This window comes from Chiloscyllium punctatum, chromosome 36 (assembly GCF_047496795.1).
Source record: "Chiloscyllium punctatum isolate Juve2018m chromosome 36, sChiPun1.3, whole genome shotgun sequence".
Classification (NCBI taxonomy): Eukaryota; Metazoa; Chordata; class Chondrichthyes; order Orectolobiformes; family Hemiscylliidae; genus Chiloscyllium; species Chiloscyllium punctatum.
Genome location: NC_092774.1, coordinates 58,078,561 through 58,150,649, shown reverse-complemented (window position 1 = coordinate 58,150,649; position 72,089 = coordinate 58,078,561). Strand labels below are relative to the sequence as shown.

The window sequence follows — 72,089 nt, the reverse complement described above, 5'->3', positions numbered from 1 at the left end:
GGATTCGGCGCTCTCACTGCCGTGGCCCGGGTTCGATTCCCGGCCAGGGGAGCCATTTCACATGTTCCAGTCACTACTCTGGTGTGTGGGTGTGTGAGACTCTAGTTTCCAGTCACATTGACGTTTAAAACAGAACTAAGCAGACCGACCGCCTCCTCTTTGTTGTCGAGGCCATCAATATCCAAGTCCTGGTGAATTAAGCGACTGTCGGACTTCGATGTGATGTTTGCTCTGAGATTTCTGCCTCCAAGTTCTTCTCTTGTAATATTCCTGCAGAAAGAGATTGCAAAGGTCATCGCTGTCAGTCCACAATAGAAAATCAAAACACACAATTCTAGTTTCTGTGTAACATTCTTTCCTCTCTTAATACCCAAGATCTTTGTGCTGATCTATTTGTAAATGTATACAGCAGGGTAATGTGGTGGATTGCATACTCCATGAAGAGTTTACTCAAGTTGTTGAATGGACATCTATCATGCGGTATTGACGTTCTGACTGTAGATACACAATATGCTGCGGTTAAAGATTACGAGCCCAGAACCAACTGCAAATCAGGCTTTTAGAGCCACAAACATTCAATCAAATACGGACCGTATACCCCAGACTTATCTGTCTTAGATTAACGCACGGTTGTCTTAGATTCCCAGAAGACTCGGATTTAAGCATCAAGTGTGATTTTTTATAAAAGAAGCCATGTTTTTGGGCTCCTTCGATGTCATACTAACTCTATTACTGGAAATACATCCATACTACACCGGGATTCGTGGATCAATGACGTGAGGCTTATCTTTAACCGCTTATAATTTTCTGTTGCATAAATGTTTCGACGAATGCCAATATTTTTCACCAGCCATAGAGTCGGAGACGTAAAGCACAAAAACAGACCCTTCAATCTAAATTGTCCATGCCGATCGGATACGCAAAATTCATCTTGTCCCATTTGCCAGAACTTGGCCCATATCCCACTAAACCCTTCCTATTCATATACCCATCCAGATGCCGCAACCAGCCTCCACCACTTCCTCTGGCAGCTCATTCCATGCATGCACAACCCTCTGCATGAAAAGGTTGACTGCAAGGTCCCTTTTAAATGTTTCCCCTCTCGCCCTCAACCTGTGCCCTCTAGTTCTGCACTCCCCCATCCCAGGGAAAAGACCTTGTCTATTCACCCCATCCACACCGTCAAGTTTTTATAAACCTCTTTGAAAAAAATCACTCAGCCTGCGATGCTCCTGGGAAAACAGCCCCATCCTATTCAGCCTCTCCCTGTGGTTTAAAACTCTTACCCTGGCAACATCCTTGTGAATCTTTTCTCAATCCTTTCAAGTTTCACAACATGGAAAGTCCCCTTCTCGTCTCGAAGTTGTGCCCAATTTTAGTTGACCTTTTCACCCTGGAGGGAAAAAGGCCTCTGAAGATCAGAGAATCGCTCCAGGGTGGATACAGACGATTCAGCCCAACAAGTCAACACCGACCCTCCAAAGATTAACCCACAGGGACTCATTCCCCTACCCCGATTACTCTATATTTATCCCAAACTAATGCACCTACGTACACATCCCTCAACACTGGGGCAATTTACACACAGACAATCCAACTTAACCTGCGTATCCCTGGACACTATGGGTAATTGAGCATGGCTAATCCACCCTAACCTACACATTTTTGGAATGTCGGAGGAAGTCCTTGCAGACACGAGAGGTGGCGTGCAGGAAGAATGTGCAAACTCCACACAGACAGTCAACCGAGACGGAAATCGAACTCGGGTCTCTGGCACTGTGTGGCATCAGTGCAAACCACTGAGCTACCATGCCATCCCAGTCCAGCCAATCTGTGTCTCATCATTTTTTCGAGGTCTCCCCTCGGCCTCTGTCTTCCCCGAGATAAACAAAAATCAGGTTTATGCCACTTCTCCTCATAACTAGAGCCCTTCAGACCAGGCAATGTCCTGGTGAACCTTGTCTGTTCCCTCTGCCAGAGCACCCACATCCTTCCGGTAGTGTGGCGACCAGAACTGAAAGTAGTATTCCGAATGTGGCCAGAATAAATAGCCAACTCTTACACTCAAGGAAGCGTGCTCCGGTTTCCTCCCACAGTCCAAAGATGTGCAGGTCAGGTGAATTGGCCATGCTCAATTGCCCGTAGTGTTAGGTAAGGGGTAGATGTAGATGTAGATGTCGATGTAGATGTACATGTAGATGTACATGTAGATGTACATGTAGGGGTATGGGTGGGTTACGCTTCGGCGGGGCGGTGTGGACTTGTTGGGCCGAATGGCCTGTTTCCACACTGTAAGTAATCTAATGTTGGTGCAAGCTCAAAAGACCGAATAACCTAATCCTACACCTAATTCTCTCACATTGTCTCCAGGACAGCAAGACACCATAAGAGATAGGAGTAGAAATCAAGCCATTCAGCCCATTGGTCTGCTCATACAATTTAATCATGACTGATAATTTTCTCAGCTGAAAAATGTGTTGCTGGAAAAAAGCAGCAGGTTAGACAGCATCCCAGGAGCAGGAGAATCGACGTTTCGGGCATGAGCCCTTCTTCAGGAATGAGGAAAGTGTGTCCAGCAGGCTAAGATAAAAGGTAGGGAGGAGGGACTTGGGGGAGGGGCGTTGGAAATGCGATAGGTAGAACGAGGCCAAGGTGAGGGTGATAGGCCGGAGTGGGGGTGGGGACGGAGAGGTCAGAAAGAGGATTGCAGGTTAGGAAAGCGGTGCTGAGTTCGAGGGATTTGACTGAGACAAGGTGGGGGAGGGGAAATGAGGAAACTGGAGAAATCTGAGTTTATCCCTTGTGGTTGGAGGGTTCCTAGGCGGAAGGTGAGGCGTCCTTCCTCCAACCGTCGTGTTGCTATGGTCTGGCGATGGAGGAGTCCAAGGACCTGCATATCCTTGGTGGAGTGGGAGGGGGAGTTGAAGTGTTGAGCCACGGGTTGGTTGGGTTGGTTGGTCCAGGTATCCCAGAGGTGTTCTCTGAAATGTTCCGCAAGTAGGTGGCCTGTCTCCCCAATATAGATTAGGCCACATCGGGTGCAGCAGATGCAATCAATGATGTGTGTGGAGGCGCAGGTGAATTTGTGGCGGATATGGAAGGATCCCTTGGGGCCGTGGAGGGAAGTGGGGGACGTGTGGGCGCAAGTTTTGCATTTCTTGCGGTTGCAGGGGAAGATGCCAGGAGTGGAGGTTGGGTTGGTGGGTGGTGTGGATCTGACGAGGGAGTCACGGAGGGATTGGTCTTTTCGGAACGCTGATAGGGGAGGGGAGGGAAAAAAATCCCTGGTGGTGGGGTCCGTTTGGAGGTGGCGGAAATGACGGTGGATGATACGCTGTTTTTGGAGGTTGGTGGGGTGGTAGGTGAGGACCAGTGGGGTTCTGTCCTGGTGGCGGTTTGAGGGGCGGGGCTCAAGGGCTGAGGAGCGGGAAGTGGAGGAGATGCGGTGGAAGGCATCGTCGATCACGTCTGGGGGGGAATTGCGGTCTTTGAAGAAGAAGGCCATCTGGGTTGTACGGTATTGGAACTGGTCCTCCTGGGAGCAGATGCGGCGGAGACGAAGTAATTGGGAATATGGGATGGCGTTTTTACAGGGGGCAGGGTGGGAGGAGGTGTAGTCTAGGTAGCTGTGGGAGTTGGTCAGTTTATAGTAGATGTCCATGTTGATTCGGTCGCCTGATACTCTTCACCGAACACTGATTATTTTCCATTTCAGTTTCATTATCCAACTCTCTTTTGAATGCCATAATTGAATCTGACTCCAACACTCTCTCTTGCAGACCATTCTAAAGGTCGAAGATTTTCAATCATTAACGAAATAAGTTCTGGATCTCTCCCAAAACACAATTCATATGGATCTTGCTTCGAATCATTTGCAGTAAGTTCTTCACATGGACTAATTTGCAGCTTAGAGCATTTGTTCAAATTTAATATCATATTGGGGTGGCACAGTGCTTGGCATTGCTACCTCACTGCATGAGGGACGTCGGTTCAATTCCAACCACAGGTGAGTGTCTGTGTGGAGTCTGCATGTTCTCCCTGTCTGCATGGGATTCGTTCCACAGTCCAAAGATGTGCAGGTTAGGTGGATAGAAATGGAAAGGTCTAGGAAGGGGAGGGAGGAATCTGAGATGGTCCAGGTGAATTTGAGGTCGGGGTGGAGGGCTGCACGTTCCGAGGTTGAGAGGTTGGAGTGGGTGAGAGGGGTGGGCGGGAATCCTGGTTGAAGAAGAAGGCGCGGAGGCAAAGGTGGCGGAAGAATTGTTCGATGTCACGCCGCTTGTTGAAGAGTAGTACTGGGTATTGTCGTGATTATAACTATGTCAGTCAGCTGAGTTCCCGTGTTCCCCTACTTTTGTTAACATTTCACATCGATAACGTTTAGATTCCCAATATCTGCAGGGTTCTTTCTCTACTTGAGTGATTCAGTGACTTTTTTTATGAATTGCTCCTGTGATATCTCATGAGAGGGTTTATGATATGAACAGTGCCATATAAATTGTTCTGGGTCTCAATGTGCCCAAGTGAGAAAGAACTGACCATCCTTAAATATTTGTTTTTAAACAATGGACATAAATTAATGTTTGGAAAGCACACAACTTGCATGTATTAAGATCAGAAATAGGAATGGGAGTAGGCAGTTGACTGTGGAGATGCTCTGTCTTTCTTCACCATCCATGGCTGAATTCTCTCTCCATACTTTTCCACGACTTCACTTGATGAATGGGCTACGCTCCTAGAGCTTGTGAGTTTTAAATAAACCTGTTGAACTATAATTTGTCGTTGTGTGACTTATGACAAAAAAACTTTGATTGAGGATGTTATTACACATACTGGAGCAATGGGATTTCAACCTGGGACTCAGGGCTCAGAGGTAGGGACACTACCACTGCATCATAAAAAAGCCTGTCTGGTAATGTATGGAAACACCTTCCTCCTCAACATAGGACACGACCATTGTTCCCTCCGAGTCCATTATATTAAATTGAGTCCATCTCCTGTTGAATGAATGAGTGAGAACACCTTCCTCCTGAACATGGGACGCTCATTCTGTGCTCCTCGAGCCCTTTGCAGTAAAGGGGCGGGGACAGTGAAGGGCCTGCGAACCTCTCCACCAATCCCAAAGCCTGAGGTCCGTGCGGACTAATCGGAGCGCGACATTCCGGGGGTAGGACCAGTACTGTCCGCACACCCGGTCGCCATTGGTCAGGTGGAATAAGGTGCGCTCTGATTGGACGGGGCGCGGATGACGCGCGTCACAGAAGGAGGAGACGAAAAGAAGAAGAAAAACGAAGATGGCGACGCGAGGCTGCAGTTTTCTCATCGACTCAGCGGGCGGTTTCTGACGGTGGGAGGGGGCAGACAGGCATCGTTTACCTCAGGAAATACCTTTAAAATACATTTCAAATTAAAGCCGGAACTTTTCAAACAAAAGTTGTGAAGAAAAGGAGACAGTCCCCGGTGGGGTTTATTGTTTATTTTTGTATAATTTCTGGGGCCCGGGAAGGGGGAGGTGACGGTTACCGGGTGAACGAGAAAACAAATTAAAAATGTCGGCGGTGGTGGAGAGAGAGCCGGCGCCCGCGGCTTCTTCGGCGGCGGCCGGAGCCCAGGAGCTCAACAACCCCCCGGAGCTGGAGGAAGGTCCGAGAAGATGGTCATGGTATTGGATCCGGGCGGGATAAAGGTCTAAACCAAAGTAAAAGTAAGAGATGTCCAACTGCATTCAACAAGATATTGTATTGGTGGGTGAGAGAGGCCGCTCACGGGAGTCTGATCCCTGAAGCTTTGCGACCTTGCCTGTACCTCTTTATGTTGGAAATATATTTATTAATATCAGTATAATAAAAAGATAAAAACACAAATCACAATACAACTACTGTCCATTAACTACTAACCTACCCTATAATAGAAAACAAACCCGAACACTGTGCAAAGCAACACCAATAAATATATATATATAAATAATAGAGCTAAAAAAACACAAGAATACAGAACAGCTATGCTCGGAGCAATGCTCCCAAATAAAGGAACTGGAGCATTGTATATATAGCCGTATTAACTCAGGAGACCTCCTCCAGGGCCCAGGGTGACAAACCTAACCATCTTGGTTAAACAAATACCCTCGTTAAGATAACTGACAAATCTATATCCAAATAACTCAAGTAGGGCTGTCATGTCTTATAACAATGGTCCTCGGATTCTGGATTAGTGGTGCTGGAAGAGCACAGCAGTTCAGGCAGCATCCAAGGAGCTTCGAAATCGACTTTTCGGGCAAAAGCCCTTCATCAGGAATAAAGGCAGTGAGCCTGAAGCGTAGAGAGATAAGCTAGAGGAGGGTGGGGTGGGAAGAAAGTAGCATCGAGTACAATGGGTGAGTGGGGAGGAGATGAAGGTGATAGGTCAGGGAGGAGAGGGTGGAGTGGATAGGTGGAAAAGGAGATAGGCAGGTCGGACCATTCCGGACAAGTCATGGAAACAGTGCTGAGCTGGAAGTTTAGAACTAGGGTGAGGTGGGGAAGGCGAAATGAGGAAACTGGTGAAATCTACATTGGTGCCCCGGGGTTGAAGTGTTCTGAGGCGGAAGATGAGGCGTTCTTCCTCCAGGCGTCTGGTGGTGAGGGAGCGGCGGTGAAGGAGGCCCAGGACCTCCATGTCCTCGGCAGAGTGGGAGGGGGAGTTGAAATGTTGGGCCACGGGGCAGTGTGGTTGATTGGTGCGGGTGTCCCGGAGATGTTCCCTAAAGCGCTCTGCTAGGAGGCGCCCAGTCTCCCCAATGTAGAGGAGACTGCATCAGGAGCAACGGATGCAATAAATGATAATAGTGGATGTGCAGGTAAAATGTTGATGGATGTGGAAGGCTCCTTTAGGGCCTTGGATAGAGGTGAGGGAGGAGGTGTGGGCGCAGGTATTACAGTTCCTGCGGTGGCAGGGGAAAGTGCCAGGATGGGAGGGTGGGTTTTAGGGCGTCGTGTACCTGACTAGGTAGTCACGGAGGGAAAGGTCTTTGCCGAAGGCAGAAAGGGGTGGGGAGAGAAATATATCCCTGGTGGTGGGGTCTGGAGGTGGCGGAAATGTCGGTGGATGAGTTGGTTTATGCGAAGGTTGGTAGGGTGGTAGGTGAGCACCAGGGGCGTTCTGTCCTTGTTACGTTTGGAGGGGTGGGGGTCTGAGGGCGGAGATGCGGGAGGTGGACGAGATGCGTTGCAGGGCACCTGTAACCACGTGGGAAGGGAAATTGCGGTCTCTAAAGAAGGAGGCCATCTGGTGTGTTCTGTGGTGGAACTGGTCCTCCTGGGAGCAGATCCGGTGGAGGCGGAGGAATTGGGAGTACGGGCTGGCGTTTTTGCAAGAGGTAGGGTGGGAAGAGGTATAATCCAGGTAGCTGTGGGAGTCAGTGGGTTTGTAAATAATGTCAGTGTCAAGTCGGTCGTCATTAATGGAGATGGAGAGGTCCAGGAAGGGGAGGGAGGTGTCAGAGATGGTCCAGGTAAATTTAAGGACAGTGTGGAATGTGTTCATGAAGTTGTTGAATTGCTCAACCTCCTCACGGGAGCAGGAGGTGGCGCCAATGTAGTCATCAATGTAGGGGAGGAAGAGGTGGAGAGTGGTGTCGGTGGAATTATGGAAGATCAACTGTTCTACGTAGCTAACAATGAGACAGGCATAGCTTGGGCCCATACGTGTGCCCATGGCTACCCCAGCACACTACTGCTGCGCCACTCTGCACCCACGCGCCGAGTGCTATCCACAGGTCCCTTCGAGACTGATGTTGAAGATCTCCACCGCTGTCGTATCATATGCTGTTGCGCAGACGTATGGAGGCTGTGTGAATATAAACTTGTTTTCTAAACTCCCACATTCTGTTGGTTGAACTGTGATTTCATTCTGAATCACAACATGTTACACAACGCAGACAGAGGCTATGCGGGCCACCTCGCTCTGCTGGTTCGACACAGTAAGTAAACATGTGTCTCTTGCCTTCTCCATGTAATTCTACACATTGTTACTTTAAACATGACCACCGAATTCCCGTTTGCGTCCAATGAATCTGCCTCTTTGTCAGTGTCAGTTCGGGATTTACTGACACCAACTACTCCCTGTACGAAAGCATTCTTCCTAATGTCACTTTTGGTTATTTTCCTCATGATTTTAATACTCTGCCAACCCTTTCAGGCGTGGGAGCATTTTGACTACATTACTTTCTCTGTCAAGACTTCGCATGACTTGGAAAACTTCAATCAGGCCAGAATTCAAACTTCTGTTCTCCGAGGAGAGCTGTCTTAATTTTCCAATATTGCTTCATTGGTGACATTCCTGAAACACGGCACCACTCACGTCAATGCAATATTCCATCATTTCACTTCCTTGTTTTCTGCCCAATTCGTACTCCAAGCAGGTAAAGTCAATGACTGCAGATGCTAGAAACCAGATTGTGGAGTAGTGGTGCTGGAAAAACACAGCAGTTCAGGCAGCATCTGAGGAGTAGTGAAATTAACGTTTCGGGCAAAAGCACCGACTTTAGCGAATGTGCTTTTTGAGAAAGTTAGCCGGGCACTCTTGCACAAGCCAGAAAATCTGGGCTCGTCCGGGATTTCGCGCAAGTCTTCGTAGTAGAAGACCCAACGCGAAAATCATACCCCGAGACCAACGAGCCACACTGAGATCACACAAGCAGCCCCGCTCCACCTCTTTAACCAGCTGAGTCTTGCTCAGTGTGAAATACACTTGACATTGCTCTGAAAATTGCAAGTGGCGAAGAGTTTCCAGAACAATTGCTTCTCATTCTGTCACCCTGCTGCCGTTTGTCCTGGACCCAGGTACCGGGCCCTCTCTACTAGCAGAAAATTAAACCGTTTTGTTTATAAACCTTTCTCTGACACCGGAGTGGCCCATGACAAGCATTGCCCTCCTCAACATAGGGTACAGAGAACAACAGAAGACCACTCAGACCTCCACGAGTGTGTCATCTCAATTGTGCATACTGGGCCTGTGTATCAATGTGAAATATTTATGTCGAAGTTTTTTTGGGAAAGAGATGAGAAGGCGAGGTGCAGAACAGAGCGCCGTTATACGGGAAAGCTGCTAAAGACGACATTGACTGAATAGGAGAGATGGTTTCCCTTTTGGGTGATGCTCCCATCATGCACCTACAGACATATCGCCGTCGTGCAAATATAAACTCTGTCTAAATTCCCACATTCTGTTTTTTCGAACTGTGAATTCACTCAAAAGCACAAAATTTCAACACTAGCAAAATTCAAACTTTAACAAAGTGCTCATAGATATATTCAGCGAACACCTGGAAGAAATTCGTCCAAACTGACCTGGCGAATTTCGGTCTGAGGGCTTTTGAACTTTAAGTAGAAGGAAGGGAAGTTTGCCTCAAGGCTGCGTAATGTGGAGATGTGTTCCCCATGTTAACTGATAGTGGTTGTCCATCCCAATGCTTCCCGATGCAGGGTTGCCCTGAACCACAGGGAGGTTTCTTTGATAAACTGTCCCGGGGGCTTCCAGCCGTACCGTGACGTCATAGGGCGGGCTCCCAGTGATGGCCTGCAGCTGCTGTGACGCAATAATGATACTGGCCCCGGAACATGAATATGAATTAGTTCATGAGCCACGTGGTACTGAATCATTCCATGGAATGTTCTTCCAACTTCACGGATTTATATATGAGTGGAGGTAAGTCGGCAGGGCTTACACCTCGGGTCCACTCTTCCTTCACTCGCAACACCCCACACCCACCTCCCATTGTCCCAAGGCACTTTCCGCTGGAACTGCCGAATGTGTAACACCTGCCCATTTACCTGCACATTTGCAAAAACCTAGTCTACTGCATTCGTTGCTCATAGTGTGGTTTCCCCAAAGTAGCATGAAGCATAAACTGGGTGACTGCTTCGCAGAACATTTTGGTTCTGCCCGCAAAAAACGGTCTTGAGCATCTGGTTGCCTGTCACTTTAACACGCCACCCTGTTCCCTGGCCAACATCTCTGTGTCAGGCATGTAACAGTGTTCCATGAAAGCGAAGCTCCAGATTGAAGGGCAACGCCTCATTTTAAACTTGTAGATCCTATAACCATCCAGTCTTCAACATCGAGTTCAATACTGTTTGGACCCGAACTCCCACATGCCTTTGACGCCTACCACACCCACACGAGGCCTTGTTATCACATAGTCTGCTGTTACCCACCACTTATTGTGAACCAGGAACAGTCTCCATTAAGTTAGTCACCGTCCTACACTCCTTTGGCCCTCCAATGTTCTCCCTCTGAACTGGCGGCAAAGAGAGTAATGGGGACTGGTATCCCTGAGCCAGCTGTTTGTCCCAAATCCAGGAACAGGGCTCTTTCCACTGGCGGATAATTAAACTATTTTGCTGTTGCGCTGACGTGAGGAGATTGTGTAAGTATAAACTTTTTCTAAATTCCTACCTTGTATTGGTCGAACTGTGAGTTCATTCTGAATCACAACACGTGTCACAGCGCATTTGCAGGCCCACCTTAGCTCTGCTGGTTCGACACAGCAAGTAAATGAGAGTCTCTATTCGTATCATTCTCTTGGGTTCTCCCTGTAAATCTCCACATTGTTACTTTGAATATGACCACCGGATTCCCTTTTGTGTTCGTGAATCTGCCTCTTTGTCACGGTCAGACAGGGATTGACGGATCCGAACCACTCCCTGTGCGAAAATGTTCTTCCTCATGTCACTTTTACTTTTTTTCCAAATGCCTTGAAATCTCTGTCATTTTTTTGGGAAATTGAAAGGATTCTCATTCCTGCACATGAGGCTGAATTGATTTAATTTCTAACGTAAAGGACTGCGGATGCTGAGAATCCGAGACAGAAAGAGGAACTGCTGGAGAAACTCAGCAGGTGTGGCAGTACCTGTGGGAGAAAACAGAGTTCTGAAATATTGTCTCTGATTCTCTTTCCACCGATGGTGCCTGAACTGCTGAGTTGCTCCTGCAATTTCTGGTTTTGTTTTTAACTGAAAGTTCATTTCATCTTTCGGGATGAAACAACCAGACTCGCCATGTGCAGATATTTAATCCTTTCGAAACATGTGAAGTGATTGGATTCAAACAAACCCAGCAATAATCCACTCTTTCTCAGCTTCACAGGCAGAGAGACCTGAGAAATGAAGCTGTCAGTGTGGTTCTGTATTGGTGGGCCGAGTGGTGAATGCGATGGACATGAAATCCATTGCGGTTTCCCCACGCAGTTGTGAACCCTGCCGACTACAAATGAGAAATGTGGTCAAAAAGAAAGGGAGACTGTTCCCCGGTTTCTTCTTTAAGATTCAAATCAGTGGAGGGGGTTGAAATATTTCACTCACATTGGGACTGGTAGGGATCTGCAACCCACTGCCTGTCAGAGTGGAACAGATACCCACAGAGCTACCTTTGAGGTGATGAGCCAAGAGTTTGGAAATGAGACTAGAACAGTGAGGGGTTTGAAATGTGATCGAAATGAAGCAGGCACCTGAGGATTAATGTGTTTTATTTGCCAGTGAAAGACACTGCTTCACAAAGTTGGGACTATGGAAGGGAAGCAGTGACGTTGATTATCTTTGGTTGTTCACATTGTGAATGTTCCCATTGCTGCCCATGTCCATGTTCACGTCAAAACTCTGCAGCATGGTGGCGTCAGGTACGCACAGTGCCAGGGGCGCAATGGTGGACGCATCTAACCACAGCTACCTGTTTGAAATGCAGCTCACAGCTTCTTCACACACCCCAATTAATCTTTCTCATTATCCTGAAGCCGGCATACGGTTTGAATTCCTGATCTGCAGGAACGAGACTCTTTTCACGGTTTCGCGTTAGTAAATGTCCCTGAGAATATCAGAGTAAAGTCACACCGCTGTCAGAGGAGGGTAAGCTGAAATAGCCCCATAGGCTGCTCATGGGCACAATTCACTTTCTCCAACTCACCACCCCAACCACTGCGGCTCCTGGGAGTGGAAAGGAAACAAACACCAAAATCCAGTCTCAGCTTTGTGAATCTTCAGAAAATAAGAAATGTGTTCATTACTTCGGATTTTCTATCCTGGACTGACAGGAATGAGGATTGTCACTCTTTTTGGAGAACTTTGCAAGTGGATGTTTTGCAGAAAAGCCCCACAATACAATCTGAGAGTGACACTTGATTAATCAGGACCTGGAAGTTTTCGATCTTTGAATGTAAGTGTTGTGCTCCAGAACTTTGTTTTTCACAGTTTATGATACTTATCTTCCCAGTCCCCTGTATCACTTGCTGAAGATGTTTAATTTGTGTCTCGCAATCCTTTCACTCTCTGCTAATGAGAACAACATTTCCGTGTTTTACCTAAATTAGCTTGATCTTGCAGATCTCAAGCCTAAAGATAATTTCACTGGAAACCTCCTACAGTTCAAAAGCGAACTGTTAATGATGGCTCTGTTTCTTGTCACGTGTCCAATTTCAGATCGATGTTGTTAATGTCCCTTCTACTCCTTCAGATCCAGGTTTCGCTCACAGGGCTAGAACAGGACTGTCACCAAATACATTTATCAATATACGTTCATCCTATCGATTGTATTAGCATCATCAACACTTCTCATCAAAATAACTCGATAGACTTTCATCACAATTTTCTGTGAACAATTCGACTTTAGCTTTCCTGAATGAACCCCAAATTTCTTGAAGTGGCACCTTATTTTCGGCCCTGATTATTAATCTCTCTTAACTTGGAAATTGATCTTTTCCACCCGCTCTATCTCTCATCAATGTGTGCAGTTCAGGTAAATTCCCCATCAGCCTCCTCTGTTCTGATCAAATCCAGGAGAACAGGGAGCATTGGGGTTAAGACGCGGCCATGACAAGCCCAATGCTCACCTTTCCTATTGGACCCATTCCATGAGAAATTTAGACCATAACTTGGGGCCTCTAGTTGTGGCCGAACATTTACGTTGCCGCCTTAGACATTCTTTGGGATTCCCCGCCCAGGTTGGAATCCTGCTGAATGTGCTTTCTTCGCTGGCGATTTTAATTAACTACCTGTTGGTTGCAATATCGCTCAAAATTCACAAAACCCTTTTCAATAAAGCCACGTTTTCTCACGAATGGGAATTTATTGCCATGCAGGAAACTCGAGTTCTGAACAAAAACCGTAACACACTCAAAACGTCAGCTTTGTTTACCTTTCCACAGTTGCTGCTCGACCCGTTGGCTTTCTGCAGTATTCGCTGTGTTTGTTCTGCACAAATGCTGCTTTCCATTAAAGAACTTTAATCCCTGTCCTCTGGTAACTGACCCTAGTCAGTGGCAATAGGTTCTTCTGATCATTAACCTGCCCATTCACACCACGTCTTCTCCCATCATTGCCAACAGCCCCTGAAAATCTCCAGTTAACCTTCTTTGCTCCAAAGCGAACATTCCCAAACTTGGGAATGTCTCCACAAAATGGCAATTCCTCATCCCTGGACATGATGCAAGTGTTACAATGGGGAAGAGGTTTTGGCAAAATATTGTCAGTTAGCAGGTGGAAAAATGTCCAGGAAGTAAAACAGAAATCCCAGTCTCCAGCTTTGTGAATCTTTCGAAACTCTTTGGGAAATGGAATTAGAGGAGAATGAAGGATGAACTGTTCGACTGAGCAGAGACAGTTCAGACATTGTCCCCTTGTTTAAGAGGTCGGGAGATTGACTCTGATATTCTCGGGACATGAACTGGTCTGAGACATTGAAAGAATTCTCTGCACATCAGGAATTCAAACCCATTCTCGGCTCGGGGCCAATTAGAAAATTCGGGAAGAGGCAAAACACTGAAAGGCTCGGAGGGTGATGGCCCCGGTGTCGGAGAGCTCGTTCCTCGTGACATGGATGTGCCTGCAGATGGTGGGATCAGACTGTCCCCATGTCTTCACAATGAATGGCCCAGGCTTTATTATACAAAAGTAAAACTACAGAGGACAATGATAATTCTGGGCACGGGAGGCTCAGTTATGAATTGGCTAATAGCCTCTTCTAAGAGACTGTGCAAGCTGCGTGTTTGATTGTCTCTGCATCGCCATTAATTAGCCCGTTCGGATGTTAACTGCAAAGTTGGTGGTTCCAGAACCCCCTGGGACGGGTTTGTTGTTCTCGCTCCGACCACTTTCTTGGCTGCGAAGGTGCACGTTTTTAATGGTGTCAGGAACATGTTTCCCAAAAGGAAATCTTCTCCACTGAGGAAGTACAAAGGGGTTTCTGAATTGATTGAACATCTAACGTAAAGGACTACGGATTCTGAGAATCTGAGACAGAAAGAGAAACTGCTGGAGAAACTCAGCAGGTTTGGCTGTCGCTGGATGAGAAAAAAAAGAGTTCTGAAATGTCGTCTCAGATTTTCTTTCCACAGATGCTGCCTGACCTGCTGAGTTGGTCCTGCAATTTCTGATTTTGTTTTTCACTGAACGTCCATTTCAACTTTCGGGATGAAACACTCAGACTCGCCAATTGCAGATGTTTAACCCTTTCGAAACCTGTGAAGTGATTGAATTCAAACAAACTCTGGAATGATTCACTCTTTCTCAGCTCCACAGGCAGAGAGACCTGGGAAATGAAGCTGTCAGTGTGGTTCTGTATTGGTGTGCCGAGTGGTGAATGCGATGGGCATGAAATCCATTGCGGTTCCCCCACGCAATTGTGAACCCTGCTGACGACAGTTGAGAACTGTCGTCAGAAAGAAAGGGAGATTGCTCCACGGTTTTTTTAAAGATGCAAATCAGTGGAGGGCTTGAAATGGATGACGTATCTGACTCCACCTACTTGTTTCAAATGCAGCTCACAGCTTCTTCACACATCCCAATTAATCTTTCTCATTGTCCTGAAACCGGCGTATGTTTACGTTTCCTAATCTGCAGGAATGAGAATCTTTTTACTGTCTCGTGTCAGTAAGTGTCCCTGAGAACATCAGAGTCAAGTCACAGCGCTGTCAGAGGAGGGGAAGCTGAAAGACCCCACACACTGCTCACGGGCATATTTCATTTTCCCAACACATCGCTTCAACCACTGCGGCTCTTGGGAGTGTAAAGGGAACAAACACAAAAACCCAGTCTCAGCTTTGTAAGTCTTCATGAAATAAGAAAACTGTCCATCCCTTCGGGTCTTCCATCCTGGGCAGACAGCGTTGATTTTAAATGGCTGTCCAGTCAGTGCCGATTCGTTTTGGCTGAGAAAAATATTCCTTATCTCATCCCAGCATTTCTTGCCACAGAGATCTGTGTGGTATAGTTCATGTATATATTTCCTTGCATGGTATTTTGTATATATTTCCTTGTATGGTATTTTGTCAACAACAAACTTTTCAGGTTGTTTGAATAGGGTATTTCAGGTTCATTAGCTCCTGTTTAAGTGTGTTGGTAAATTTGTGGGCCACCATGATGCTGAGAGGGTTGAGTTGTCCGGACATCATTTCCCAAATGTCTTTAATGTAAAGTAATGTGGCTAGGGTTTCTGCAGACGTTGTGTCTGCTTGTGTCCGTTTGTTGATGTGAAATTGGCACACTGAGTTTATTGGGTAGGCGAAAGTGAGGACTGCAGATGCTGGAAACCAGAGTTTAGATCAGAGTGGTGCTAGAAAAGCACAGCAGGTAAGACAGCTTCCGAGGAGCAGGAAAATCGGCGTTTCGGGCAAAAGCCCTTCATCAAGAATAGAGGCAGGACTCCTCCAGGGTGGAGCGAAGAATTGGGGGTGGGGTGTGCTGGGCCGAAGGTAGCAAAAAGTACAATAGATGAATGGGGGTGGGGATGAAGGTGACAGATCAGAGAGGAGGGTGAAGCGGCTCGGTGGGAAGGGAGAGTGGCAGGTAGGCGAGGTCATGAGGACAGCGCTGAGATGGAAGGTTGGAACTGAGGTAAGGTGGGGGCAGGGGAAATGAGGAAACTGATGAAGTCCACATTGATGGCCTGGGGTTGAATTTACCCCAAGCGGAAGATGAGGCGTTCATCCTCCAGGCATCGGGTGGGGAGGGAGCGGCGATGGAGGAGGCCCAGGACCTGCATTTCCTCTGCAGAGTGGGAGGGGGTTTGAAACGTTGGGCCATAGGGCGATGGGGTTGATTGGTGCGGGTGTCATGGAGATTTTCCCTCAAGCGCTGTGACTTGACTCTGCGAGGAGTCTCCAGTCTCCCCAATGTAGAGGAGACCGCATCGGGAGCAATGGATACAAGAAATGACATTGTTGGATACACAGGTGAAAACCTTCTACCTACCACGGCCCGGATTCGATTTCCGGGCAGGTAAGAAATTTTCAGGAGAGCTGTCAAGGCATGTCCGCATCTCCCTGGTCGTCTACTGGTTAGGATTCGGCGCTCTCACCGCCGCGGCCCGGGTTCGATTCCCGGTCAGGGAAGCTATGTTCAGGGGGTTTATCGGATTACTGTTCTTCTTAAATGCTCTGTCCAGTTTTTTAAATTGATCTTCGTAGTTCCTGGGTGCTGCAGCGTGCAGTGGCTCGTTGAAATAGTGTCCTGATGCAGATTTGTTAGTGTGTGTCGGGATGATTGCTTCTGCAGTGAAGTTCTTGGTTCGCGTGCGTTGTTTTCCTGTCAACGCTGTTTTGAATTTACCATTGACTGTTCGCTGTACTGTGACATCTAGAAATGGCACTTTGTTGTTGTTCTCCTCTTTTGTGAATTTTATGCCAGTAAGGATATTGTTGATGGTGTTGTAGGTTTCCTCTAATTCGTTTCATTTTTTGATGACAAATGTGTCATCGCTGTACTGGACTCAAAGTTTGGTTTGGATCGTTGGAAGGGCTATTTGTTCGAGTCTCTGCATTATTGCTTCTGCTCGGAATCCTGATGCTGCTGGTGGTATCATGGGTATTTCGTTGATTTGTTTGGAAGGGCTTGTTACTGAATATGAAGTGGGTGGTAAAGCACAGCTCCACGAGCTTGACAGTGTTATCTTTGCTAATGGAGTTAGTGCTGTTTGGTGTTTGTGTCTTTGGTTCTTCGAGGAGTGTCTTCAGTTTTCTTTGGCCACGTTGATGTTAATGGATGTGAACAGGGCTGGTATGTCAAAGGACAACATTATTCCATCCTCTTCTATCTCAGTGTCTTTGGTGTTCAGGAATTCTTGGATGGAGTAAATGGAGTGGTGTGAATCTTCGACTTGGGGTTTTAGTCCTCAGTGGAGGCCTTTGACAAGTCTGTATATTGGTGTTCCAAGTCGTGAGACTATGGTATAAGGGGGGGCTCCTGATTTAAAGAGGAGGAGAACAACAACAAAGTGCCATTCCAAGATGCCACAGTAGAGCGAACAGTCAATGGGGAGCTTCAAACTGGCATCTATGGAAAACCAACTCACACAAACCAAGTACTTAACCACAGAAGCAATCATAACAACACCCACAAACGAAGCTTCATCAGGACATTATTTCAGCGAGCCACTACACACCGCAGCACAGAGAAACTACGAAGAGCACAAGAAAAATACGCATATAGTGTATTTAAGGAGAACGGCTACCCAATAAACGCAGTCCACCGGTTTCTAATTGATGCTTTCAAGCTTACTTTAAAAAATCGGTTTGTCCCTCCATTCTTTCCTGTTTGTTTTGTGTGGGTTTTGAATGCTTTCCCAATCCTCTGACTGAGTATTGGAGTTGGGAGGTAATGTTGTGGCTGTACAGGACATTTTTTAGAAAACTTTTGGAATATTGTGTGCAATTCTGGTCTCCTTCCTATCAGAAGGATATTGTGAAATTTGAGAAGGTTCTGAAGCACCAATGGGTCCACAGAGATGAAGAGGCCCTTCTGCTGCCCTGAGTGTGGGAAGGCCTTCAGTGATTCCTCTGCCCTGCTGACGCACCAGTTGGTCCACACCGGGGAAGGCTGTTCTCCGGCCCCAAGTGCGAGATGGCCTTCAGCAGTTCTTCCCACCTGCTGAGACACCAGTGGGTCCACACTGAGGAGAAGCCGTTCTTCTGCCCCGAGTGCAGGAAGGGCTTGCTCTCTCTTCCGACCTGCTGGCCCATTGGTGGGTCCACATGGGGGAGAGGCCGTTCAGTTGCCTAAGTGCAGGAAGGCCTTCATCAATTCCTCAGCCCTGCTGATGCACCAGTCCGTCCACACCGGAGAGATGCCATTCTCCTGCCCGAGTGTGGGAAGGGCTTTACCCGCTCCTCCACACTGCTGAATCACCAGCTGGTCCACATGGGGGGATGGGGGCGGAGGGGGGGAGGCCTTTCGGCTGCCCTGAGTGCGGGAAGTCCTTCAGCAATTCCTCCTCCCTGCTGAAGCACCAGTGTGTCCACACCGAGGAGAGGCCCTTCAGCTGGCCTGAGTGTGGGAAGAGGTTCATATTTTCCTGCAACTTGCGGAAGCACCAGCGGGGGCACCAACGCTCCCAGCAATCAGATCCCACCAGTGACGCTGCCTTCAGTCAACCCAAAGGACTGAACCTCCTGCCAGTTCTGACAGTGGGTACAGTAGGAGAGTAGGTGGGCTGTTTTTGTTTTCTGCTGGACTGCAATTGCCTCCCCTACACCCCACAACCACAACTTCATGGTGGCTCACGGTTAGCACTGCTGCCTCATGGCACCAGGAACCCAGGAATACTTCCACCCTTGGGGGTCTGTGTGCAATTTATGGAGGGTAGGAAAATGGATCTGAGTGGGTTCCCCTTCGTAGAATCAGTGCTGATGTGTTGGGCTGAAGGACCTGTTTCCACTCTGGAGGAGTTCAACCATCATATGAGCTTTGTTTTCATTGGAAGCTGCTGCTCATTGAGCCAGGGACTGCACATTGCCAAATGAAATGATCCAGAGAAACCTAAGACCGCAAGACCAACGGAGCAGAAGTTAGGCCATTCGGCCCGTCGAGTCGACTCTGCCATTCGTTAGTGACAAAAGATAGTGCAGATGAGATTAGCTACAGTGTGGAAACAGGCGATTTGTCCCAACAAGTCCACATCGACCCTCCGAAGAGTAACCCATCCAGACCCATTTCCCTCTGACTGATATACCGAACTCTATGGGTAATTAAGCATGACCAATCAACATGACCTGAATATCTTTGGACTATGGAAGAAAACAGGATCACCCAGTGAAAACCCACGCAGACACTGGGAGAATGTGCAAACTCAACACAGACAGTCAGCCAAGGCTGGAATCAAACCTGGGTCCCTGGCGCTTTGAGGCTGCAGTGGTAAACACTGAGCCACTACATATTGCAACCCCAAGTTGGCAAGCAGGAGGTTGGGAGAATACAGCAAGCCAGGCAGCACCAGGATGTGGAGTAGTCAGCGTTTTGGGTATTAACCCTTCTTCAGGACTGAAACGTTGACTTCTCTTTGAGAAACGATTTACGGGATTGTTGCTGGGGGTTGGAGGGTTTGAGCTACAGGGAGAGGCTGAATAGGCTGCGACTGTTTTCACTGGACCATCAGAAGCAGAGGAGGTACTTAATAGAGGTTACAAAATCATGAGGGGCATGGACAGGGTAATAGACAAGGTCTTTTCCCTGGGATGGGGGAGTCCAGAACTAGAGGGCATAGGTTTAGGGTGAGAGGCAAAATATATTAAAGGGCATCTTCTTCATGCAGAGGGTGGTACTTATATGAAATGAGGTGCCACAGGATTTGGGTCAGATGTTGTCAAATGGGATTAGATTAGTTTAGGATATCAGGTCAGCATGACAAGTTGGACCAAAGAGTCTGTTTCCATGATGCATGTGTCTCTGACTACTGGTCCTGATGTAAGTTTAAAATAGAGTTCAAGTAATTTTGAATAGTTCAATAATGTTGAGCTCACCTCCTGAAAAGTTTCAAATGAATCCCTGTTTAAACATGTTGATTTGGACAAAGTATCCCATCAAGTTCAACACAAACCCAGAGTTGAAGAAGTCAGAAGTCAGAACACCAAGGGGACCAAAACTGATCACAATATTCCAGGTGCAGCCTCATCAACGTCCTGTATAACTACAACATAACTTGCCAACATCTATACTCAATTCCCTAACTGATGAAGGCCAGTGTGCTGAAACCTTTCTTCACTGCCCTGTGTACCGAAGTAATCGGAGATATAGGACCTACTTTAAACTGATCCACAATCCTGCTTCTGGGAACACAGTGACTAATAGGGAAGGCAAAAGGGAGATTGGCCTTTAAATAGAGTATAAGAGTAGGGAGGTTATAGTGGAGGTTTTGATTGAGAGGGCAGTGAAGATTCAACCAGCTGACAGTGAATCTGAATCACATGTAGATCAGACCAGGTTCGGACAGCAGGAAACCAGATAAGTTTTTACAACAAACCACAACGATTTCATCATTAGACTCTGAATTCCAGATTTATATTGAATTCAGATTCCACCATCTGCCGTGGCAGGTTTTGAACCCAGGTCCCCAGAACATGACCTGGGTGAATAGTCTGGTGACAATAAAGTCGGCCATCGCCTCCCCTGAACACATTGGCTCATTGTGTTTGGAGGTAACAAAGGAGCAAGAGGTTTCAGCAGCTGCTCAGTTGTTGATATTACACAAGGGAACATCAGCACTCTCAGTAATGGCACATACTGAAGTCGGTGTCCTGTATCAGAGGTAAGGGCTCGGGAACCAGAAGAAGTAGGAACAGGAATATGCCATTCAGCCCCTTGAGCCTGCTTCTCCATTCAGTAGGATTCTGGGTGATCTGGCATTCCCCACATTCACTTTCCTGCCCTTTTCTTGCAACTGTTCATCCCCCGACTCTTCACGAATCTAGCGATCCTAGTTTTAAAGTGACATGAAGACTGTCAACAGAGTTACTCGGGCGGGGGAGGGACGGGGGGGCGGAACGGGGTCTCAGTTCGAACTTGGGGACTAAAACAATGGCTTCACACTTCACAATATTTAACTAAGGGAATGTTTATGGTTATCCAATGCTGGAAATTGGGCAGGCATTCAGAGGAAATTATTGGTAAATTATGAATGACAGAGGAGTCGGGAGAGAAGTGGTGTTCAGGCACAGTTGGATATCATCAGTATAGATGCCAGCACCAGCAGCTCCGGTTAAACAAGTCAGAACGGAAGACGCTAAAAGCGGACCCTCCCAGAGGATAGAGTGATGCTGCAGAGGATCAGTACTGTCATTTACTCTGATCAAGGCTGTCCTCAGGTCGACGAGGAAATGTTCATCCCTATCACCGTTAGAAAGCATGTCAAATATGACCTTGATAAGAACTGTTTCAGGGGTGGAAACCAGACTCGAGGTCTTTAAACACAAAATTCTGGAAGAGATGTGAATGGCTAATTCAACAATGTTACATCCAAATCAACACTTCCATTGGTGCGATAATAATAGAAGTGTTTTGGTTTTTATTTAGAAGATTCTCAGCAACACTGAGTAAGAAGCAACAAAATTAAAACAACAAATACTGCAATTGCTACAATGTGCCTGTTCCCAATAGGGGGCCATTGGTGTGAAATTAACTTTCTACAAGGGGCAATATTGGAAAGGAACTACCCAGTTCATAGCTATAAGAGGGGAGACACAGACTGCTTGACACAAACATATAATGGGCGGGAGGAGGCCACCCGGCACTTCGAGCCTTCAATAATATCATGGCTGATCTGAATTCAACATCAACTCTACATTCCAACACATCCCCGACAATCTTTCATCCACTTGGTTATCAAGAACCTATCTACCTCTGTCTTAAAGATTTTGAACCAACTGCCTTTTGAAGAAGACACACAACCCTCAGAAAGAAAAGAAATCATCCTCAGTTTTGTCTTCTACATTTAAAATATGACCGTGTACTTTCAGATATTTAGATAGGGACACAAGCTGCATTCAAGTAATACCTGTGGTACACTTAACTATGTCGAAGTGCTTCACATGAACATAATGAGAATTCCTTTAAACATCACAAGACCGGAGCACTGATTAGGACAGGTGACCAAAGACTTGGTCAAAGGGACAAGTTCAGGGCAATCTTTTAAACAGGTTCAATTTCCCAAACATCAGAGGACAAAGACGTGAACAACAAACACAAAATAGCAAAGAATTGGAACAACAGTGTAGTCCTAATGTCGCAGGATGATTAATCCAGGGAACATGAGTACAAATCCCACCACAGCAAGAGGTAAGATGTGAATAATTCAAATCATAAATGGGGAACACAAAGTTAGTCTCAGTATGGTATCGATGGCACTGACGTCAATTGTCCTAAAAACCCATGTTCACCAATGTCATTTCAGGAGGGAAACTGCCATCCTTGCATGGTCTAACTTACATGTGACTCCAGACCCACAGCAACATGGGTTGACTCTTAAACTGCCCTCTGAATTGGCACAAGCAAGACACCTTTCACTTAGGGATGGATAACAAACATCAACCTTGTGAAAGTTTCATAACAGAAATTACTGTAGAAACTCAGCCAGTCTGGCAACACCGGTGGAGAGAGAGAGAAAGAAACAGAGACAATATCCTGGCTTGAGTCCAGAACAGTTGTGAAGAAGGGTCACAGCACTTGAAATGCTAACTCTGCTTCTCTCTCCACATGTGCTGACTGTCCTATTGAGTTTCTCCAGCATTTGACGCATTTTTGTGTTTCAGATCTCCATCATCTGCAGTTCTTCATTACACTGACGAAGGGAAGCTCAAATCCCATAAAAGGGTAGAGCAGAAGGGCTCGAATTATTCAGCAAGTCTGGCACCAGTTATGGAGATAAAAACAGTTCGTACTTCGGGTCATTGAATGATCGTACATCAGGGAAAATCTTTTGGGGAAGCTGCAAGAGTAAAAGGCACTGGTGTGACTTCAACATCTGGGAGAACTCTCTCAGCCTTGGGGGTCAGGCTGACTCAGCATTCTGGTCATGCTCATTACCTGTTAAATTCTCCATTTGTTGTTCTTGTTATATTTCTACATGGTTGACACATTCCTATGTTTTAAAATGAAATTCCAGCAGACAGGAATTTTCCATGTAAGTAATCGTACATTAGAGTGTTTTTAACGTGAATATAACTTTTAAACAGAAAGTATTTATTCATGCATGGGGTGTGGGCATCGCTGGCAATGCCAGCATTTATACCCATCCTTAACCACCCTGTGGTTGGTTGGAAAAGTGCATGAAGGTGTCTGAGATTGTCTTGATCAGCACAGCAATCTCAAAGTTGGGTGTGCTCAGGTAGAAGTACCCTCCACTCCCACAGCCAAGTCTGCATTCACTTCAATTATAGATGCCATCTAAACCTCTCAGGACAAGGACAGCATGGGATGACAATCAGAATAAAGCTTCCTCTACTCTTCAATTGCAAGTGAAGCTACCTTAACACTGTCCCCAACAAACACTGCCAAGACAGAGATTGCATTGGGTTAGATACAGAGTAAAACTTCCTCTTTACTCCCCCATTCATACATTCCCAGGAGAAGGACAGCAAAGGGTTAAATAAACAGGAGAGCTTCTTCCATTCTGACTGACACTGAGTACGTCCTACACCAATCCTCAAGGAAAATTCAGAACTGAAGTATTATCTGGTACTGAATTCACACATCCTAATGGGAATGACAGCAACAGAAAATCATGTCGTGACACACAGATAAAACACACACAATGTACAACAAAACTAGACTGTTATTGGAATCAAAGACATTTAAATGACAGGAGACAGAGTCCCTGCAGTGATCCGAATGTGAGCTGAATAATTTTCACACTTGAACAATATTCTCTGGGAATGCAACGTCCACCTCACTGCTGTCTATTCAGATCCTCTGCTCTCGTTCAGGCCTGAGTTGCGGCTGACCACATTGTGGCGTGGGGGTCAAGAGGTTAGAGAGTTAAGGTCAACTTGGATTGAGGGCATCCTTTGTCATGGCAATGAGGTCGAGGGTCGCTCATTTACTCAACTTATAATCGGGGACAAGGGGATGGGCTGGGCTTGTATCAGTTTGAGTTTAGAAGAAACAGATGATCCGATGGAGCTGTATAACATCTGGAGAGGACTTAATGTAAATCTAATGTCAACTCAATTCCAGCCAGAGATTAGTCTCTCATTTAAGATAGGAGAGTTTTGTTTTTCTCACAAGTGTTCCCGAGTCTTTGAAATTCACTTCTTTAGAGAGCAGCATGTGGTGGTGGCACGGTGGTTAGCACTGCTGCCTCACGGCATCAGTGACCTGGATTTGATCCCACCCTCGGACCGACTCTCTGTGTGGAGTTTGCACATTCTCCCCTTGTATCTGCGTTGGATTCCTGTGGTGCTCTGGCCTCCTCCCACAGTCCAAAGGACGTGCAGTTGAGGGTAGTTTGACCATGGGAGATGCAGGGTTACAGGGATAGGGTAACGAACTGGGTCTGGGTCAGTCAATGTTGACTCGATGGGCTGAATGGCCTACTTGCACGCAATTGGCCTATATCAATCAATAGTATGCACTTGCTTTATGGTTACCGACATCAAATTAAATGAGTGGTTTTGGTTATTTCATCTCTTATTATCGTATTCAACCAACTGCAGCATCTTGAAACTTGCTTAATTACAATATCCAATATCTGCAGAGTACTTTTTTCTTTTTGTCAAGACCATTATCTTGAACTCTGACGTGTGACCTCCTCATTGCTGTCAAAGTTCTTTATTCGTCTCTACATTGTCATGTTTTTACTTTGTCGAATGTCTTCCTGGTATTTGCAGTTAAGACCCTACATTCTGCCCTCGTCAACATTTTCCCTTACAATTCTCGACTAAGGATTTCATGAAAAACCTCAGAGTGTGGAGAGACTGCGGAACTCACTACCATAGTGAATAGTTGGAGTGGAATACACTACAACTGAGGGTAAGCAACCCAATACAAATGAGTGTCACTGTCACCAGATTCACAACACAGTGAAATTAAATCATGCAATGTCCCTCAATTTCTCAACTGTCCCGAAACAGACTTGATGAAGAACAGATTTTGCACATCAACATTATAATTTAAACAAAAACCAACAATTATAAATATGGCAAATTTTCTAGGCCAAAGTTAAAGAAGATAATCTCATTAATAGCAATTATTTAAACCCTTTGATCAAGTCCCCCACCATCTCAGAGACAGAGACTTAAGCGCCAAATTAAGAAAGAATGTTTTTTTAAACTTACCAATTCAAGCAAACAGTTTCCAAGAATGGATTGCCAAGCCTTTGTGCAATCTTTGGACTATGACTGTTTCACAGACACGTAACTGTAAATCTAATTTCAAAATCACTGATGAATGTGAATACACACACCAGTATTCAGCCATTTCTTACAGGCTGGGACTCATTCCCAGAAAGAGCCAACAGTTCTTTAACTGGACAGTAGAATCTAGAGTGAACAGCTCCTGGTCTCAACGGGGAACAGTGCCCAATGGAAGCAAAGTTGCAGGGGTGGGGGAGCACGACGGCATAAAACCAAAAAAACCGACCGACTCTCCCACTATAAGCACTGTCAGAATGTGCAGAGGTTCAGTCCTCTCAGTGACCCAGAGCAGCTTCACCAGCAGAATCAGATTGTTGGGAGCACTGGTGTGGTGCACAATGATGAGAACCTCCGCTTCCACTCGGGGCAGGTGAACGGTCTTTCCCCGGTATGGCCCCACCTGTGCCTCAGCAGGTGGGAGGAATTGCTGAGGGCCTTCCCGCACTCTGGGCAGGGGAAGGGCCTCTCCCCTGTATGGACCCGAAGGTGGGATGCCTGGGTAAAACCCTTCCCACACTTGAGGCAGGAGAACGGGCTCTCCCCGTTGTGGACCCGCTGTTGACTCAGCAGGGCAGAGGTATCGTTGAAGGCCTTCCCGTACTTGGAGCAGCTGAAGGGCTTCTCTAATATGTGGACCCGGAGGTGGGTCAGTAGGACGGAGGAATAGCTGAAGGCCTCAGCATGCACTAGTTGGATGAAGGGTCTGTTCAATGCTGTCTGACTCTGTGACTGACCTGTACTGGTCTTAAAACCATTTTCTTACCTCCCCCCATAACCATCCACTTCTTTGTTGTTCAAAACTCAGATGAACTTCGCCTTAAATATGTTCAATGACCCCACTTCTGTACTCAATTCCTCTTCGTAATATACCACTTGCCTTGCTCATTGCCTGCTGCATCTGCCCGACAACTGGCATTGACTGGGGTGGCGGGACACTGAGACCCCTTTGTACATCCATACATCATTCCTTGATGAAGGGCTTGTGCCCGAAACGTCCCCTGTCCTGCTCCTCAGATGCTGCCTGACCTGTTGTGCTTTTCCAGTGCCACATTTTTCGACATTCACCTCTAGTCCTCACTTTCTCCACATTCCAATATATCATCATTTAAACAATGCACTGTTTTTTTTTTAAATAGCAAAGTTTATAACTTCACATTGCGGCACTGCACTTGCCATGTGTTGCCAATTGAGACACAGACCTGGACCGACTTCGGGAAGAGGCAAAAGACTGAGTTCTGAACAAAACCCGTAGCACACTCAAAACGTCGGCTCTGTTTACCTTTCCACAGATGCTGCTCGACCCGTTGGCTTTCTGCAGTATTCGCTGTGTTTGTTCGACACAAATGTTGCTTTCCATTAAAGAACTGCAATCCCTGTCCTCTGGTAACTGACCCTAGTCAGTGGCAATAGGTTCTTCTGATCATTAATCTGCCCATTCCCACCACGTCTTCTCCCATCATTGACAACAGCCCCTGGAAATATCCAGTTAACCTTCTTTGCTCCAAAATGAAAATTGCTCATCCCTGGACATGATGCATGTGTTACAATGGGGAGAGGTTTTGGCAAAATATCGTCAGTTAGCAGGTGGAAAAATGTTCAGGAAGTAAATCATAAATCCCAGTCTCCAGCTTTGTGAATCTTTCGAAACTCTTTGGGAAGTGGAATTAGAGGAGAATGAAGGATGAACTGTCTGACAGAGCAGAGACAGTCCAGACACCGTCCCCTTGTTTAAGAGGCTGATTGACTCTGATATTCTCGGGACATGAACTGGACTGAGACATTGAAAGAATTCTCTGCACATTAGGAATTCAAACCCATTCTCGGCTCGGGGCCAATTAGAAAATTCGGGAAGAGGCAAAACACTGAAATGCTCGGAGGGCGATGGCCCCGGTGTAGGAGAGCTCGTTCCTCGTGACATGGATGTGCCTGCAGATGGTGGGATCAGGCTTTACCCATGTCTCCACTATGAATGTCCAAGTCTTTATTATGGAAAAGTAAAACTGATAGAAGACAATGGTAATTTTGGGCGGGGCGGGTTGAATTATGAATTGATTAGTAGATTCCTCAAAGACACTGTGCGGGTGGTTTGCGGGTCCGTCTCTGTGGCGCAATTGGTCAGCGCGTTCGGCTGTTAACCGAAAGGTTGGTGGTTCGAAACCACCCAGGGACGGTGTGTTTCCTGTTCTTGCTCCGACTGCTTTCTTGGCTCCGAAAGTGCACGTTTTTAATCGTTTCAGGAAAATGTTTCCCAAACGGAAATCTTCTCCACTGAGTTAGCACAAAGGGGTTTCTGAATTGTTTGAATTTCTAACGTGAAGAACTGCGGATGCTGAGAATCCGAGACAGAAAGCGAAACTGCTGGAGAAACTCAGCAGGTTTGGCTGGTCCTGGATGAGGTAAAAAACGAGTTCTGAAATGTTGTCTCTGATTCTCTTTCCACAGATGCTGCCTGACCTGCTGAGTTGCTCCTGCAATTTCTGTTTTTGCTTTCAACTGAGCGTCCATTTCATCTTTCGGGATGGAACACGTAGACTCGCCATTTGCAGATATTTAACCCTTTCGAAACCTGTGAAGTGATTGGATTCAAACAAACTCAGCAATGATTCACACTTTCTCAGCTCCACAGGCAGAGAGACCTGGGAAATGAAGCTGTCGGTGTGGTTCTGTATTGGTGGGCCGAGTGGTGAATGCGATGGACATGAAATCCATTGTGGTTTCCCCACGCAGGTGTGAACCCTGCCGACTACAGTTGAGAAGTGTCGTCAAAAAGAAAGGGAGATTGCTCCACGGTTTTTTTAAAGAAGCAAATCAGTGGAGTGTTTGAAGTATTTCAATCAAATTGGGACTGGTCGGGAATCTGTAGCCCACTGTCTGTCAACGTGTAAAAAAAGCAGATACCCACAGAGTTGCTTTTGAGGCGATGAGCCAAGAGTTTGGAAGTGAGACTTGAACAGTGAGGTGCTTGAAATCGTGATCGAAGTTAAGCAGGCACCTGAGGACAAAGGTGTTTTATTTGCCAGTGAAAGATACTGCTTCACAAAGTTGGGACGATGGAAGGGAAGCAGTGACGGTGATTATCTTTGGCTGTTCCTCTTGTGAATGTTCCCATTGCTGCGCATGTCCGTGTTAACGTCAAAACTCTGAACCATGGCGACGTCAGATCCGCACAGTGACAGAGGCAATGGATGACGCATCTGACTCCACCTACCTGTTTGAAATGCAGCTCACAGCTTCTTCACACACCCCAATTAATCTTTCTCATTGTCCTGAAGCCGGCATACGGTTTGAATTCCTGATCTGCAGGAACGTGACTCTTTTCACTCTCTCGCGTCAGTAAGTGTCCCTGAGAACATCAGAGTCAAGTCATAGCGCTGTCAGAGGAGAGGAAGCTGAAATAGACCCACACGCTGCTCATGGGCACATTTTACTTTTCCCAACTCACCGCCCCAACCACTGCGGCTGTTGGGAGTGGAAAGGGAACAAACACCAAAACCCAGTCTCAGCTTTGTAAATCTTCAGGAAATAAGAAAACTGTTCATCCCTTCGGGTCTTCCATCCTGGGCTTACAGCGTTGATTTTGAATGGCTGTCCAGTCAGTGCCGATTCGTTTTGCCTAAAACAAATCTTCCTTATGTCATCCCAGCATTTCTTGCCACAGAGAACTGTGTGGCAGAGTTCATGTATATATTTCCTTGTATGTTATTTTGTAAATAACATTTGTTTGCTGGTTGTTTGTATCGGGTATTTCAGGTTCATTAGCCGCTGTTTAAGTGTGTAGGTAAGTTTGTGGGCTACCATGATGCTGAGAGGGTTGAATTGTCTGGACATCATTTCCCAGATGTCTTTAATGTAAAGTAATGTGCGAGGGTTTTGTAGACGTTGTGTCTGCTTGTGTCAGTTTGTTGATGTGAAATTGGCACACTGGGTTTATTGGGTAGGCAAAAGTGAGGACTGCAGAGGCTGGAAACCAGAGTTTCGATCAGAGTGGTGAGGGAAAAGCACAGCAGGTCAGACTGCTTCCGAGGAGCAGGAAAATCGACGTTTCGGGCAAAAGCCCTTCATCAGGAATAGAGGCAGGACGCTTCCAGGGGTGGCGAGATAAATTGGGGGGTGCTGGGACGAAGGTAGCAAAGAGTACAATAGGTGAATGGGGGTGGGGACGGAGGTGACAGGTCAGAGAGGAGGGTGGAGCGGATAGGTGGGAAGGGAGATTGGCAGGTAGGACAGGTCATGAGGACAGCGCTCAGCTGGAAGGTTGGAACTCAGGTAAGGTGTGGGAAGGGAAATGAGGAAACTGGTACAGTCCACATTGATGTCCTGGGGTTGAATGTATCCGAGGCAGAAGTTGGGGCGTTCTTCCTCCAGGCATTGGGTGGTGAGGGAGCGGCGATGGAGGCGGCCCAGGTACTGCATGTCCCAGGCAGAGTGGGAGGGGAGGTTGAAATGTTCAGCCACAGGGCGATGGGGTTGATTGTTGCGGGTGTCCTGGAGATGTTCCCTCAAACGCTGTGACTTGACACTGCGACGGGGCTCCAGTCTCCCCACTGTAGAGGAGACCGCATTGGGAGCAATGGATACAAGAAATGACTTTGGTGGAAGTCTTCGAACGACTGTGACCCGGGTTCGATTTCTGGGCAGGAAAGCAATTTTCAGTAGAGCTGTCAAGCTTCTCCCATGTCTCCCTGGTCGTCTTGTGGTTAGGATTCGGCGCTTACACCGCTGCGGCCCGGGTTCAATTCCTGGTCAAGGAAGCAAATTTTAGTGTGTTTTTTGGCTACCTATTTTCCCGAAATGCGCTGTACAGTTACTTATTGGTCTTTGCAGGCACTGGGTGCTGCAGTGTGCAGTGGTTCGTTGAAATAGTGCTCTTGTTTAGATTTGTTTGCATATGCAGGGATGATTACTTCTGTCGCTGAGTACTTGGTTCGCGTGTGGTGTTTTCCTGTAGAGGCTGTTTTGAATTTATCATTGACTGTTCGCTCTACTGTGACATCTAGAAATGGCACTTTGTTGTTGTTCTCCTCTTTTGTGAATTCTATGCCAGTAAGGAGATTGTTGATGCTGTTGTAGGTTTCCTCTAATTTGTTTCATTTTTTGATGACAGAAGTGTTTCATGGGTATTTCGTTGATTTGTTTGTTGGGCTTGTTACTGAATATAAAGTGGGTGGTAAGGCACAGTTCCACGAGGTTGACAGTGCTATCTTTGCTGCTGAAGTTGGTTCTGTGTTTTTGTCCTTAGTTGTTCGAGTAGTGTCTTCAGTTTTCTTTGGTCACGTTGATGTTAATGGATGTGAACAGGGCTGTTATGTCAAAGGACAACATTATTCCATCCTCTTCTGTCTTCGTGTCTTTGGTGTTCAGGAATACTTGGATGGAGTAAATAGAGTGGCATGAATCTTCGACTTGGTGTTTTATTCTTCAGTGGAGGCCTTTGACTAGTCTGTATATTGGTGTTCCAAGTAGTGAGACTATGGCCTGAGGGGGGCTCCTAGTTTGAAAAGGAGGAGAACAACAATAAACTGCCATTCTTAGATGTCACAGTACAGCGAACAGTCAATGGGGAACTTCAAACTAGCATCTACAGAAAAACAACACACAAAAACCAAATACTTAACCACAGAAACAATCATCCCAACACCCACAAAAGAAGCTGCATCAGGACATTATTTCAACGAGCCACTACACACTGCAGCACAGAGAATCTACGAAGACTGCAAGAGAAATACGTATATAGTGCATTTAAGGAGAACAGGTCCCCAATAAACCCAGACCGCCGATTTCTCATTGATGCTTCCAAGCTCACTCTCAAAAATTTGGTTTGAACCTCCATTCTTTCCTGTTTGTTTTTTGTGGGTTTTGAAAGCTTTCGCAATCCTCTGACTGAGTATTGGAGTTGGGAAGTTATGTTGTGGCTGTACAGGACATTGGTGAGACCACTTTTAGAATATTGTGTGCAATTCTGGTCTCCCTCCAATCAGAAGGATATTGTGAAATTTGAAAGGGTTCTGAAGCACAAATGGGTCCACAGAGGGGAAGAGGCTCTTCTGCTGCCCTGAGTGTTGGAAGGCCTTCAGTGATTCCTCTGCCCTGCTGACGCACCAGTTGGTCCACACCGGGGAAGGCTGTTCTCCGGCCCCAAGTGCGAGATGGCCTTCAGATGTTCTTCCCACCTGCTGAGACACCAGTGGGTCCACACTGAGAGGCCGTTCTTCTGCCCCAACTGCAGGAGGGGCATTGCTCTTTCCTCCGACCTACTGGCCCACTGGTGTGTCCGCATGGGGGAGAGGTCGTTCAGTTGCCCTATGTGCAGGAAGGCTTTCAGCAATTCCTCTGCCCTGCTGAGGCACCAGTCCATCCACACCGGGGAGAAGCTGTTCTCCTGCCCCGAATGTGGGAAGGTCTTTACCTGCTCCTCCACACTGCTGAATCACCAGCTGGACCACACGGGGATGTTGGGGGGGGGGGGGGTGGGTGGGGGGGGCAGTGGCGGAGGGGGGAGGCCATTCTGCTCCCCTAAGTGCAGGAAGGCCTACAGCAATTCCTCCGCCCTACTGAATCACCAATGTGCCCACACCGGGAAGATGCCCTCCAGCTGGTCAAATTTAATTTCATATTGATCAGACTTGCGATCCACTGTGTGCTATTAATTTGTTTGTTCGAATATTTCAAGTCAAAATTAATGCTGTAATTTAATTTCTGATGTCAGAGTTTGACATTGAATGTGCAGGTGTGAATACCAGTAAGTTGTGAAAATAAATCAAGAACTTGTGGTTTTTAACAAAAAGAGCAGTTCACTGATATTCATGGCATCGTCTCATTTGGGAGTGATGATTCAAATCTGACCAACAAACCGTTTCATGCAGTCATCCAATTGAATAAAAATTTTCTTTAATTTAATTAAAGAAAATAATTCTGGCAGGCTAAGACTTATGCAATCTATTAATACGATTATATCCATTGCTCGCAATATGGTCTCATCAAAATTGGGGAAACTGGACGCCAACTAACCGAATATTTCAGGGAACAACTCTGAGACTCTAAATCTAACCGACACACCGCCCTGTGGCTGAACACTTTAACTCCCCTCCCATTCCGCCAAGGACATGCAAGTCCTGGGCCTCCTCCACTGCCAAACACTTGCTTACCCGATACTTGTAGGAAAAACACGTCAACGTCTGCTTTAGGACCATCCAACCACATGGTATCAATGCAGATTTCATCAGTTTCCTTATTTCCTCTCCCTCACCTTGTCCCAGAGCCAACCTTCCAATTCGACACCAACCTCTTGACCTGTCATACCTGTCCACCTTGCTTCTCACCTATTTGCTCCAGCCTCACCTCTGACCTATCACCATCAATTCCTACCTCCATCTACCTGTTGCACTCCCAGCTGCCTTCCCTCCAGCCCCACTTCCTTCCCATTTATCTCTCAGCCCCCTTGGGCCACCCTTTATTCCTGATGAAGAGCTTATGCTCTAAACCAAGACTGTGATGAAGCAACATCCTCAACAAATAGGAAATAGCTCCCAAGTCAGATTTCATTCCCTCTTCTGTTTCCCAGTTCTTTCAGAAATAAGGAATGTCTTTTTCTTCCACTAGAAAGTGGTCTTCCCCTTTGCGCTGTCTGAAGTGTTATCCCACACCACTCCTTCAGCCACCTTTTAAGAATCCTTTCAACCTGTTTTTCTAACAATTGTGGAGATGACCAAAAGCAAACATTTCACTTCTCCTCAATGTCCCATTTCTCCTCCTATGAGCCATTTTGTCATGTTGTCTATGTTACAAGCAGCCGAGTGCACTTGGTTTCTGAATTGAAATTTGGCCATTGAAGTGAACAGAATTAATATTTATCGATGGCTAGCTGTGTTTGCACTAACTGTAGTTATCTACCAATACGATGCCTTTTGTTCCACCAAAACTGGAAGCAATGATCTGTGTTTATATTGCAGTCGGATGTAGAAAATCATCCCAGCGATCTTCACGTTATTATAGTTTACTGAGGCCATAACAGCATTGCGTGGCAGTTTGATGTGACTAAAACATGAATGGCAATCTCTAGATTATGTTGTAAAAATATCGGTATAATGTTATTCACACCCCGCCGTCACCAACTGAACGAACAGTCTGTGTTTTACTTCTCACATTGCGGGGAGCTGAGCATTTACCCAAACAATGGGCACACCACCTCCCTGACACAGTGTTCACAAATCAAACTGACAGCAAAGATTCACGTGTGATCGAAAGTTACCGCAAAGAAGATTTGACACGACCGATATACGGAAAGAACGTACTCCTTTCTTGATTTGAAATGAAAGAAGTTGATCGCAGTGAGCCTGACTTGATTTGAACACGCAACCTTTTGATTTGGAGTCAGACGCGCTACCATTGCGCCACAAGCTCCCGAACGGCTGCTAGCCTCTATTCATGCTTAAAGGAAGTAATCGCACAACAAAAATTTCACGTTCATGTCTGTTCTGTTTCTCCCCCTTCTCTTCCAAGGGTTGGCTTGTCTTTCGATTTGCAGAAGTTGAGATGCTCTGGATGCTGTGATCCACGGCAACCACAGGCTGGAGGACCTTCGGCTCAGAAAGATGCAGCTGGAAGCCGGGCTGCAGATATGTTGGGGGGGAAAGGGGAAAGTGAACTGGACACTTTATTCTGGGAGATGGTCATTCCTCGACAGACAAAGCCTTCTGACTGGGTCAGTGGATAGGGTCAGGAGGGTGTCAGCACAGGTCAGACAGATAAAGGGGATCTGAGAGAGGTCTGCACGAGTGAGGAGCTAACTGGCTGCGTCTTGGGATTAAGAACAATGTTGGGGAGGGGGCAGTGGTGGTCAGGGAGAGAATAGTGGCAGGGATTGTCACCATTCTCTGCAGTTGGCAGCAGAAGACCAGATTGCCTGGTGCCAGGATTTGGGAACTGGTGTGCTCAGGGCTGGAGAAATGGAAAAGAGAGGTTGCAGCAGGCGTGGTCTAACAATGTCAGGAGGAGAGAACCTCTGCTGAAGGCTAATGAGAAGTCAGAAGCTACAAAGACATAGCAGAACTTCAAAGCTCTGGGTGGTATGGTGGCTCAGTGGTTAGCACTCTGCCTCACAGTTCCACGGACTTGGGTTCAATTCCACTCTCATGCAGCTCTCTGTGTGAACTTTGGCATGTTCTCACCTTTGTGTCTGCATGGGTGAACTCTGGGTGGTCCAGTTTCCTCCGACAGTCTAACCATCTGAAGTTTAGGGTGGATTGGCCATGCTGACGTGTCCAGGGATCTGCAACCTAGGGTGGGTTAACTATGGGGAAAGTGGGTGGTTCGAAGGTCAGTCTGAAATTTATGGGCCGAATGGCCCGTAGGGATTATATGAATCTACCGTCTTAGCCATGTGTCTATTGACAAACAATTGCCCCCAAGTCTGCTGTTAATTGAGTGGGTTCCAGTTCATGGAACACTGACACCATTCCTGGGTAAGGTGGGATTTGTGCTGTCACTTCCCCAACCCACTGTCCCCATGCATTCTCTCTCTCCTCACAGTCTGCACTCACCAAATCTCAATGCCCAGCCATTCTCTCTCTCTCCCCCTCATTTTCTGCCCCCCCATTCTCTGTCCCCAAGTCTTTCTCCTCCCCTCCACTCTCTGTCCCCTGTCCATTTTCTCTCTCTCTCCCCCTACCCTTTGCTCCCCTATCCATTCTCTCTCTCTCTCTTCTCCCCCAGGCTCTGTGCCCCTGTCCATTCCCCACCCCACCCCCCATCCTTTCTCGGATCTCGAACCCTCTTTGATTGCTGTATCAATCCCTTCTCGGGAAAGACAGAGAATGGATGGTGATGAATCAACCTGGAAGACAGGGGTGCACAAGAAATGGCTGATTTTAAAATTGAGAACAGCTGAAATGATATATTCAGAAACATTGTTAACGTCTAAAAGCATAAAGCTGCAGACATGTTGCTGAAACTTGCATTGAATTAGGCGGGTAAAGTCATACAGCACAGAAACAGACTCTGCAGTCCAGCTCACCCATGCTGACTGGAAACCCTAGATTAATCTCGTGAACTATTTGCCAGTATTTGACCCATATCTCTCCCAACCCTTCCAATACATATACCCAGCCAGATGCCTTTTAAATATTATAATGGTACCAGCTTCCATCACTTCCTCTGGCAACCCATTCCACACACGCACCACCCTCTGTATGAAAAAAATACAAATCTATGCCTTCCTCACTCCCTAGTTTTATCTGTACTGATATCTTCGGGGATCTCTGGACTTGGACAGCAAGGTTCCTTTGTTCCTCAGCACTCTGTAGGGACCTACTATTTTTTGATTACTTTCCTCCATTATTACATTTCCCAGAATGCCTGGAGATTAAATTCCATCTCTCTGCCCCATTTACCAGCTGATTGGGATCAAACTGTGGCCAGAGACCATCCTCCTCACTGTCAATACCACCACCTTTCCAGAGTTTACTCCTAAACAGAGGGGGGCAGCACTGTCTCCAGCTAAGCAGAGGGAATTGTGTGTGCGTGTTGTGGGGGCTTGGAAACTTTGCAAGCTCCCTTTCCTTCATTGTTTAATCCCACCAAATCCATGTGGTTTGAGTTTTTATAACAGAAAACAGCACAGGGTTGAATTTTAACTTACCACTGGCTGAAACTTTGTCCTGCCCGCTAACATCTGAGAGTAAAACACTTTACTTCCCCTCCCCTCCCTCCATGTGTAACACAGGGTTGAGGGATTGGCACTTGTTGTTATTTTGTGATGTATTCCAAATGAAGTTTTATCTCTGCGCAGGCACAAGTGAACAGTCTGTTTTTGTGCTTCCTGTGAGATCAGGCTAGCAGCTTTTAAATCCTTATGTTAAGCAACAGAAGCAACAGTAGATCAGCAATTATATTTTGAGAGTGGAAATTCTAGCCCTGGTAATCCCGTTGGGTAAACAGAGAGAGAGAGGGAGAGGATGTCACATCTAAAGTGCATACAGAAGAGTTGTTACACTTGTTCAGTCTGTTGAGTTGGTTCTTCCCTCAGATGTGACTGGATGTTGCTTTTCATGGATCATAATTAAACTACAACGGAACACATTAAATTCAAGGAATTCAATTGAAAGGGCAATTTGAGTGAATAAATGGAAAACTGCTTTAAGATTGGCTCCTGGTCTTTTACTTCACCAATTAGAAGTTGTTGGTTTGACAGCTCTCCTAATCATAGAATCCCGACAGTGTGGGAGCAGGCCATTTGGCCCATCGAGTCAACACTGACCCTCCAAACAGTATCCCATCCAGACTCACAAAAATGTGCACCGCATGTGTGCAGAGAAGGGGATGCTGGGAGTGAGTGGGATGCTTTCACCACCACCATCTCCCTCCAAGACCCAAACATCCCCACAGCACCACCTGTCCATTCCTCCACCACCACAGTGCCTTTGGCCTTCAACCCTGCCAACCACAGTGCAACTGTCCTTTCTCTCTGCCACCCACAGCATCCCCTTATATTCTACTCGCCACCCACAGTGCCCCCTGACCATTCTCCCCGCCACCCACAGCATCCAGTCCATTCTCCCCGCCACCCACTGCATCCCCTGTCCATTCTCCCCCACCAACCACGGCACGACCTGCCCATTCTCCCCTGTAGCTCCCACGGGACCCCCATCCATTCTCCCCCGCCATTCATGGCTCCGCCCTCTCCATTCCCCCGTGCCACCCACGGCACCCTTGTCCATTCCCTCGCCGCCCCCGGCACACCTTCCATTCTCTCTCTCTTTCTTTCTCTCACCCCCATCCTCTGCATCCCTGTCCAGTCCCTCTTCCCATCTTCTGACTCCCCATGCATTTTCTCTCTCCCCCACATCCTCTGCTCTCCATCCCTCTGTTCCTCCATCTATTCTCTTTCTCAGCCCACGTTGCCGCGTTTCCCGTCCGACGTTGGCAGTGGCAGGGCCGGGCGGCCGTCAGCTCTGGCTATTGCAGCCCCCGACTCCTCGCAGAAGTCCGCTCGCCGACACTCCGCCGCGTGCACGGGTCAGTGACGCTGCCGAACCGATTGCTAGTCCCGTTTCCGCCTCTGCTTTTCCTAGGGCAAAGCTGCTGCATGCCTCGTGATACTCAGCGGGCGACATAGTGGAGGAGATCCTGCCTCGGTCGCTGCGGTGCGTGCCGACATGCATCGCCTCTTGGGCGCCCTTTTTTTTTCCCAATAGACCTATGTTCAAAGTTTGGTAGAAGATTTGTAGCTCGGGTGCTCGTTGTTGTGGTTCTGTTCGCCGAGCTGGGAATTTGTCTTGCAAACGTTTCGTCCCCTGTCTAGGTGACATCCTCAGTGCTTGGGAGCCTCCTGTGAAGCGCTTCTGTGCTGTTTTCTCCGGTATTTATATTGGCCTGTCTCTGCCGCTTCCGGTTGTCAGTTCGAGCTGTCCACTGCAGTGTCCGGTATATTGGGTCCAGGTCGAAGTGTTTGTTGATAGAGTCTGTGGATGAGTGCCATGCCTCTAGGAATTCCATGGCTGTTCTCTGTTGGCTTGCCCTATAATGGTCGTGTTGTCCCAGTCGAATTCATGTTGCTTGTCGTCTGTGTGTGTGGCTACTAAGTATAGCTGGTGTCGTTTCGTGGCTAGTTGGTGTTCGTGTATACGGATCGTTAACTGTCTTCCTGTTTGTCCGATGTAGTGTTTTGTGCAGTCCTTGCATGGGATTTTGTACACTACATTAGTTTTGCTCATGTTGGGTATCGGGTCCTTTGTTCTGGTGAGTTGTTGTCTGAGCGTGGCTGTTGGTTTGTGTGCTCTTATGAGTCCTCGTGGTCGCAGTAGTCTGGCTGTCAGTTCAGAAATGCTCCTGATGTATGGTACCACATGGGGATGTGACTACAGTGTTTTTAAGGTTGTTGGTCTCCGACCGGTGCCTGCGTAGTCACCTTTGTGATTCGTTTATATGTATTTTGTCGATCACAAAGTAAGGTCGAACCTCCACGTGGTTCCCCCTGGTAACGGCCTGTATGAGGAAGCTCTTGCCGGGAAGGTGATTTTAAATTGTTTTGTGGTTGTTTTAGTCTGGTCTTATCAGTGTTTTTACCATCGATTTTATCTTTGGTCTTAACTTGATTTCACCAGTGCTATACGCCACTGGCTGTTTTTATTGTTTTCTCCATCGTTTGAGCATTACTCAGACCAGGCCGGCCACGACGATCTCCAGAAGAGATACGAGACGGCTGGTGACCATTCAGTCTGGTTGAAACCAAATTTGGCAGAGGCGATTATGGCCGATTCCAAAATTTCTGGTTGGGTGAGGGACCGGGAAAATAACAGCCCCGCACGGTTGCTTTTGGCGGCTCCATGTGCTAAATGTATGAGCCAAAAACGGACTGGGCAATCCGTCTCGACTCAGACTCAGACGGAAGAGACCATAAGAATTATTCTGGCAAGGCTATCCTCGGGCAGGCACGAGGGAGCTGTAAACATTGTCCAGAATAATCAGGACAGAATTCAAAGGGAAGGGCTTGTAGAGGAGGCCCCTCGACAGCCAAGTCCATTTAACAGCCGGATGATTTTAAATTCAAATTTTAAAGGGCCATTTGTTTTTAGTCGATGTGGAGATTTAGAGAGCAATGAGGAGAGGTACAAAGGAAGAATTATTCACCCGGTAATTAAAGAAACAGATAAACTAGAGTTAATAATTAAATACCCTAAAAAAGATTTTAAATGTAATTCTTGTAATAATATCTACAATACCACTGGGATGTTTAGGAAACACTTGAAAATATGCAAGGGAATTAAATCAGTGAGGATTAGGTGCAGTAAATGCGATTGGGAAGGGAACTATCAGGCAGTAGCGTGCCAATATCCAAAATGTAAGATGAGTGATAATGTTAGTAGTAGTAGTAATAGTACCAGTAATAGTAATGAAGGAGGTGGATTAGAAAAATCATACCAGTGTAAAGGATGCCCGTTAAAATTTAAATCAGCCAAAGGGTTCGGGCAACACGAAAGACATGCTCAAACCATCTTGAGAAATGAGAGAAGGAAAGAAGGGAAGCCGGAGAGTACGGATAAGATAGATAAGAGAGAGGGAAACAAGAGGGGAGTATGGTCTAAGGAAGAGGTGGAAAAGTTGCAACAACTAGAAGTAGAATTTAGTGGCTGTAAGAATATTAATAAAAGTATTGCAGAGAGAATCGGTTCCAATCGGTTCCAAAACCGCTAAACAAATTTCGGATAAAAGGAGATTATTGAATAAGAAGAATAATAAGAAGCAATCGGTTCGGCAGCGTCACTGACCCGTGCACGTGGCGGAGTGTCGGCGAGCGGACTTCTGCGAGGAGTCGGGGGCTGCAATAGCCAGAGCTGACGGCCGCCCGGCCCTGCCACTGCCAACGTCGGACGGGAAACGCGGCAACGTGGGCTGAGAAAGAGAATAGATGGAGGAACAGAGGGATGGAGAGTAGAGGGTGTGGGGGAGAGAGAAAATGCATGGGGAGTCAGAAGATGGGAAGAGGGACTGGACAGGGATGCAGAGGATGGGGGTGAGAGAAAGAAAGAGAGAGAGAATGGAAGGTGTGCCGGGGGTGGCGAGGGAATGGACAAGGGTGCCGTGGGTGGCACGGGGGAATGGAGAGGGCGGAGCCATGAATGGCGGGGGAGAATGGATGGGGGTCCCGTGGAAGCTACAGGGGAGAATGGGCAGGTCGTGCCGTGGTTGGTGGGGGAGAATGGACAGGGGATGCTGTGGGTGGCGGGGAGAAAGGACAGTTACACTGTGGTTGGCAGGGGTTAAGGCCAAAGGCACTGTGGTGGTGGAGGAATGGACAGGTGGTGCTGTGGGGATGTTTGGGTCTTGGAGGGAGATGGTGGTTGTGAAAGCATCCCACTCACTCCCATCATCCCCTTCTCTGCACACATGCGGTGCACATGTTTGTGAGTCTGGATGGGATACTGTTTGGAGGGTCAGTGTTGACTCGATGGGCCAAATGGCCTGCTCCCACACTGTAGCCATTCTATGATTAGGAGAGCTGTCAAACCAACAACTTCTAATTGGTGAAGTAAAAGACCAGGAGCCAATCTTAAAGCAGTTTTCCATTTATTCACTCAAATTGCCCTTTCAATTGAATCCCTTGAATTTAATGTGTTCCGTTGTAGTTTAATTATGATCCATGAAAAGCAACATCCAGTAACAACTGAGGGCAGAACCAACTCAACTGACTGAACAGGTGTAACAACTCTTCTGTATGCACTTTAGATGTGACATCCTCTCCCTCTCTCTCTCTGTTGACCCAACGGAATTACCAGGGCTAGAATTTCCACTCTCAAAATATAATTGCTGATCTACTGTTTTCTTCTGCTGCTTAACATAAGGATTTAAAAGCTGCTAGCCTGATCTCACAGGAAGCACAAAAACAGACTGTTCACTTGCGCCTGCGCATAGATAAAACTTCATTTGGAATACATCACAAAATAACTACAAGTGCCAATCCCTCAACCCTGTGTTACACATGGAGGGAGGGGAGGGGAAGTAAAGTGTTTTACTCTCAGATGTTAGCGGGCAGGACAAAGTTTCAGCCAGTGGTAAGTTAAAATTCAACCCTGTGCTGTTTTCTGTTATAAAAACTCAAACCACATGGATTTGGTGGGATTAAAAAATGAAGGAAAGGGAGCTTGCAAAGTTTCCAAGCCCCCACAACACGCACACACAATTCCCTCTGCTTAGCTGGAGACAGTGCTGCCCCCCTCTGTTTAGGAGTAAACTCTGGAAAGGTGGTGGTATTGATAGTGAGGAGGATGGTCTCCGGCCACAGTTTGATACCAATCATCTGGTAAATGGGGCAGAGAGATGGAATTTAATCTCCAGGCATTCTGGGAAATGTAATAATGGAGGAAAGTAATCAAAAAATAGTAGGTCCCTACAGAGTGCTGAGGAACAAAGGAACCTTGCTGTCCAAGTCCAGAGATTCCCGAAGGTCCCAGTACAGATAAAACTAGGGAGTGAGGAAGGCATAGATTTGTATTTTCTTCATACAGAGGGCGGTGCGTGTGTGGAATGGGTTGCCAGAGGAAGTGATGGAAGCTGGTACCATTATAACATTTAAAAGGCATCTGGTTGGGTATATGTATTTGAAGGGTTGAGAGAGATATGGGTCAAATCCTGGCAAATGGGTCACGAGATTAATCTAGGACATCCAGTCAGCATCGGTGAGCTGGACTGCAGAGTCTGTTTCTGTGCTGTATGACTTTACCCGCCTAATTCAATGCAAGTTTCAGCAACATGTCTGCAGCTTTATGCTTTTAGACATTAACAATGTTTCTGAATATATCATTTCAGCTGTTCTCAATTTTAAAATCAGCCATTTCTTGTGCACCCCTGTCTTCCAGGTTGATTCATCACCATCCATTCTCTCTCTTTCCCGAGAAGGGCTTGATACAGCAATCAAAGCGGGCTCGAGGTACGATAAAGGATGGTGGGCTGGCGGGGGGGAGCGGGGGGCGGAATGGACAGGGGCGCAGAGGCTGGGGGAGAAGAGAGACAGAGAGAATGGATAGGGGAGCAAAGGGTAGGGAGAGAGAGAGAGAAAATGGACAGGGGACAGAGAGTGGAGGGGATGAGAAAGACTTGGGGACAAAGAATGGGGGGCAGAAAATGAGGGGGAGAGAGAGAGAATGGCTGGGCAGAGAGATTTGGTGAGTGCGGACTGTGAGGTGAGAGAGAATGCATGGGGACAGTGCGTTGGGGAAGTGACAGCACAAATCCCACCTTATCCAGGAATGGTGTCAGTGTTCCATGAACTGGAACCCACTCCATTAACAGCAGACTTGGGGGCAATCGTTTCACAATAGACACATGGCTAACACGGTAGATTCATATAATCCCTACGGGCCATTCGGCCCATAAAGTTCAGACTGACCTTCCAACCACCCACTTTCCCCATAGTTAACCCACCCTAGGTTGCAGATCCCTGGACACTTCAGCATGGCCAATCCACCCTAGACTTCAGATGGTTAGACTGTCGGAGAAAACTGGAGCACGCAGAGTTCACCAACGCAGACACAAAGGTGAGAACATGCCAATGTTCACGCAGAGAGCTGCATGAGAGTGGAATTGAACCCAAGTCCCAGGCACGGTGAGGCAGTGGTGCTAACCACTGAGCCACCATACCACCCATAGCTTTGAAGTTCTGCTTTGTCTTTGTAGGTTCTGATTTGTCATGAGCCTTCAGCAGAGGCTCTCTCCTCCTGACATTGTTAGACCACGCCTGCTGCAACTTCCCTTTCCCATTTCTCCAGCCCTGAGCACACCGGTTCCCAAATCCTGATGCAATCTGGTCTTCTGCTGCCAACTGCAGAGAATGGTGACAATCCCTGCCACTATTCTCTCCCTGACCACCACTGCCCCCTCCCCAACATTGTTCTTAATCCCACCACGCAGCCAGTTCGCTCCTCACTCGTGCAGACCTCTCTCAGATCCCCTTTATCTGTCTGACCTGTGCTGACACCCTCCTCACCCTGTCCTCTGACCCAGTCAGAAGGCTTTGTCTGGAGAAGAATGACCATCTCCCAGAATAAAGTGTCCAGTTAACTTTCCCCTTTTCCCCCCAACGTGTCTGCAGCCCGGCTTCCAGCTGCATCTTTCTGAGCCGAAGGTCCTCTAGCCTGTGTTTGCCCTGGATCACAGCATCCAGAACATCTCAACTTCTGCAAATCGAAAGACAAGCCCAACCCTTGGAAGAGAAGGGGGAGAAACAGAACAGACATGAACGTAAAATCATTGTAGTGCGATCACTTCCCTTAAGCATGAATAGCAGTTATCAGCTGTCTGTGAGCTTGTGGCGCAACGGTAGCGCGTCTGACTCCAGATCAGAAGGTTGCGTGTTCAAATCACGTCAGGCTCACTACAATCAACTTCTTACATTTCAATTCAACAAAGGAGTACGTTCTTTCCGTATATCGGTTGTGTCAAATATTCTTTACGGAAACTTTCGATCACACGTGAAGCTTTGCTGTCAGTTTGATTTGTGAACACTGTGTCGGGGAGGTGGTGTGCCCATTGTTTGCGGAAATGCTCAGCTCCCCGCAATGCTGTTATGGCCTCAGTAAACTATAATAACGTGAAGATCGCTGGGATGATTTTCTACATCCGACTGCAATATAAACACAGATCATTGTTTCCAGTTTTGGTGGAACAAAAGACATCGTATTGGTCGATAATTACAGTTAGTGCAAACACAGCTAGCCATCGATAAATATTAATGCTGTTCACTTCAATGGCCAAATTTCAATTCAGAAACCAAGTGCACTCGGCTGCTTGTAACATAGACAACATGACAAAATGGCTCATAGGAGGAGAAATGGGGCATTGAGGAGGAGTGAAATGTTTGCTTTTGGTCACCTCCACAATTGTTAGGAAAACAGGTTGAAAGGATTCTTAAAAGGTGGCTGAAGGAGTGGTGAGGGATAACACTTCAGACAGCGCAAAGGGGAAGACCACTTTCTAGTGGAAGGAAAAGACATTCCTTATTTCTGAAAGAACTGGGAAACAGAAGAGGGGATGAAATCTGACTTGGGAGCTATTTCCTATTTGTTGAGGATGTTCTTTCATCACAGTCTTGGTTTAGAGCATAAGTTCTTCATCAGGAATAGAGGGTGGCCCAATGGGGCTGAGAGATAAATGGGAAGGAAGTGGGGCTGGAGGGAAGGAAGATGGGAGTACAATAGGTAGATGGAGGTAGGGATTGATGGTGATAGGTCAGAGATGAGGGTGGAGTAAATAGGTGAGAAGCAAGGTGGACAGGTATGACAGGTCAAGAGGTTGGTGTCAAATTGGAAGGTTGGATCTGGGACAAGGTGGGGGAGAGGAAATAAGGAAACTGATGAAATCTGCATTGATACCATGTGGTTGGAGGGTCCTAAAGCAGAAGTTGAGGTGTTTTTCCGACAAGTGTTGGGTAAGCAAGTGTTTGGCAGTGGAGGAGGCCCAGGACTTGCATGTCCTTGGCGGAATGGGAGGGGAGTTGAAGTGTTCAGCCACAGGGCGGTGTGTCGGTTAGATTTAGAGTCTCAGAGTTGTTCTCTGAAATATTCGGTTAGTTGGCGTCCAGTTTCCCCAATGTGGATGAGACCTTATTGCGAGCAATGGACATAATCTTATAAATAGATTGCATAAGTCTTAGCCTGCCAGAACTATTTTCTTTAATTAAATTAAAGAAAATGTTTATTCAATTGGATGACTGCATGAAACGGTTTGTTGGTCAGATTTGAATCATCACACCCAAATGAGACGATGCCATGAATATCAGTGAACTGCTCTTTTTGTTAAAAACCACAATTTCTTGATTTATTTTCACAACTTACTGGTATTCACACCTGCACATTCAATGTCAAACTCTGACACCAAAAATTAAATTACAGCATTAATTTTGACTTACAATATTCGAACAAACAAATTAATAGCACACAGTGAATCGCAAGTCTGATTAAGATGAAATTAAATTTGACCAAAAAAATATAAAATCAAGATGGGAGATAAGAAATGGGGGAAGGGCAGAAGGCAAGAAATGCAGTATCATAGAACGTGCTCCTCCAGAGTGTGCATTTTACCGACTGCCATTGCTCAATATAAACACTCTGATATGATCCTCCGGTTTTAATGTAAACCATAGCCCCATACAGTAGGTACCATTAAAATGAGTTAAAAAGACAAGCCTTGAGCAAATCCAGCTTCCAGTCTTACCACCCGCTTCTTGGAGCTTGTACCTTCCTCCATCACCGGGGGGTTGTTGAACTCCTGGGCTCCAGCGGCCACGCCTCCACTGAAGAAGATTTGGGAAGCAGATGCAAAGGCAAGATGCAGAACAGAGAACCTTTGTATATGAAAGCAGCTTACAGAGACATTGAGCAATAGCAATACATGGTTTTTACCCATCGACTCTGGGTTATCTACCCAGCACACTCACGCAGCAGTTCTCTACTTTTGTGCTCCCAGCAGCTGGATCGTGGATCAGTTTAAAGTAGGTCCTATATCTCTGATTACATCGGTACACAAGGCAGTGAAGAAAGGTTTCAGCACACTGGCCTTCATCAGTTATGGAATTGAGTATAGATGTTGGCAAGTTATGTTGTAGTTATACCGGACGTTGATGATGCTGCACCTGGAATATTGTGATCAGTTTTGGTCCCCTTGGTGTTCTGACTTCTGACTTCTTCAACTCTGGGTTTGTGTTGAACTTGATGGGATACTTTGTCCAACTCAGCATGTTTAAACAGTATCTCTCAGAGGGATTCATCTGAAACTTTTCAGGAGGTGAGCTCAACAAGATTGAACTATTCAAAGTTACTTGGACTCTATTTTAAACTTCCATCAGGACCAGTAGTCAGAGACACGTACAGCATGGAAACAGACCCTTCGGTCCAACTTGTCCATGCTGACCTGATATCCTATATTAATCCACTCCCATTTGACAGCACCTGACCCATATACTCTGGCAGCTCATTTCATATATGTACTACCCTCTGAATGAAGAAGTTGTCCCTTTAATTCGTTTCGCCTCTTACCCTCAACTTATGCCCTCTCGTTCTGGACTCCCCCACCCCAAGGAAAGGACATTGTCAATTACACTGTCCATGTCCCTCATGATTTTATAACCGCTATTAGGTCACTTCTCTGTCTCCGATGCTCCAGTGAAAACAGCCCCACGCTATTCAGCCTCTCCCTGTAGCTCAAACCCTCCAACACCCAGCCACATTCCTGTAAATCGTTTCTCATAGAGAAGTCAACGTTTCAGTCCTGAAGAAGGGTTAATACCCAAAACGCTGACTACTCCACATTCTGGTGCTGCCTGGCTTGCTGTATTCTCCCAACCTCCTACTTGCCAACTTCGGGTTACAATATGTAGTGGCTCAGTAGTTACCACTGCAGCCTCACAGCGCCAGGGACCCAGGTTTGATTCCAGCCTTGCATGGCTGTCTGTGAGGAATTTGCACTTTCTCCCATTGTCTGCGTGGGTTTTCACTGGGTGATCCTGTTTTCTTCCAAATTCCAAAGATGTGCAGGTCATGTGGATTGGTCATGCTTAATTGCCCAGAGAGTTAGGTACATTAATCAGAGGGAAATGGGTGTGGATGGGTTACTCATCGGGGGGTCGGTGTGGACTTGTTGGGACGAATGGCCTGTTTCTGCAGTGTAGCTAATCTCATCCAATACTTTTGTTACTAACGAATGGCAGAGTAGTCCGAATGGACTAACTTCTGCTCCGTTGGTCTTGCGGTCTTAGGTTTCTCTGGATCATTTCATTGGCAATGTGCAGTCCCGGGCTCAATGAGAGGCAGTGCCCACTGAAGGCAAAGCTCATAGATTCATAGAACTCCCACAATGTGGAAACAAGTCCTTCAGCCGAACACATCTGCACTGATCTTCCGAAGACTAACCCACTCAGATCAATTTTCCTATCCTCCACAAATTGCACACAGAGCCCCTAGGGTGGAATTATTCCTGGGTTCCTGGTGCCATGAGGTAGCAGTGATAACCCTGAGCCACCATGGAGTTGTGATTGTGGGGTGTAGGGGAGGCAATTGCAGTCCAGCAGAAAAGAAAAAACAGCCCACCTACTCTCCCACTGCACCCACTATCAGAACTGGCAGGAGGTTCAGTCCTGGGAGGTGACCGAAGGCATCATCACTGGTAGGATCTGATTGCTGGGAGCGCTGGTTCTCCCGATGGTGCTTCCCTGTTCACATCCATTAACATCTCCCGCAAGTTGTCGGAAAACATGAACCTCTTCCCACAGTCGGGCCAGCTGGAGGGCATCTTCCCGGTGTGGGCACATTGGTGATTCAGTAGAGCGGAGGAATTGCTGTAGGCCTTCCTGCACTTGGGGGAGCAGAATGGCCTCCCCCCTCCGCCACTGCAACCCCCCAACACCCTCGTGCGGTCCAGCTAGTGATTCAGCAGTGTGGAGGAGCGGGTAAAGACCTTCCCACATTAGGGGCAGGAGAACGGATTCTCCCTGGTGTGGATGGACTGGTGCCACATCAGGGCAGATGAATTGCTGAAGGCCTTCCTGCACATAGGGCAACTGAACGACCTCTCCACGATGTGGACCTACCAGTGGGCCAGTAGTTCGGAGGAAAGAGCAATGCCCCTCCTGCAGTGGGGGCAGAAGAACGGCCTCTCAGTGTGGACCCACTGGTGTCTCAGCAGTTGGGAAGACCTGCTGAAGGCCATCTCGCACTTGGGGCCGGAGAACAGCCTTCCACGGTGTGGACCAACTGGTGCTTCAGAACCCTTTCAAATTTCACAATATCCTTCTGATTGGAGGGAGGACAGAATTGCACGCAATATTCTAAAAGTGGTCTCACCAACGTCCTGTACACCCACAATATAACTTCCCAACTCCAATACTCAGTCAGAGGATTGCGAAAGCTTTCAAAACCCACAAAAAACAAACAGGAAAGAATGGAGGTTCAAACCAAATTTTTGAGAATGAGCTTGGAAGCATCAATGTGAAATCGGCGGCCTGGGTTTATTGGGGACCTGTTCTCCTTAAATACACTATATACTTATTTCTCTTGTGCTCTTCGTAGTTTCTCTGTGCTGCAGTGTGTAGTGGCTCGTTGAAATAATGTCCTGATGCAGCTTCTTTTGTGGGTGTTGGGATGATTGCTTCTGTGGTTAAGTACTTGGTTTGTGTGTGTTGTTTTTCTGTGGATGCTCGTTTGAAGTTCCCCATTGACTGTTCGCTCTACTGTGACATCTAAGAATGGCAGTTTATTGTTGTTCTCCTCTTTTTCAAACTAGGAGCCCCCCTCAGGCCATAGTCTCACTACTTGGAACACCAATATACAGACTTGTCAAAGGACTCCACTGAGGAATAAAACACCAAGTCGAAGATCCATGCGACTCTATTTACTCCATCCAAGTATTCCTGAACAGCAAAGACACGAAGATAGAAGAGGATGGAATAATGTTGTCCTTTGACATAACAGCCCTGTTCATATCCATTAACATCAACGTGACCAAAGAAAACTGAAGACACTACTCGAACAACTAAAAACAAAAACACAGAACCAACTTCAGCAGCAAAGATAGCACTGTCAACCTCGTGGAACTGTGCCTTACCACCCACTTCATATTCAGTAACAAACCCTCCAAACGAATCAACGAAATGCCCATGAAACACTTCTTTCATCATGAAATGAAACAAATTAGAGGAAACCTACAACACCATCAACAATCTCCTTACTGGCATAAAATTCACAAAAGAGGAGAACAACAACAAAGTGCCATTTCTAGATGTCACAGTAGAGCGAACAGTCAATGATAAATTCAAAACAGCCTCTACAGGACACCACCACACGCGAACCAAGTACTTAGCTACAGAAGTAATCATCCCTACACATACAGACAAATCTGAACGAGAGCACTATTTCAACGAACCACTACACACTGCAGCACCGAGTGCCTACAAAGACCAATAAGTAACTGTACAGCGCATTTAAGGAAAATAGGCAGCCAAAAAGCATACTGAAATTTGCTTCCCGGGCCAGGAATCGAACCCGGACCGCAGCGGGGAAAGCGTCGAATCCTAACCACTAGACCACCAGGGATATATGGGAAACGCTTGACAGCTCTACTGAAAATTGCTTCCCTGCCCAGAAATCAAACCCGGGTCACGGTCGTTCGAAGGCTTCCACCAAAGTCATTTCTTGTATCCATTGCTCCCGATGCGGTCTCCTCTACATTGGGGAGACTGGAGCCCCGTCGCAGTGTCAAGTCACAGCGTTTGAGGGAACATCTCCAGGACACCCGCAACAATCAACCCCATCGCCCTGTGGCTGAACATTTCAACCTCCCCTCCCACTCTGCCAGGGAAATGCAGGACCTGGGCCGCCTCCATCGCTGCTCCCTCACCACCCAATGCCTGGAGGAAGAACGCCCCAACTTCTGCCTCGGATACATTCAACCCCAGGACATCAAGGTGGACTGTACCAGTTTCCTCATTTCCCTTCCCCCCAACCATACCTCAGTTCCAACCTTCCAGCTGAGCGCTGTTCTCAGGACCTGTCCTACCTGCCAATCTCCCTTCCCACCTTTCCGCTCCACCCTCCTCTCTGACCTGTCACCTCCGTCCCCATCCCCATTCACCGATTGTACTCTTTGCTATCTTCGTCCCAGCACCCACCCAATTTATCTCGCCACCCCTGTAAGGGTCCTGCCTCTATTCCTGATGAAGGACTTTGGCCCGAAACGTCGATTTTCCTGAACCTCGGAAGCTGTCTGACCTGCTGTGCTTTTCTAGCACCACTCTGATCTAAACTCTGGTTTCCAGCATCTGCAGTCCTCACTTTTGCCTACCCAATAAACCCAGTGTGCCAATTTCACATCAACAAACTGACACTTTCAGACACAACGTCTACAGAAACCCTAGCACATTACTTTACATTAAAGACATCTGGGAAATGATGTCCAGACAAATCAAACCCCTCAGCATCATGGTCGCCCACAAACTTACCAACACACTTAAACAGCGGCTAATGAACCTGAAATACCCGATGCAAACAACCAGCAAACAAATGTTATTTACACAATAACATACAAGGAAATATATACATGAACTCTGCCGCACGGTTCTCTGTGGCAAGAAATGCTGGGATGAGATAAGGAAGATTTGTTTTAGCCAAAACGAATCGGCACTGACTGGACAGCCATTCAAAATCAACGCTGTCAGCCCAGGATGGAAGACCCGAAGGGATGAACAGTTTTCTTATTTCCTGAAGATTTACAAAGCTGAGACTGGGTTTTGGTGTTTGTTCCCTTTCCACTCCCAACAGCCGCAGTGGTTGGGGCGGTGAGTTGGGGAAAGTGAAATGTGCCCGTGAGCAGCGTGTGGGACTATTTCAGCTTCCTCTCCTCTGACAGCGCTGTGACTTGACTCTGATGTTCTCAGGGACACTTACTGACGCGAGAGAGTGAAAAGAGTCACGTTCCTGCAGATCAGGAATTCAAACCGTAGGCCGGCTTCAGGACAATGAAAAAGATTAATTGGGGTGTGTGAAGAAGCTGTGAGCTGCATTTCAAACAGGTAGGTGGAGTCAGATGCGTCATCCATTGCCTCTGTCACTGTGCGGATCTGACGTCGCCATGCTGCAAGAGTTCTGACGTTAACACGGACATGCGCAGCAATGGGAACATTCACAAGAGGAACAGCCAAAGATAATCACCGTCACTTGCTTCCCTTCCATCGTCCCAACTTTGTGAAGCAGTATCTTTCACTGGCAAATAAAACACCTTTGTCCTCAGGTGCCTGCTTAACTTCGATCACGACTTCACGCCCCTCACTGTTCTAGTCTCATTTCCAAACTCTTGGCTCATCGCCTCAAAAGCAGCTCTGTGGGTATCTGCTTGTTACACGTTGACAGGCAGTGGGCTACAGATTCCCGACCAGTCCCAATGTGATTGAAATACTTCAAACACTCCACTTATTTGCTTCTTGAAAAAAACCGTGGAGCAATCTCTCTTTCTTTTTGACGACACTTCTCAACTTTAGTCGGCAGGGTTCACACCTGCGTGGGGAAACCGCAATGGATTTCATGTCCATCGCATTCACCACTCGGCCCACCAATACAGAACCACACCGACAGCTTCATTTCCCAGGTCTCTCTGCCTGTGGAGCTGAGAAAGTGTGAATCATTGCAGAGTTTGTTTGAATCCAATCACTTCACAGGTTTCGAAAGGGTTAAATATCTGCAAATGGCGAGTCTACGTGTTCCATCCCGAAAGATGAAATGGACGCTCAGTTAAAAACAAAAATAGAAATTACAGAAGCAACTCAGCAGGTCAGGCAGTATCAGTGGAAAGAGAATCAGAGACGACATTTCAAAACTCGTTTTTTACCTCATCCAGGTCCAGCCAAACCTGTTTCTCCAGCAGTTTCGCTTTCTTTCTCGGATTCTCAGCATCCGCAGTTCTTCACGTTAGAAATTCAAACAATTCAGAAACCCCTTTGTGCTACCTCAGTGGAGAAGATTTCCGTTTGGGAAAGATTTTCCTGAAACGATGAAAAACGTGCACTTTCACAGCCAAGAAAGCGTTAGGAGCGAGAACAAGAAACACACCGCCCCTGGGTGGTCTCGAACTACCAACCTTTCAGTTAACAGCCGAACGCACTGACCAATTGCGCAACAGAGACAGGTCCCAGCGCTGCTTGCACAGTGTCTTTGAGGAACCTACTATTCAATTCATAATTCAACCCACCCCGCCCAAAATTACCATTGTCTTCTATCAGTTTTACTTTTCCATAATAAAGCCTTGGACATTCATTATGGAGACATGGGGACAGCCTGATCCCACCATCTGCAGGCACATCCATGTCACGAGGAACGAGCTCTCCTACACCGGGGCCATCGCCCTCCGAGCCTTTCAGTGTTTTGCCTCTTCCCGAATTTTCTCATTGGCCCCGAGCCGAGAAGGGGTTTGAATTCCTGATGTGCAGAGAATTCTTTCAATGTCTCGGGTCAGTTCATGTCCCGAGAATATCAGAGTCAATCAGCCTCTTAAACAAGGGGACGGTGTCTGGACTGTCTCTGCTCAGTCCGTCAGTTCATCCTTCATTCTCCTCTAATTCCACTTCCCAAAGAGTTTCTAAAGATTCACAAAGCTGGAGACTGGGATTTGTGTTTTACTTCCTGGACATTTTTCTACCTGCTAACTGACAATATTTTGCCAAAACCTCTTCCCCATTGTAACATTTGCATCATGTCCAGGGATGAGCAATTTCCATTTTGTGGAGACATTCCCAAGTTTGGGAATGTTCTCTTTGGAGCAAAGAAGGTGAACTGGAGATTTCCGGGGCTGTTGGCAATAATGGGAGAAGACGTGGTGTGAATGCGCAGATTAATGATCAGAAGAACCTATTGCCACTGACTAGGGTCAGTTACCAGAGGACAGGGATTGAAGTTCATTCGTGGAAAGCAGCATTTGTGTCGAACAAACACAGCGAATACTGCAGAAAGCCAAGGGGTCGAGCAGCATCTGTGGAAAGGTAAACAGAGCTGACGTTTTGAGTGTGCTACGGTTTTTGTTCAGAACTCAGTCTTTTGCCTCTTCCCGAAGTTGGTCCAGGACTGTGTCTCAATTGACAAACACATGGCAAGAGCAGTGCCACAATGTGAAATTATAGCCTTTGTTGTTTAAAAAAAAGCAGTGCATTGTTTAAATGGTGATATATTGGAATGCGGAGAAAGTGAGGACTAGAGGTGAAAGTCGGAAAATGCTGCACTGGAAAAGCACAATAGGTCAGGCAGCATCTGAGGAGCAGGACAGTGAACGTTTCAGGCACAAGCCCTTCATCAGGAATGATGTATGGATGTACTAAGGGGTCTCAGAGTCCCTCCACACCAGTCAATGCCAGTTGTCGGGCAGATGCAACAGGCAATGAGCAAGGCAAGTGGTATATTACGAAGACGAATTGATTAGGTTAGAGTACTTACAGCGTGGGAACAGGCCCTTCGGCCCAACAGGTCCACACCACCCCGCCGAAGCGTAACCCAACTCTACCTCTACCTCCACCTCCACCTCCACCTCTACCTCTACCCCTTACCTAACACTACGGGCTATTTAGCATGGCCAATTCACCTGACCTGCACATCTTTGGAGTGTGGGAGGAAACCGGAGCACCCGGAGGAAACCCACGCAGACACAGGGAGAATGTGCAAACCCCACACAGTCAGTCGCCTGAGGCGGGAATTGAACCCGGGTCTCCGGCGCTGCGAGGCAGCAGTGCTAACCACTGTGCCACTGTGCCACCGTGCCGCCCACAAATTGAGTTCAGAAGTGGGGTCATTGAACATATTCAAGGCGAAGTTCATCTGAGTTTTGAACAACAAAGAAGTGGATGGTTATGGGGGGAGGTAAGAAAATGGTTTTAAGACCAGTACAGGTCAGTCACACAGTCTGACATGCACTGAACAGACCCTCCATCCAACTAGTCCATGCTGAGTGTGTTCTCAAACTAAACTCGTCGCACCTAACAGTGTTTGGCCCATAAACCTTCGACCGTTCGTATTCATGTACTTATCCAAATGTCTTTTCAACGTCGTAACTGTACATGTATAAAATCATGAGGGGCATGGATAGGATAAATAGACAAAGTCTTTTCCCTGGGGTGGGGGAGTCCAGAACGAGAGGGCATGGGTTTCGCGTTAGAGGGGAAAGATACAAAAGAGAACTAAGGGGCAACTTTTTCACGCAGAGGATGGTGCGTTTATTGAATGAACTGCCAGAGGAAGTGTTGAAGGCCAGTACGATTGCAACATTTAAAAGGCATTTGGGTAGGTGTATGATTAGGAAGGGTTTGGAGGGATATGGGGCCGTGTGCTGTCAGGTGGGACAAGATTGGGTTGGTATAGTTGGTCGGCATGGACAAGTTAGACCAAACAGTCTGTTTCTGTGCTGTGCATCTCTATCTCAATGTTAAACATACTCAGTGACCTGGCCTCCACAGTTTTCTGTGACAATGAATGGGCAATTTCGCATGGCCAATTCACCTGAACTGCACATCTTCGGACTGTGGGAGGAAACCGGATCACCCGGAGGAAACCCACGCAGACACCGGGAGAACGGATATGAAGTAGAACGTTTTCGCAAAGGGAGTGGTTGGGATCAGGAAAGGCTGCCTGACAGTGACAGAGAGGCAGATTCAATGGACACAAAAGGGATTTCGGGGTGGTCATGTTCAAAGTAACAATGCAGAGATTTACAGGGAGAAGGCAAGATTACGATACGAATAAAGGTACATTGCTCATTTTGGAGAAGCAGCAGAGCAAAGGTGGGCTGTGACACATTCTGTGATTCTGAGTGAACTGACAGTTGGACCAACATAAGGTGGCAATTTAGTCAAAGGTTATGTTTATACAGCTTTGACATCTAACTTCTTGATTTGAAGCAGCAGAAATTGCGCCCCACTGAGCCTGATGTGATTTGAACGCGCAATCTTGTAAGCAGCAGGTAGACGCGCTCCCGTTGCGTCACAAGCCCACACGACGCAGGGTTGAGGGAAGTGATCGGACTGCAATGATTTTACATTATGATTGAGAACGGAGGCCAACGGTTCATGGCTGTTCTGTCTCACTCAGTCTCTCGAACCAATTTGCAACTCTTTCTGAATTAAAACTGCGGATGCTGTATTTCAGAAACAAAAACAGCAGTTGCTGGAAAAGCTCAGCAGGTCTGGCAGCTTCTGTGAAGAAGAATCCGGTGACCCTTCCACAGAGCTGGTGATGATTAGGAAAATGTCGGTTAATATGCAGATAGGAGGATGGGAGGAAGGCGGACGGAGTCAATGATAGATAGGGATAGAGCCCAAAGTGAGACAAGGATCGTTGGACAGAAAAAGGAGTTGATAGCGATCTATCTGGGAGGGTGAATAGCTGTTAAATGAAACTGTTAGTGGCTAATAATAGGTGGTGTGTAATGGCAGACTACGTGATAACAAGGCCTGGTGTGCGTGGTCGGGGGCTAAGATGTGGGGAAGTTCAGGCTCTAAAATTATTGAATTCAATATTGAGGACGACTGTCGGGCCCCCAAGTGCAAAATTGTTCTGCTGGAACACTGCAACAAGCCTGAGACAGAGATGCTGGACAGCGAACAGGGTGGTCTGCTGAAGTGGCAGGCAACTGGAAGCTCAGGGCCTTTTTGCGGGCAGAACCTAGATGTTCTGCGAAGCAGTCACCCAGTCTCCGGTTCGTTTCTCCAATGTTGACGAGACAACATTGTGAGGAGCGAATGCAGTAGTTTTGGCTGCGGAAAGTGCAGGTTAAAGTGCTGCTTCACCTCGAAGGTATGTTCGGGCCCTTGAATACTGAGGAGGGTGGGGGAAACGGGCAGGTGTTCCAATTTCGGCTGTTGCAGGACAAAGTGCCATGGGGCTATGGGCGGGTGATGGGAGTGAAGGAAGAGTGAACCCCAGGTGTAACTCTTGCCCATTTACCTCATCTCTCAAAGAAATCCCTGGACATGGAATAACATTCGTTTGAATGATTCACTACCACGTGACCCACGGCTAATTCATATTCATGTTCCCGGGGCCTGCATCATTATTGTGTCACAATAGCTGCAGGCCATCATCGTGCATGTCCGATGACGTGCGGCCGGAACGCTTGGACACAGTTTATCAAAGAAACCTCCCTGAGGGTCAGGCAGCCCTGTATCGGGAAGCATTGGGATGGCTAATTCTTTCTGTGGGCACTGTGTTTACGTTTCAACATGGTGATTTTTGAAAGTGTGTAATTCTGAGCGAAATCACAGTTCGAATTTAGACAACGTTAATATTTGCACAACAGCGATACATCTTCGCAACAGCATATTTCACGAGAGTAGTGAAGATCTTTTGACATTAATCTCGAACATGTATGCCACACGCCAGATGAAAAGCTGAAAACTTGTCTGGAAAGGCTGCCGCTTGGCATAGCAGAGTGGTGCAGCGGGCGCGTTTTCAGCCCTTAACACGCAGATTAATGGATCGAAGTTATCCGCTCAGTGTCATCTTTTGCAGCTTTCCCTCCTCATCCACTACCCCTACAAATATTTGAAGATGTGAACCAAATATCATCACAGTGATACACTGGCCCAATGTAGAAAGTTGAGGTTACACACTTGTGGAGTTCAGGGTGGTGTTCTTCTGATCTCTGTCCCCTTTGTTGAGGAGGGTAATGCTTGTCCCTGGCCACTCAGGTGTTCGAGCCAAATTTAAAAACAGAATGGTGTAATTATCCGCCAGTGGAGACCCGCCCGGGTCCTGGGAGACAGAATGAGAAGCAGATGTTCTGAAAACTATTTTTTTTTGATTCAGTACCACGTGAACCATGCCGAATACATATTCATGTTCCTGAGGCCGTATCATTATTGCGTCACAATAGCTACAGGCCATCACTGGGCATGTCCTATAACGTCGTGTTGCGGCTGGAATTTCTGGTGACAGTTTTTTAAAGAGGGTCAGGCAGCCCCTGCATCGGGGCTTCCCTTCCTTCCACTTAAGTTCAAGACCTATCAAACCCCGAAATTCCTCAGCTATGTCTGGAAGCACTTTTTCCCGATGTTGGCTAATGATTTCTGCAGACATTTGGTAAAGTTTGAACACGGTGGGAGCCATCGGCTTCTAAACCTCGTTCCCGAATTGCTCGACCAATACTTAAAGCAGTGATAATGATACAAAACCACCGTATGATTACGGCTGAGAAAGACTGTATTCCGCTCAGTCAGTTCATGTTTCTAAAGAGAGACAAAAGTGACAATGCAAGTGAAACGAACGAAATTGCAGACAGGCTGCCATACCACTCTGTTTGCATCCCCACACAGGGGTGATTTCTGTGACATGGGTGTGTCTGCAGTGTCTGTGGTCAGACTGTTTACAATGAATGTCCCAGCCTTTATTTTGGTAAAGTCACACTGATAGAGGTCAATTGTTATTTCAGTAATTGGAGTCCTAAGCTGGAATTCGCTAACACTCGGGCTTCGTGATCTTACTTTTTTTTACATCTCAGACTCTTTGGTGCAGTTAGTCAGGAAGTCCGGCTGTTCACCAAAATAGTTGTAAATCGAAATGGAGCAAAATTATAGAATTGGGGCCAGACTTTTCAGGGTACATGTTCAGGAGCACTTCTATACATTGAGTTTGTCAGATGTTTGGAATTATCCTACATAAACGGCCGTGGGTACAGGATCATTTGTCAACTTTAAATCTGAAACAGATTTTTTTTTGTTCAGGAAAAGTATTAAGGGACATGGGCCAAAGACAGATAAATAGAGTTAGGCCTCTGATCAGCCATGATTTCTTTGAACGTTGGAACACGTTTGAGGGGCTAAATGGCCTACTCATATTCCGATGTTTCTATAATCTTAACTGTTTCCTTATTGCACATTTCCGGCCTGTTATTGGGGATACAATATGCAAGACAATATTCTCCAATTATTAGTTGTTCCGGAAATATCGAATACAGACACACCCAGGCATCGTATACCAATATTGGAAACAACACAGTCACAGAACAGATAACTGATTGAATTCCTGCTTTTGATTCTTTAGAAACGTAATGTTCTTGGTTTCCCGATAATGATTCGCTTCCTCAGTCCCAGATGGAACAACACAAGAAAAAATAGAAAAGCAGCAATGTTCTGGTCCTATAATCTCCAATCTTCTGCTGCCAGTGAAAAACAACAATGCAACTTAAATCGGGGTCGACTATAACCCGGGCTTAATCTCCCAATGAACCGAGCACAGGCTCAGCGAAACTGAGGGAGATTATGTCCTGATCACGAAACCTGCGAGCAGCGTTGGCAAAGGCCCAAGGATTCACCCATAAAAGTCAGTCATTGACTTTCTAAACGTGCTCAACTGCCGACTTCCTTGATTTTATTGACCTTTGCAAATCTGAAATTGAGAATTGGGGATATGTGGTAGCGAGTGGCTGTTTGTGTGTCAGGTTTGCCTGTTCATTTTGTTGATATTGAAGCGAATTTGCTTTCAAAATTAAGGCAAAAAAAACCAGACAAACAACTTTGCATCCAAGAAGAGAAGCTGAAGAACTGGATGTCAGCGTTGAGAAAGAAGCAAAAGGGAAGTGGAATCTCAATGATTTTCCTGATTTTTGAGCAGAAAGCGTTGGAGCTGTAGACTTCTGCTGATCAATGTATTTATTTTCGTGGATTTTAAGAAGTTATTTTGCCTTGATACAAGAACTGGTCACACCCTGACTATATGTTCGAATACCTCAGTAGTAGAACAAAAGATTTTTATTCTGAGGTCGTGAGTTTGACACTCATATTGTACAATGTTTCCGTGAAACTTTGCTTTTTGTGCGAAACATTCGCTCTTTCTTCAACTGGCAATCTAATCATATTCAAAATGAATTTTCCTCCCGTTCGTTTTCTTCCTGTCCCCGTTGCTCGGTTATGAGGGAAAGCTGAGAGTGAATGGGAGACAAGTTTGTAGGTGTGGCTTAACGGTTTCACTTGAAAATTGGTTCTATTCATGTCTCGAGGCCAGTAAATGGCTCAATCATAGCATACAACGGTCAAGTGCTATGGGAATCAATACCTGTCCATATTAACGTACACTGAAATGAGTAAGATGGGATTCATTTCGAGGAAAGAAATTAGGAAACTTCGTCACCCAGATTATCTCAGAGCAATCGTTGGCTATGGTACGTTTTATGTAAAGCTCATGGAATCACTGGATTGTGACTTGATCTGGTACTCAGGCCTTACTTCGTGACACGAATGTATTTTGTTATCGAATTGCTACATAAGTTGCGGAGCAATTCCTGTACATAGAGATGAGGAGTGTTGAACCAATTAGACAAGACGACTATGCTAAATCAGAACTGTTACCAAATACATTTACCAATCTATGTTCATCCTATCGATTGTCTTAGCATCATCAACACTTCTCATCAAACTAACTCGAGAGACATTCATCACAATTTTCTGTGAATACTTCTACATTAGCTTTGCTAAATGAACCCCAAATTTCTTGAAGTGGCTCCTTATTTTCGGCCCTGATTATTAATCTCTCTACGCATGGGAATGGATCCTTCCCACCCGCTCTATCTCTCATCAATGTGCGTTGTTCAATTCGATCTCCCATCAGCCTCCTCTGTCCTGATCAAATCCAGGGGAACAGGAAACGTTGGGGCTATGGCGCGGAAAGGACAAGCCCTATGCTCACCTTTCTGGTTAGAACAATTCCATGAGAAATTTTAGGCCACAATTTCGGGCGTGTAATTGTGGACGAACACTGAAGATGCTGGCGTAGAGATCCTTTGGGGCTCCCCCGCACCGGGTGGGTACCTGCTGACTATGCTTTCTTCGCTGGCGATTTTAAATGACTTCCTGTTGGTTGCATCATCGCTCAAGCTTCACAAAACCCGTCTCAATAATGTCACGTTTTCTCATGTCTGGAAATTTATTTCCGTGCAGGAAACTCGGGTTCTGCACAAACAACGCCCGAGACTCAATACGTCAGCTCTGTTTACCTTTCCACAGATGCTGCTCGAACGGTTGTATTTCTGCAGTATTCTCTGTGTTTATTAGGCACAAGTGCTGCTTTTCATTCAAGAACTTCAATCCCTGTCCTCAGGTAACTGACTCTGGTCAGTGCCAATTGGTTCTTCTGATCATTAATCTGCCCATTCCCACCGCTTCTTCTCCCATCATTACCAACAGATCCAGGAAATCTCCAGTTAAATTTCTTTGCTCCAAATTGAACATTCCCAACCTTGGGCATGTCTCGCCAACATGGAAATTCCTCATCCCTGGACATGAGGCAAGGCGTACAATTGGGAAGAGATTTTGGCAAAATATTGTCAGTTAGGAAATGGAAAAATGTTCATGAAGCAAAACAGAAATCCCAGTCTCCAGCTTTGTGAACCTTGAGAAACACTTTGGGAAGCGGATTTAGAGGAGAATGAAAGATGACCTGTCCGATTGAGCAGAGACAGTCCAGACACCGTCCCCTTGTTGAAGAGGCCGGGAGGTTGATTCTGATGTTCTCGAGACATGAACTGATCTGAGACATTGAAAGAATTGTCGTTCCTGCACATCAGGAATTCAAACCCCTTCTTGCCTCCGAGCCAATGAGAGAACTCGGAAACAAGCAAAACACTGAAAGGCTGGAAGGGCGACGGCCCCGGAGTAAGAAAGCTCGTTCCTCGTGACATGGATGTGTCTGCAGACTGTCCCCGGTATCTCCACAAGAGATCTCCCAGGCTTGATTATGTTAAAGTAAAACTGATAGACGACAATTGTAATTCTCGGCGGGGAGGCTGAATTATGAATTCACAAATAGCCTCCATTAAGCGATGGTGAAGCCGACCCACTCGCCTGTTTCTGTGACGCAATTGGTCAGCGCGCTCGGCTGTTAACCGAAAGGTTGGTGGTTCGAGCCCACCCAGGGGCGGTGTGTTTGCTGCTCTTCCTTGGCTTCGAAACAGTGCACTTTTGATGGGGTCGAGAAAATGTTCCCCAAACGGAAATCTTCTCCACAAGGGGGTTCTGAATTGAATTAATGTCTAACGGAAGGGACTGCGGATGCTGAGAAGACGAGACCAAAAGAGAAACTCGGCAGGTTTGACAGTACCTGTCGGAGAAACCAGAATTCTGAAATGTTGTCTCTGATTCTCTTTCCACAGACGTTGCCTGACCTTCTCAGTTCCTCCTGCAATTTCTCGTTTTGGTTTTTACTGAAAGTTAATTTCATCTTTTGGGATGAAACAACTACATAAGCCGTAGGCAGATGTATAACCCTTTCGAATCACTGTGACGTGATTGGATTCAAACAAACTCTGCGATGATTCACTCTTTCTCGGCTCCATAGGCAGACAGACCTGGGAAATAAATGTGGTTCTGTATTCGTGGGCCGAGTGTTTAATGCGAAAGACTTGAAATCCATTGTGGTTTCCCCACGCAGGTGTGAACCCTTCCGAGTACAAAATGAGAAATGTCGTCGAAATGAAAGGGAGCTTGCTCCCCGGCCTCTTCTTTAAGATTCAAATCAGTGGAGGGGGAAAAATATTTCACTCAAATTGGGACTGGTGGGAATCTGCAACCCACTGCCTGTTCGGGTGGAACAAGAAGATACCCGCAGAGCTTCTTTTGAGGCTATGAGCAAAGTGTTTGGAAATGAGACTAGAACAGTGAGGTGCTTGAAATCGTGATCGAAATGAAGCAGGCACCTGAGGACAAGGGTGTTTCCTTTGCCAGTGAAAGATATTGCTTCACAAAGTTGGGCCTGTGGAAGGGAATCAGTGACGGTGATTATCTTTGGTTGTTCACATTGTGAATGTTCCCATTGCTGCGCATATCCGTGTTAACGTCAGAACTCTGCAGCATGCTGGTGTTCGATACGCACAGGGGCGGGGCGAAATGGATGACACTTCTGACTCCAGCTACCTGTTTGAAATGCAGCTCACAGCTTCTTCACATACACCAATGAATCTTTCTCATTGTCCTGAAGCCGGCATATGGTTTGAATTCCCGATCTGCGGGAATGAGAATCTTTTCACTGTCTCGCGTCAGTAAATGTCCCTGAGAACATCTGAATCAACTCACAGCGCGGTCAGATGAGGGGAAGCTGAAATAGCCCCACACGCTGCTCACGGGCACATTTTACTTTCCCCAACTCACCGCATCAACCACTGCGGCTCCTGGGAGTGGAATCGAAACAATCACCAAAACCCAGTCTCAGCTCTGTGAATCTTTAGAAAATAAGCAAAGGTTCATCCCTTCGGATTTTATATCCTGGGCTGACAGGGATGGGTTTTGTAACTCTTTTGCAAATGGATGTTTTGCAGAAAAGCACCACAACCCCATCTGATTCATCAGGACCTGGATGTTTTCGGTCTTTGAATGTAAGTGTTGTGCTCCAGAACTTTGCTGTTCACAGTTTATAATACTTATCTTCCCAGTCCCCTGTATCACTTGTCGAAAATGCTTAATTTGCATCTTGTAATCCTTTCACTGTCTGCTCATGATGATAGCGTTTCCGTGTTTTACCAAAACTATCTTGACCTTGCATACCTCAAGCTTCAAGCTAATTTCACGAGAAACCTTCTCCAGTTCAAAAGCCGACTGTAGATGATGGCTCTGTTTCTTGTCACGTGTCCAATTTCAGATCGATGTTGTTAATGTCCCATTTATTCCTTCTGATCCAGATTTCGCTCACGGGGCTAGAACAGAACTGTCATCAAATACATTTACCAATCTACATTCTAAGGAACATACCAATTCAAGATATGTTCCAGCCTGGAAGGATATTCAGGAGGTAGCAGGTAAATTGTGCTTCTGAGTGAAATCACGGTTCGTAAAAACAGAATGTGGCAATTTAGACAGAGTTAATATTTGCTTGTCGGCGATATGTCTGCTGGTGCGTGATGGGAGCATAACCCAGAAGGGAAACCAGCTCCCCTATTCACTCAATGTCGTCTTTAGCAGCTTTCCCGTACAACGGCGCACAGTTGTGCACCTCGCCTTCTCATCTGCTTCCCCAAAAACTTCGACGTAAATATTTCACATTGATACACAGACCCAGTATGCAGAGTTGAGATGACACACTCGTGGAGGTCTGCGGGGTCTTCTCCTGTTCTCTGTACACTCTGTTGAGGAGGGCAATACTTGTCACTGGTCACTCCGGTGTCAGAGAATAGTTTAGAAAGAAAATGGTTTAATTTTCTGTCAGTAGAGAGGGCCCGGTTCCTGGAGACTGGCAAACGGCAGCAGAGAGACAGAATGAGAAGCAGCTGTTCATACAGTCATAGAGATGTACAGCATGGAAACAGACCCTTTGGTCCAACCCGTCCATGCCGACCAGATATCCCACCCCAATCTAATCCCAGCTGCCAGCACCCGACCCATATACCTCCAAACCCTTCCTATTCATATATCCATCCAAACGCCTCTTAAATGTTGCAATTGTACCAGTCTCCGCCACTTTCTCTGGCAGCTCTTTCCTTGCACGCACCACCCTCTGCGTGAAAAAGTTGCCCCTGAGGTCTCTTTTATATCTTTCCCCTCTCACCCTAAACCTATGTCCTCTAGTTCTTGACTCCCCGACCCCAGGGAAAAGACTTTGCCTATTTATCCTATCCATGCCCCTCATAATTTTGTAAACCTCCATAAAGTCACCCTTCGACCTCCGACGTTCCAGAGAAAACAGCCCCAGCCTGTTCAATGTCAACTGGACTTTACTCTGAGCAAGACTCAGCTGGTTCAAGAGGTCGGGTGGGGGTGCGGGGGTGCGGGGGCGCGGGTGCCGGCGCGCCAGTGCGTCACTCCTGTGGCGCGTTGGTCTCGGGGTATGATTCTCGCTTTGGGTCTTTGTCGCTGCAGACGTGCGAGAAATCCCGGGTTCAAATCTGGGACGAACCCGAGCTGCTTGACTTGTGCGAACATACCTGTTTAATTTTCTCAAAAAGCACCTTCGTAAAACGAGGTTGGGCTCCCTGGAGGACCAATGGGACAGAAAGCAGCGAAGTGAAATGATTGGAGATAGCGTTGAATAGGTTGACGTGAGTGGTGCAGTGTTTGAGGGATGTCAGCGATGAGGGTCGATTGGAAATTTGGGACAGCTCTCTTCGGAGTACAGAAGCTTGAAATCTGGCCCGATTGAAGCTTTTCAAGTCATGCGAAGTCTAGACAGAGAAAGTAATGTAGTCAAAATGTTCCCACTCCTGAAAGGATCGGCAACGATTCGGCAGAGTTTTAAAGGCATGAGGAAAAGAACCAAAAGTGACATTAGGAAGAATGCTTTCGTACAGGGAGTGGTTGGGGTCAGTAAATCCCTAACTGACACTGACAAAGAGGCAGATTCATTAGGCGCAAACGGGAATTCAGTGATCATGTTTAAAGTAACAATGTGCAGAATTACATGGAGAAGGCAAGAGAATGATACGGATAGAGACCCACGTTTACTTAATGTGTCGACCCAGCAGAGCGAAGGTGGGCCGCATGGCGTCTATTCAGAGTGAAATCACAAGAGAATGTGGGAAGTCAGAAAAAGTTTATATTTACACAGCCTCCAAACGTCTGCGCAACACCATATAAGACGACAGCAGTGGAGATCTTTGACATCAGTCTCGAACGTGCATGCCACGCGCCAGACGAAAGGCTGAAGGGACCTGTGGAAAGCCCCGCGGGGTTTTGGAGCATCGTGGCGCAGCGGGAGCATGCGAGGCCCATAACCCAGAGTTTGATGGATCGAAAGCATCGTATGCTATTGTTCAATTCGTCCTTGAGCGACTTCCCTTTGTGATGGTACTCTGTTCAGTATCTTGCCTTTCAAACGACATCCTGAGTGTTTCAGTGCCCCGTACCGATACTGTCGCGAAACTCACACCGTTCAAGTTACGTGCTTTTGGAGGTCTGAGTGGTCTTTTCCTGTTCTTCGTCGGTTTCCTATGAACTGAATCGCAAAAGCACCTCTCTGAGATGCCAATGAGCTGATAAAATTGAACTCATACCTTGTGGTTTCGTGCCTTCCCTGCCATAATTCGCCACGCCGGTTCCGACGTGAATGACAAGACAATCAGCATGTCAGAAACTGTATCACCATTCAGGCACAATCTCTTAGTATTCGGACAGATATCACCGATTGTGAATCAGCTCAGATAGAGACAAATGGCAGAGAGTCATCGTGGACACGATAAGCTGGACCGCCTCTGTCGGCGGGAGAATGATGCCACGTGTTTATGCCGTCCTGCTGCCTGTCTCTGGGACAGAGAGGCTGAGGGAGCAACGATGGTTCATTTTTAACCGTCCCTTCCGTGTTGGACTGCCGGTAGTCCCGCAGCTCAGGGCCGTGGGGATGACTCTCAGTGAGTGAAGGTTTCACTCGGATTCTCTTCATCTGGGACACTTGGGGCTCCGATGTTAACTGCTGCGCGGTCGCAGCGATGAAAGCGATGCCCACTTTGCAATTGACTTTCTGTAAGATTGCTGCGTGAAGACGAATTCTGAACACCAAGCAGGCTGCACAACAATGTGTTCATATGAATTTACTTGAAGGAAGAGTCTTCGGTGTCCATTTCTCTCTGCCCCGCCAGCTGAGCATCTTTCTATCCTTCCGATAACAGACCTTTGTCGGAAGTTCACAATCAAGGTTACTCACTTCCCACGCATTAGTGTAAGTGATACCTCTTGCCCGAAGGGATTGGGAGATAAAGAGCAGAAGGGCGAATGGAGTCTTCCCTCCCTCCAGAAAAGCGTACAAATAGAAACAAATTGGTTTAATTATCCGCCAGAGGAGACAGACCAGTTCCTGGGGATGAGACAAACGTCAGCGCACCGGGGACAGAATGACAAGCAGATGTTCTGGAAACTCTTTGCTGCTTGCAATTCTTGGAGCAAAGTGGAATGTATTTCACAATGAGCAAGTTTCAGCTGGCTCAGAGTCTCTAGTGTACATTGCTCTCCGGGTTTATATTTGCACATCGACGATATGTCTGCACAATAGCACATGACACTACAGCAGCGAAGATCTTTTGACGTCATTCTCGAACGTGCAAGTCACACGCCAGATGAAAACCTGAATACTTCTCTGGAAAAGTTACCGTGCAATGCAGGAGAATGGCACAGCGGGTGCATGCTCGGATCATAACCCAGATGCGAAATTTTCTCCTATTCACTTAATGTCGCCTTTAGCAGCTTTCCTGTATAACGGCGCTCTGTTCTTTTCCTTGCCTTGTCACTTGCTTCCCAAAACTTCGGGTATCTGAGCTCAATATATCACATCGATACACAAGTCAAATTTACACAGTTGCGCTGGCACCCTTGTGGAGCTCTGAGTTGTCTTGTCCTGTTCTCTGTCAGTATGTCCTGATCTCGTGTGAAACGTCTTCTCTCAGATGGCAATGAACCGGTGAAGTTGAAACACGTGACTTGCTGTTTTAGTCCACTTCCTGCAGTAAAGAAACCAACGTCCGTGTAATAAAAGACTTTCTGCAGGATTGCTGTGTCAAGACAAATTCTGAACACCAAACAGGCTGCACAGAAATGCACTCATATCAATTTACCTGAGGGAAGAGTGTCCGGTGTCCATTTCTCTCTGTCCCGACAGCACAACATCTTTCTGTCTCTCTGTTAACAAGATTTTTGGAACAAGTACAAAGTTTCCCATTTCCTACGCATGACGGTAACTGACTTCTCCTGCCTCACGTAATAGTGTGAGAGATCAGAAGAGCGAATGGGGGGCTCTGCCTTCCACCAGCACAGCTTGCAAGTAGAAACGAAATGGTTCAATTATCCACCAGTGGAGAGAGCCCGGTCCCTGGGGATGGGACAAACAGCAGCGTCCTGGGAGCAGGGAGACAGATTGAGAAGCAGATGTTCTTGAAACTCTTCGCTGCTTGCGTTTCTGGGCGCAATGTTCAATGTATTTCGTACTGAGCAAGTCTCAGCTGCTTCAGGAGGTGGCTGCACCCATGGCTGGTGGCTCGTTAGTCTGGGATATGATTCTAGCTTTGGGTCTTCGAGCATATGCAGCCGTGTGAGAGTTCCCGGGTTAAAATCCCAGGCGAACCATCTTTCCTTAAATTGACCTGAGCAGAAATGCCCGATCAATTTTCTCAAAAAGCCGATTCGTTAAATAAGATCGGACTGCCTGAATTACAGACGGCGCAGAGCTGCCATTGCAGTGAAGATGGCGAAGGGAAACACGTGTTAAAAGTGAGAACAAGTATTGTAGATGTTTCGCCCGCGCTATCCGAGTCTGAATGAATCCTCCACCTGTATTACGCTCAATTCTGAGGATGATACTTCAGGAAGAGGGGAAGTGAATAATTACAGTAGGGGCTGAACAGGTTGAAGTGACTAGTACCGTCCTGAGGAATGTCAGCAATGAAGGGAGATTGGACAGTTTGGGTCAGCTCTCTTTGGAGAACAGAGGGCTGAAAGCTGGCCTGATGGAAGTTTTCCACGTCATGAGGGTTTTAGACAGAAGAAATAATGCAGTGAAAATGGTCCCAGGCCTGAAAGGATCGAGAACGATTTGGCAGAGATTGAAAGTCATCAGGAAAATAAGTAAAAGTGACATTAGGAAGACCGTTTTCGCACAGGGAGTGGGGTCAGTAAGTCACTGTCTGACAGTGACAAAGAGGCAGATTCAATGGACACAAAAGGGAATTCGGTGGGCATGTTCAATGTAACAATGTGCAGATTTACAGGGAGAAGGCGACAGAATGAGACACTCATTTACATATTGTGTTGAACCAGCAGAGCTAAGGTGGGCTGCATGGCCTCATTCTGCGCTGTCACACATTTTGTGATTGTGAGTGAAATAAGAGTTGGACCAACAGAACGTGGGAAATTTGACAACTGGTATATTCTACCCAACAGGATACTCCATCACAGCAATGAAGGTGTTTTGACATCATTCGCGAAGGTCCATGACACAATGCAGATTCAAAACTGAGTATTCCTTTGAATCACTGAGTAATTTGTTTCCAGTTATTCAGTTGACGTCAGTGGATTTGCGCGTTGGGAGCCCCTCCAGTTGACAGGTCGAAGCCGTTTTCTCCTGTGTGGCAGTCCCACCAGCACTCCAATTTGCTGTGCTTCCAGTCAGTAGATGCAGATTACTATCCCATACTGATACACGGGCCACGTTGACCCAGCTGTGGTGACAAGCCTGTGAAGGGCTGCGTGGTCTTCTCCTGTTCTCTGTCGGCTTCCTATTATCCGAATCATCAAACGTCTCTTCTCCAAGATAGGAATAAACTGGTGAAGGTGAAACACATCAGTTGCGGTGTGTCCCATGCGCAGGAGGCCCTGCATTATTTCGCCACGCTGTTTCACACAGCAGCGTCCTCTCGGTGAATGAAGATTGGCAGGGGAGTTACTCGCCGTAGTATTCCGAGTGTCTCATCTGCACTTGGAGCAATAATATTTACATTCGTTATTAACAGATAGTTTTTGATGAATCAGCTGAAGTTGGTTGTGTCTAGTCCTGTCGTACTCCTGGAGCTGAGATGACTGACCTCCAACAACCACAACCATCTTCCGATGTGCCAGATATGACATCAGCTCTTTGGGAGTGTGCCGCTGATTGTCATTTTGTGAGGGACACGCGGATGTCACGCTCACCTCACCTCTGGAATTCAGCTCTTTGTCCATCCTTGAAGTAACGATATATTGATAAACTGAAAAAATGAGTAATTTCTGGAAAAGTTCAATAGATCTGGCAACATCCATGCAGAGAAATCAGAGTCACAGCTTCAGGACCGTTGACATTCTCTCTGAACCCGATGCAACCTTCCCAACTATGTTTGTGTCATCTGCAAAATTGGCAACAGCACATTGGCTTCCTTCATTCATGTCATTCATATGCACAATATTAAAGTATGTGGATTCGCATATATTGGAGCTGTGTGTCTGTACAAATATTACCATGTATAGAAGCAGATCATGTTTACGTGCAAAGATCATTGTGCATTGTAACTGTGCGTGTTTATATCGAAATATTCTTTTGCATCGGAGATATTCCAGCTTCTATATAACTGTAGTTGAGCATTGGACCTGTTCATTTGTAAGTATAAATATTATTGAGTCTGGAAAGTGTTCATGTTTGTATTCAATTCCTGTTTAGTTTCGGAGCTGTTCATGCTTGCATATAAGTACTGCTGTATCTCAGAATTGTGCTCTATTACATATGAAGCTGTTGTGAGTTGCAGATGTACATGTTTATGTGGAAATATTTTTCCATTTTTGAAGTATTTACGTTTATACGTCAATCTTGCCGCATATTGGAGATGTAATGAAACTGTTCATATTTCGTGTCTTGAAATTGTGTCTTAGAACTGACCATGTTCATATTTAAATATGGTATATTAGAACCGTTCTTGTCTATATGTAAATGTTGAAGGGTACTGGAGTTGGTTCAGTTAATATATAATAGTTGTGAATTGAAAATGTTACAGTTTATGTATAAATATTACTTTATATTGGAGCTGCTCCAGTTTGTACATAAATATTGCTATGTATTGGAGCTGTTGCTATTTATATGTAAATATGAGTGTACGTTGAAGTTATGCCTGCCTCTTACTGATGAACAGTCCTGTGTCGAACATGGGGTTCGTCTGCTGTGCCCCTGTGGAGCTTTGGAATAAATTTGCAATTCAAGCGCCGGCCAGAGGGGCGGCAACACATCGCAGCAGCAGTCACGTGTTAGTGGTATTGAGTATGATCCGGCAGGGTCTCCTGTTCTCTGTTTTTCGTAGAGTCGACGCATATTCTGGAATAGGGAATAATAATTGAACAGCATCGTGGAAGATCCAGAGAGTTACAGAGGGAATGCAATATTTTAATAGGGAGAGAATTCAATTCAGAATAATTGTGATAGTATTGAATAGACGGTAACAATGAGAGGGTTAAACAGAGAGTAATAGGAAGAGGATTAAATACTGGATAACGGGATGGGATTTAATGCAACATAATAAGGAAAGGTGAAAATGGAGCTTTATTGGAACAAGATTGAATATAATTGATCGAAGAAATGATTAACTACAGGGAAGGAGAGAGGATTTAATATCAAGTAGCAGGGATAGGATTAAGTAGGGAATAACGCGAAGAGAGCTCAATATGAAGGAATAGAGATTATGGAATGGGGAGTGTTATGACATGGCAGTGAATCCTTCTGCTAATTAAAACAAACACAGAGAAAAGCTCACCTCAACTCACAATCTGTTAAAGTATGAGTGACAAAGAACTCTCCAAATTCAACTACTTAAAGAAAAGTATCAATTCTATTCTTTAACTCAAATGAATATTAAACAACAAATACATACAAGTCTGACCGTCGTTCCTCTTAAAGATCTGTAATCTACATTCAACTCTATGATAATATTTTGATCCAATAAAAGCCCCTATTTAAACTGTGTCAACTTAATTTTCAAAACAAGAAAGCAGCTGTTGGCGTCGGTGTCTGTCTTCTTTCATCTGAAGAGCTCCTTGGGCCATCTAAGATCTTTTATTCAAAAGATGCTTCTTATGAAAAAGTACCTTTGAGAGCAAGTGTTTTGCTAGCAGTTATTCTGATGATGGCAGTTGGTCGCTCTCTTTCGCTCACTGTCCAAAATGCGGGCTTTTTTATTCCCTAAACCTTGGATCGTCTCATTGGTTCAATGTTGTCAAAACAGTGAAATTCAACTTCGAATGGGGTTTAGAATTCTGGGGCATCATGTAAACTGATGGCTTAAATTTGAACAGGTGTGAACATCGCAGCCAAATGTTGCATATTTTCAGTTTTCCACTACACTTTGAGACTGCTAGTCAGTCACATGACAGGTGTCTGCAAACTCACACTGCTAAAACAGCCTTCTCTCTCTCATAAAGGTACCATACATGCCTTCAACTCTCATAACAAAAGTAATAGACAGAAAATTGAAAAGAGGGCAACTGGGAGAGAGTTGAAGACAGAGAAGGGAAAGGAATTAATGTGATGTAATTGAAGAGAAGTACGTGGAGTTTAAGAGGAAGTGTGCTCATTGCAGGAGCACAGAGATAGGGCGAATACAGAGAAAGCTGCAGGAATTGTAGTGAGGTGGATCTCATTGAATCTGCGGGTTCTCTGATTGCGAATGTTAACCTGGTCCACTGAGGAGTCCTGGCTGATAGATATAAAGAGGAATGTCAGAGATACGGCTCACTCTAGGAATCAGTTTTGTCAGTGTGATGTCCTATGCACCTGTAACTGCAGGGTGAGTTGGTGATGGGTTACCAGTTTCTGTGAAAGGGGAGAGAGTGTAACATCTTAATAGAAGAAGAGAAAATAGAGAATAATAGGGATGGTGTTGAATGCAGTGGAGCAGGGTGGCAGTTAAATACAGGAGAAAGGGAAAGGACTTAATACAGACCATATAGTAATTTGGTGTTTGAATAAAGGAGTGTAGGAGGAGGATTAACTCAAGGGGAAGAGGACAGTGGAGAGGAATAAACAGAAAGTAGTAGTGAGAGGGCTAATTATGGAGCAATGGCAAGAACACTGAATATAGAGATGGCTAAAGACTGTGATTGTTGGGATTTAAATGGAGCACGTGTTCAGTGGAGGGTAGGTGTGTGAGTACTAAATACAAAAAAAAGGACACGATTAAATAGAGATTATCAGGAAAAGGATTGAAAACAGTGTAAGAGAGAAATGGTTCCGTACAGGTGAACAGAGAGGATCGAATGCAGATAAAGACAGGATTAAGTAAAGAGTAATAGGGTAGGACACATTATGCTGCTGTCCTACAGCATCATGCTCTCGGGTTCGATCCCAGCCTCAGTCGACTGTCTGTGGGGAGTTTATGCATTCTCCCCGTGTCTCTGTAGGCTCCCTCCAAGTGCTCCGGTTTCCTTGCATAATCCAAAAAGGTGCAGGTCAGGTCAATTGGCCATGCTAACATGCCCATACTTTTCAAAGAAGTTTAGGTTAGGTACATTAGTCAGTGGGAAACGTAGAGTAATAGGGTGGGGGAATGCGTTTGGGTGCGATGATCTTCAGGGGGTTGGTGTAAACTTGTTGGACAGCAAGGTAAGAATTCTATATTTACTAATTACTAACGTATAGAAACAGGATTAAATACTGGACAGTTAACAGGGAGAACTGAATTATGACGAATGGCTTAAATGCAGAGTAACAGGGAGCGGCTAAAATACAAAGGGAGAGAAAGTGGAATCAGAAGAGAATGAAACACTGGGGAACAGTGTGGCCTTCATACAAGGGATCAGACAGACGATTAACAGCAAAAGGTTTGCATGCAGGCAAATATAAATGCTAAAATGCCTGGAAATGGAGCGGAACAAATACACAATCGAGATGATAAAATACAAGGTATAGTGACTATTTCCAGCTTTAATCAATTTGAGTGGTAGGTCGTGTTGGGCAGTACCCTCCATCCAAATTTCTAGACATCAATATGAAGCGTTGGCTCTCACTGTGTCCATCCCCATAATTAGTTGCCTCCATGTTTCACTGCCTCCCAGGACAAGCTCTCTCCATCTGACCGACTGTTCCCTCATTCCCATTCCAATTGTTATTACACTTCATTCAACCCCCTTTCCTCACACCTTCCCGTTCCCTCATCCCTTCCCTTTTTCATGGAAACCAGTGTGGACTGACGTTGTGCCATTTTGATATTCTTGTGCTTACGAGTGGGACTGAAGGGCCCCCTGCTGTTCCACTTTACCATCTCAGAATGAGCTAAATTGCTTCCTCCACTTCCTCTGTATCACTCTTAGGAAGGCTTCTGTCATTCAGCCATGGGTTGAGCGCATTGCTGGACAGCACCAATATTTATTGCCCATCCTTAATTGTCTGAAGGGGTATAAAGTGTCAACCACATGGCTGTGGGTCTGGAGCCACGTGCAGTTCTGACCAGGTAAGGATGGCCTCTGTGAAAGGCATGAGCCAACAAAGAAACATTCTAGGTTCATGATTATACTCTTAAATTT

General features: G+C 46.4%; 5 non-coding genes across 5 annotated transcripts in view; 4 read left to right on the top strand and 1 right to left on the bottom strand.

The window, feature by feature from the left end:
* Positions 1-51, top strand: part of trnae-cuc (transfer RNA glutamic acid (anticodon CUC)) — a 72-nt gene extending 21 nt beyond the window's left edge. The window contains exon 1 of the tRNA in view: positions 1-51. This exon is cut by the window's left edge and continues 21 nt beyond it. This is a non-coding gene — a tRNA (tRNA-Glu).
* A 16,234-nt stretch (positions 52-16,285) lies between these two features.
* trnae-cuc (transfer RNA glutamic acid (anticodon CUC)) lies at positions 16,286-16,357 on the top strand. The gene has a single exon. It is a non-coding gene; the product is annotated as a tRNA-Glu (tRNA).
* A 10,883-nt stretch (positions 16,358-27,240) lies between these two features.
* On the top strand, positions 27,241-27,314 carry trnan-guu (transfer RNA asparagine (anticodon GUU)). Its single transcript has one exon. It is a non-coding gene; the product is annotated as a tRNA-Asn (tRNA).
* Positions 27,315-33,472: 6,158 nt separating this feature from the next.
* Positions 33,473-33,544, bottom strand: trnaw-cca (transfer RNA tryptophan (anticodon CCA)). Its single transcript has one exon. It is a non-coding gene; the product is annotated as a tRNA-Trp (tRNA).
* A 9,394-nt stretch (positions 33,545-42,938) lies between these two features.
* Positions 42,939-43,010, top strand: trnaw-cca (transfer RNA tryptophan (anticodon CCA)). Its single transcript has one exon. It is a non-coding gene; the product is annotated as a tRNA-Trp (tRNA).
* The last annotated feature ends 29,079 nt before the right edge of the window (positions 43,011-72,089 follow it).